This window comes from Lolium perenne, chromosome 2 (assembly GCF_019359855.2).
Source record: "Lolium perenne isolate Kyuss_39 chromosome 2, Kyuss_2.0, whole genome shotgun sequence".
Classification (NCBI taxonomy): Eukaryota; Viridiplantae; Streptophyta; class Magnoliopsida; order Poales; family Poaceae; genus Lolium; species Lolium perenne.
Window position 1 is genome coordinate 215,916,581 of NC_067245.2, and position 70,431 is coordinate 215,987,011.

The 70,431-nt window shown below is 45.7% G+C and overlaps 5 protein-coding genes and 1 long non-coding RNA gene across 7 annotated transcripts; 3 read left to right on the plus strand and 3 right to left on the minus strand.

Annotated features, from left to right (window-relative positions):
• The first annotated feature begins 23,921 nt into the window (after nt 1-23,921).
• Nucleotides 23,922-31,010, plus strand: LOC127334841 (histone-lysine N-methyltransferase ASHH1). Of its 2 annotated transcripts, none has more exons than XM_051361384.2 (11): nt 23,922-24,285; nt 26,637-26,712; nt 26,817-26,881; nt 26,998-27,154; nt 27,850-27,936; nt 28,022-28,106; nt 28,188-28,281; nt 28,411-28,609; nt 29,080-29,114; nt 29,948-30,509; nt 30,618-31,010. In XM_051361384.2, the coding sequence occupies exons 2-11, from the start codon at nt 26,710-26,712 to the stop codon at nt 30,885-30,887; spliced, it is 1,557 nt and encodes a 518-aa protein (XP_051217344.1). In that variant the 5' UTR covers nt 23,922-24,285; nt 26,637-26,709; the 3' UTR covers nt 30,888-31,010. The 2 variants fall into 2 exon arrangements, with proteins under 2 accessions (XP_051217344.1, XP_051217343.1); XM_051361383.2 differs by having other exon boundaries at nt 26,667-26,712.
• On the minus strand, nt 24,608-26,014 carry LOC127334842 (uncharacterized). Its single transcript, XM_051361385.2, has 2 exons — nt 25,524-26,014; nt 24,608-25,433 (listed from the first exon to the last, which is right to left on the minus strand). Exons 1-2 carry the CDS (start codon nt 25,992-25,994, stop codon nt 24,795-24,797), a joined length of 1,110 nt encoding a protein of 369 aa, XP_051217345.2. The 5' UTR covers nt 25,995-26,014; the 3' UTR covers nt 24,608-24,794.
• A 958-nt stretch (nt 31,011-31,968) lies between the features above and the next one.
• Nucleotides 31,969-36,541, plus strand: LOC127334843 (ubiquitin carboxyl-terminal hydrolase 27). The gene is made up of 11 exons (XM_051361386.2): nt 31,969-32,146; nt 32,527-32,887; nt 32,985-33,108; nt 33,710-33,810; nt 33,894-34,121; nt 34,969-35,037; nt 35,141-35,272; nt 35,361-35,495; nt 35,587-35,649; nt 35,732-35,971; nt 36,101-36,541. Exons 2-11 carry the CDS (start codon nt 32,645-32,647, stop codon nt 36,377-36,379), a joined length of 1,614 nt encoding a protein of 537 aa, XP_051217346.1. The 5' UTR covers nt 31,969-32,146; nt 32,527-32,644; the 3' UTR covers nt 36,380-36,541.
• A 1,406-nt stretch (nt 36,542-37,947) lies between these two features.
• LOC127334846 (uncharacterized) lies at nt 37,948-44,713 on the plus strand. Its single transcript, XR_007872491.2, has 4 exons — nt 37,948-38,518; nt 41,092-41,641; nt 44,334-44,497; nt 44,595-44,713. It is a non-coding gene; the product is annotated as an uncharacterized lncRNA (long non-coding RNA).
• Nucleotides 41,986-45,178, minus strand: LOC127334844 (cellulose synthase-like protein H1). The gene is made up of 8 exons (XM_051361388.2): nt 44,579-45,178; nt 44,320-44,439; nt 44,100-44,222; nt 43,771-43,983; nt 43,556-43,676; nt 43,248-43,426; nt 42,797-43,147; nt 41,986-42,591 (listed from the first exon to the last, which is right to left on the minus strand). Exons 1-8 carry the CDS (start codon nt 45,176-45,178, stop codon nt 42,034-42,036), a joined length of 2,265 nt encoding a protein of 754 aa, XP_051217348.1. The 3' UTR covers nt 41,986-42,033.
• A 15,817-nt stretch (nt 45,179-60,995) lies between these two features.
• Nucleotides 60,996-64,200, minus strand: LOC127334845 (cellulose synthase-like protein H1). The gene is made up of 8 exons (XM_051361389.1): nt 63,555-64,200; nt 63,308-63,427; nt 63,105-63,227; nt 62,787-62,999; nt 62,537-62,657; nt 62,244-62,428; nt 61,793-62,143; nt 60,996-61,581 (listed from the first exon to the last, which is right to left on the minus strand). The coding sequence occupies exons 1-8, from the start codon at nt 64,128-64,130 to the stop codon at nt 61,024-61,026; spliced, it is 2,247 nt and encodes a 748-aa protein (XP_051217349.1). The 5' UTR covers nt 64,131-64,200; the 3' UTR covers nt 60,996-61,023.
• Nucleotides 64,201-70,431: the final 6,231 nt, after the last annotated feature.

Here is a 70,431-nt window from a genome sequence, read left to right on the forward strand (position 1 = left end):
AAGATAATCGTCGTGCTATCGACGATGAAGAACGTTGTAGGGATAGTTTTCCTTCCTACGGTCAGCATCCACGTTCGTAACTCCTTGTGCCTCAGACGCTTGGCCGTTGAAATCGCTCAATGTCACGTTGGTCTTGATTAGATCCGAGCTAGAGCGTCCCAGCCGACGTAGCATAGAGTACGGCATGATGTTAACTGCCGCTCCGGTGTCCACCAGCATCTTGTTTACAGGCCTCCCATCGATATATCCTCGCAAATATAGGGCCTTCGTATGCCGTAGCTCTTATCTCGTGGCTTCTCAAAGATAACCGGCCGTGGGCCGCGATCAAGTTGTGCCACGGATGTCTCATCTAACCCTGGAGCACTAAACTCGAAGGAGGATGAACACCATGTTCGTGCCAGCCGATGTTTCATCATCGGCTCTCCTTTGCTTGGGGCGCCACTCCATTTTCCGTGGACGACCCTCCTCATCCAGGGCTCGCTGAATCTTTGCAGCCAGATCAGGCCGTGCCTTCCTTAGCGTATGCAGGTATAACCTTTCGGCTTCCTCCAGGCCGCGCAACCGCTGAACCTGCGTTTTGTGAACGGCTGAGTCCATCAGGGCACCACCTTGGACGGTGGTATTTATCTTCTTCTTCTTCTAGCCCCTCGTCTTCGGAATCCTCAAGATCTGCCCAACGAAGTGACTCAGCGCGTTTGCTTGGTGGTGGGAGAGGCCCTAAGCGCTCAAACACAGACACGTTGGCTGCCTCCTTCTTCTTCTTGTTGCATTCAGGCAATTGCCGATTGTGGGCAATCGGCTCATTCCTGAATCCCAGCGAGTTGTCTGAAGAAAGGGCAGTCCCAGTGTCTGGCGTTGTCATCTTGCTCCCTTGACTTGTCTGTGGCACGGCGCTCGTGCTCCTCCTCATCGCGATCCTGCCGACGATGTCTTCTGGCTTTTCTAGCCAGACGGTCTCCTTCATCATCATAGTTGGACCGTCGGCGTTGGTCATACTGACTCACATATTTGTTGAGGAGGTGATCAGAGAGAGGTCGTTGATATCTTATGTTCTTCACTTCTCCCTCTCGTGACGTAGCGCTTGCCATCATGATGGAGCCGATCGCGTGGAGCGGCCTCCTCGTGTCCTTGCTATGAGAGCAGCTGCCCTCATCTCCATCTTTGCCGAGTGGTTCCCAAGTCCTACCATGTTGATGCCGAACGTGGGACCTGGCTGGCAACCCTCGTGGTAGATGACTTCTACCATGTTAACGGCGGGGAAGGGCTGGGTGTCTACCTTCATGGCGTATCGGTTGAAAATTAAACGCCCCTTCTCTATCGCCGCTTGGATGTGCCGACGCCACACCTGCGGTCGTTGGTGGCATGGGAAAGCGAGTTGTGGAATTTGCGTACGGCTTTCCGTTTAGCTCTTGCGCCGTGGGGAACTTGAGACCTTCAGAATCGTCAACTGTTTCTCCTTGAGCAGGAGGTCGAAGATTTGTTCGATCTTGGTTACGTCAAAATCAAATCCCCGGGCGGCCCCGGTGGCTTTACCCATTTGCAGGACACGGGGTTCCTCCCCGAGTCCACTCAGCCACCGCTACTTCTTGGTCTCTCGCAGAACTTCACCTTCCTCTCGTATCGACCATGACTATCGCACGCTTGAACTTGTCTTGGTACAGTCCGTGGCGCTGTTCATATGCCGATAGTTTCTGAACCATGTGCGCCAAACAGGGATAATCTGCTTGGGAGGCCATGTCCTTGAGCTGTGTTGCAAGGCCAGCTACCGCCAACTCGATCGCTTCCTTTCAGCTTATACGAACCGAATAACATCGGTTCCTAAGATTCCTGAAGCGCCGGATGTACTCTGTCACCGTTTCTCCGCGCTTCGACGTAGTTGTGCTAGATCGGCAATGCTAGACTCGGAAGCTTCGAATGGTATTGCATATGGAACTGCTCTTCCAATTGCTTCCAAGACCGGATGGAGTTTGCTGGCAAAGAGGTATACCATCCAAAAGCCGATCCCGTGAGGGACTGTGAAAAGAGCCTCACGTGTAGCTGATCCGACACCGAAGCCGGTCCTAGTTGCGCCAAATATCGGCCGATGTGCTCGATGGAGCTGGAGCCATCCGATCCACCGAATTTGGAGAAGTCGTGAGCCGATATTTAGGTGGCAGCGGGATCATCTCGTACTCGTCGGGTACGGCTTGGAATAGCCGATTGCCCTTCTTTTCGGCACCATGCCGAACTGGTCTCTCAAGTATGGTACTGATCTGATCCGCTGTGCCGGCTGCAGGAGATGCACTCAAGATTCGCCGGGGTGGCGTACTTAGCCAGCCATGTTTGCTTTTCCAGCTCGAGCCAACCGCAGGAGCCGGCTCGGAGTTTCGTCGGGGTGGCGTACTTAGTTAGCCACGTCCGCATCTCAAGCTCGTTGCCGACGTTCCTCCCGTTTGCGCCGGAGTCCCCCGACGTTGTGGCCTGGTTTGAGAGTGGCCGGTTGCCACAACCGGCACGTACGTGCACGCGTATCCTTGAGGGATCTCCTTAGGCGCCTCGGCCAAGAACCGGTAGTCACTAGGGTCACCACCGATCTTGTAGACGACGAATGCCGGTGTAGCCGGCACTTCACTGCATCGCCAACGCATAAGACACCGCTGGACGGGACAGGAGTGGCAACTCTCCTAGATGCGTCCCGAGACCTGGTCCTGACGCCGAGAACAGGAGGCTCATGATCTCCTGGATCACCCGCAGAGCGAGACCCTCCAACACGTTGACCAAGTTTTCGTAGTGGCGGTGTAGCGAGTGAGCCACCAAGTAGTTGATCTCCGCCGTAGGCCCCCTGGTGCGTTCCTCCGACGGGGCAGAGAGATCTATCCCATCGAGTGCACCTTGTGGTGAGAATCCCTTCCATCCGATGCCATGGGTACGGGTTCTCCGAAAGAGCCGATGAGGTCGGCTTCGAGGGTGACCTTGATCTCGTCGTATTTCTTCTTGAGCTCGGCAGGTAACTCCTCGTAGGTGACTGGCGTGCCGTCCGCCGCTATCTCAGATGTAGATGGCGATGTGGTTGATGTAGACGATTGTCCCACCGGGCGTGCCAGAATGTGTTGATCGCCAAAACCCACCGGCGGGCAGCGGCCTGTCAACACAGGTAGAGCCGGGAAGAGCCTAGAGCTGCGGCTGGCTGAGACCCCTCCGAGCGACGGCCCGCAATGCTCTTCTCGGTCACACGCGGCGATGCGAAGTGCAAGGCGTGCCACCTGACCTATACCTGGTCAGGAAGGTGATGGGGATGCCTCGCTTAGTTCCTGCATGGCATACACGTAAACATTAAATAAGAGCCTCGATCGGCTCTCAGGTTATCCTGTGAATCGGCTCAAAGAGCCGATCCACCCATGATTCGTACGGGGTGCACGAATACTTGGTGATCCTGCTTGATCAAGATAAAGCTAATGAGATCTACGACGATTTAGGGTTTTCACCGCATAATCGGATCATCCTACTCCAGGTTGGGCCTCGCGGCCACGCACGGTGCTCGTAAGCCGATCCTAAACAAGGCCAAAAAACCAACATGGCGTTGATCCTCGGAACATCCTGTTTAGGACTTGCGAACGCCACCCTACGTGCCGCTGGATCCTCCCCCCCTTTGTAAGGCCTAACTATTGCAGATATTAAACTAATCCTTGCAGAGCAAGGAGCAATCGTAACGGACCAGATCTACTAAATAATGAACAAGCAGGGTGCCGCCCCCACACCTGAGATAGGTGTGAGGGCGGCTAGACATGCAAGGGTTGCACTACGTAAGCATGTTATACGGAGAACTATGCTAACCCTAACACATCTATGATAACTACGTTGCCCGCCATCAAAGACGCTTCAGTACGGGCAACGCATGAACAACGTGGAGCTTGTGCTGCCTAGATCGCAAGATGCGATCTAGGCAGCATGTCGCTTACCTGATTGAAACCCTCGAGACGAAGGAGTTGGCGATGCGCCGAGATTGGTTTGTTTTGGGGTGAACGTTGTGTTGTTGTTTATTCCATAAACCCTAGATACATATTTATAGTCCAGCGGACTTTCTAATTCGGACGTGCACCTAACCGTGCACGAGTAAATCTCTAATTTTTAATCTAAGATGCGATCTACTAAATTACAGATACATGGGCAATTCAGCCCAACTTTGTGTATAAGGCCAATTCTTGTTCTTCCTTTCATGTATATCTTCAAGTCTATCTCAATCGTGGCCCACCTCTGACTCGGTCAAATTCTGGTGATAACACTACTGCTATGGACCCATAGTCCAGGGGTAGACTACTCACACATCACACCGGAGGCGACCATGGCGGCGTAGAGTCCTCCGGGAGATGATTCCCCTCTCCGGCAGGGTGCCGGAGGCGATCTCCTGGATCCCCCGAGATGGGATCGGCGGCGGCGGCGTCTCTGGAAGGTTTTCCGTATCGTGGCTCTCGGTACTGGGGGTTTCGTCACGGAGGCTATTTGTAGGCGGAAGGGCAGGTCAAGAGGCGGCACGGGGGCCCCACACCACAGGCCGGCGCGGCCAAGGGGGGGGCCGCGCCGCCCTATAGTGTGGCCCCTCCGTGGCCCCTCTTCGTCTCTCCTTCGGACTTCTGGAAGCTTCGTGAGAAAATAGGCCCCTGGGCTTTGATTTCGTCCAATTCCGAGAATATTTCCTTACTAGGATTTCTGAAACCAAAATGCAGAAAACAAGAATCGGCACTTCGGCATCTTGTTAATAGGTTAGTTCCAGAAAATGCACGAATATGACATAAAGTGTGCATAAAACATGTAGATAACATCAATAATGTGGCATGGAACTGTTGACTGCCAAAACCCACCGGCGGGCAGCGGCCTGTCAACACAGGTAGAGCCGGGAAGAGCCTAGAGCTGCGGCTGGCTGAGACCCCTCCGAGCGACGGCCCGCAATGCTCTTCTGGTCACACGCGGCGATGCGAAGTGCAAGGGCGTGCCACCTGACCTATACCTGGTCTAGAAGGTGATGGGGATGCCTCGCTTAGTTCCTGCATGGCATACACATAAACATTAAATAAGAGCCTCGATCGGCTCTCAGGTTATCCTGTGAATCGGCTCAAAGAGCCGATCCACCCATGATTCGTACGGGGTGCACGAATACTTGGTGATCCTGCTTGATCAAGATAAAGCTAATGAGATCTACGACGATTTAGGGTTTTCACCGCATAATCGGATCATCCTACTCCAGGTTGGGCCTCGCGGCCACGCACGGTGCTCGTAAGCCGATCCTAAACAAGGCCAAAAAAACCAACATGGCGTTGATCCTCGGAACATCCTGTTTAGGACTTGCGAACGCCACCCTACGTGCCGCTGGATCCTCCCCTCCTTTGTAAGGCCTAACTATTGCAGATATTAAACTAATCCTTGCAGAGCAAGGAGCAATCGTAACGGATCAGATCTACTAAATAATGAACAAGCAGGGTGCCGCCCCCACACCTGAGATAGGTGTGAGGGCGGCTAGACATGCAAGGGTTGCACTACGTAAGCATGTTATACGGAGAACTATGCTAACCCTAACACATCTATGATAACTACGTTGCCCGCCATCAAAGACGCTTCAGTACGGGCAACGCATGAACAACGTGGAGCTTGTGCTGCCTAGATCGCATTGGTTTGTTTTGGGGTGAACGTTGTGTTGTTGTTTATTCCATAAACCCTAGATACATATTTATAGTCCAGGGGACTTTCTAATTCGGACGTGCACCTAACCGTGCACGAGTAAATCTCTAATTTTTAATATAAGATGCGATCTACTAAATTACAGATACATGGGCAATTCAGCCCAACTTCGTGTATAAGGCCAATTCTTGTTCTTCCTTTCATGTATATCTTCAAGTCTATCTCAATCGTGGCCCACCTCTGACTCGGTCAAATTCTGGTGATAACACATGCCCCCCTGGTTTTGGAATTGGTAATTCCAAAATCACTCTGTTTTCCTTCGTCGGGTCATGTCGTGGCAGAACCGTTGCAGTATCTTTCATCATGATGCCCTGCCTTCTCAACTTCTCCGCGTGATCTGGCAGTTTTTTTTTTTCTCTTTAGGCACCACTTCCTCGGAAACTGCTGTGGCATTGAATTTCCACTATATCCCCTTTATTTAACCGCCATGAACAGTTCTCCTCCACATCTCCTCCACATTAGCAATCCAAAAAGCCCTCCTGCCACCATGTCTTCTTCCTCCTCTACCCCATCGGATCCTTCCAGCCAGTCCTCCTCATCCCGTGAGCCGACGCCGGAGTACAACCCGGCAGAGGTCCACGCGGCGAACACCCGCCACGCCATTGCGGCCGGGGAGGAGTCAGACCACGACTTCTCCATCTGGTCCGAGGACGACCAGTCCTCGACGGACGGGGAGAACGACCTCCGCTTCCTCGCCGTTGGGGCAACGGAGGAGGAAAGCGACGACGACAGCTTCTCCTGCGACTCCACCTCTTCCGGGGAGGAGGAGGAGCAGGAAGAGGAGGAGGAGGACGACGACGAGAGCTCCTCCGACGAGCCGCCGGCCAAGCGGTTCTGCCCTTGGCCGGGCAATCTTAGCGACTTCGACAGCGACGAGGATGACGCTGACGAAGAAGATGAAGACAACGAGGGCCCGGTCGGCGGCCATTGGAGCGACGACGAGCCCGCCGGGAGCAGCGCCGACAGTGGCGACGACGGCGACGACGAGGGCAGTGATGGCCCGTAGATAGGACTTCTAGTATAGGGCCAATAGTAGTAGATGGGGCAATGTATCCCCTGGTGTTTCCTTTTGAGAGCAATCAGCTCTTCATGTAAGAAATCTTGCCTATCAATGAAGATCTCTTCCCCAATTTGATTTTGCCGATTTCTTCTTAGTTCAATTTAGCCGATTCGCCCCCTTTGCCAATGCGTAATAAGCCGATAACAACGCATCGGTCCTTCGAAATTCGTCCTTTCCTTCTTCAACTGATGATTTTTTCTAATCCATCTGTGAAGGAGGCTGCAATGAAAAATCAGCCGATGGCATCCCCATCGGCTCTTTAAACAGAGTATCCACTAGGCCTGCTGCCCCCCGAGTCTTGCTCGAGCCTGCTGCCCCCCGAGCCTTACTCGAGGCGAGAATGTCAGAGAGAATGCGCCACAGCCGATCCTCTTTCTTCCTCCGACGGCCGATAATCTTCCATTTCAGCTGAACTAGCCCCAAAAATTGGAAATCCTTGACAAAGAGGTTCAGGAACCCGGATCGGCTCGAAGCAGCTGAAGAAGTTTCCGTTGTTTTACTCACTCGAGGCAACAGAAGGCACCACCGTTGGCCTAGATCTGGTGGAGACTCGATAAACATCGCATAATTCCACTAAAGTCGATGGCTGCGCATCGGCTGTTTCTCAATTCTGAAGTCGATGCCCTTGCATCGGCTGTAAAATTTTTTTTTTTTTACTGGCCGATTTTCTCCTATCGGCCCCCAGTATTTCATTGCACACATGTACCCCTGCATCTGTTCCCATGTTTAGGTGCCCCCCGAGCCGAATCTGTTAAAGAATGGCAGATATCGGCTCTGTAGTTTGCACGTCGGCTCCTGATAGGGTCAAGGGCGAACACAAGCAGAACATGTGGTGAGGATAATTTTGGCCGATTGCTGAGATCGGCCTCCATAATGATTGGAGCGCTGACTGAAGGCTCAGAATATCCCTTCATTGATCTTTGGGGGCCGATCACAAGGATCAGCCTCGCCAAGTTGCACGTCGCTTCGCTTCAACTACATGGTCAGGCCAGTGGATAACACCAGCTTAACCCTTCCCTTTGTCACATCGATGCGTTCGCAGTCGTCTAAGTTGATGCCTGAGAGGGGTTCTTGGCCTGCTGCTTCCCATGCGTTCATGCCAGCCGTTGAAACTTCAGCTGAATCATCGGCCTGGACGACCTCTACCTCATCTCCATCCCACTGTATTATGCATTGGTGCATCGTGGAAGGAATACAGCAATTGGCGTGGATCCAATCTCTTCCCAAAGAAGACAAAGATAATCGCTCGTGCTATCGACGATGAAGAACGTTGTAGGGATAGTTTTCCTTCCTACGGTCGATCCATGTTCGTAACTCCTTGTGCCTCAGACGCTTGGCCGTTGAAATCGCTCAATGTCACGTTGGTCTTGATTAGATCCGAGCTAGAGCGTCCCAGCCGACGTAGCATAGAGTACGGCATGATGTTAACTGCCGCTCCGGTGTCCACCAGCATCTTGTTTACAGGCCTCCCATCGATATATCCTCGCAAATATAGGGCCTTCAGATGCCTGTAGCTCTTATCTCGTGGCTTCTCAAAGATAACCGGCCGTGGGCCGCAGTCAAGTTGTGCCACGGATGTCTCATCTAACCCTGGAGCACTAAACTCTGAAGGGAGGATGAACACCATGTTCGTGCCAGCCGATGTTTCATCATCGGCTCTCCTTTGCTTGGGGCGCCACTCCATTTTCCGTGGACGACCCTCCTCATCCAGGGCTCGCTGAATCTTTGCAGCCAGATCAGGCCGTGCCTTCCTTAGCGTATGCAGGTATAACCTTTCGGCTTCCTCCAGGCCGCGCAACCGCTGAACCTGCGTTTTTGTGAACGGCTGAGTCCGTCGGGGCACCACCTTGGACGGTGGTACTGTCTTCTTCTTCTTCTAGTCCCTCGTCTTCGGAATCCTCAAGATCTGCCCAACGAAGTGACTCAGCGCGTTTGCTTGGTGGTGGGAGAGGCCCTAAGCGCTCAAACACAGACACGTTGGCTGCCTCCTTCTTCTTCTTGTTGCATTCTGGGCAATTGCCGATTGTGGGCAATCGGCTCATTCCTGAATCCCAGCAGTGTCTGAAGAAAGGGCAGTCCCAAAGGTGTCCGGCGTTGTCATCTTGCTCCCTTGACTTGTGTCCGTGGCCCGGCGCGCGTGCCCCTCCTCAACGCGATCCTGCCGACGATGTCTTCTCGGCTTCTCTAGCCGGACGATCTCCTTCATCATCATAGTTGGACCGTCGGCGTTGGTCATACCTGACTCACATATTTGTTGAGGAGGTGATCAGAGAGAGGTTGTTGATATCTTATGTTCTTCACTTCTCCCTCTGTGACGTAGCGCTTGCCATCATGATGGAGCCGATCGCGTGGAGCGGCCTCCTCTGTGTCCTTGCTATGAGAGCAGCTGCCCTCATCTCCATCTTTGCCAGAGTGGTTCCCAAGTCCTACCATGTTGATGCTGAACGTGGGACCTGGCTGGCAACCCTCGTGGTAGATGACTTCTACCATGTTAACGGCGGGGAAGGGCTGGGTGTCTACCTTCATGGCGTGCTGGTTGAAAATTAAACGCCCCTTCTCTATCGCCGCTTGGATGTGCCGACGCCACACCCCGGTCGTTGGTGGCATGGGAAAGCGAGTTGTGGAATTTACAAGACGGCTTTCCGTTTAGCTCTTGCGCCGTGGGGAACTTGAGACCTTCAGAATCGTCAACCGTTTCTCCTTGAGCAGAGGTCGAAGATTTGTTCAGTCTTGGTCACGTCAAAATCAAATCCCCGGGCGGCCCCTGGTGGCTTTACCCATTTGCAGGACACGGAGGTTCCTCCCCGAGTCCACTCAGCCACCGCTACTTCTTGGTCTCCGCAGGCACTTCACCTTCCTCTCGTATCGACCATGACTATCGCACGCTTGAACTTGTCTTGGTACAGTCCTGGGTGGCGCTGTTCATATGCCGATAGTTTCTGAACCATGTGCGCCAACGAGGGATAATCTGCTTGGGAGGCCATGTCCTTGAGCTGTGTTGCAAGGCCAGCCTACGCCAACTCGATCGCTTCCTTTTCAGCTTATACGAACCGAATAACATCGGTTCCTAAGATTCTGAAGCGCTGGATGTACTCCGTCACCGTTTCTCCGCGCTTCGACGTAGTTGTGCTAGATCGGCAATGCTAGACTCGGAAGCTTCGAATGGTATTGCATATGGAACTGTTCTTCCAATTGCTTCCAAGATCGGATGGAGTTTGCCGGCAAAGAGGTATACCATCCAAAAGCCGATCCTGTGAGGGACTGTGAAAGAGCCTCACGCGTAGCTGATCCGACATCGAAGCCGGTCCTAGTTGCGCCAAATATCGGCCGATGTGCTCGATGGAGCTGGAGCCATCCGATCCACCGAATTTGGAGAAGTCGTGGAGCCGATATTTAGGTGGCAGCGGGATCATCTCGTACTCGTCGGGGTACGGCTTGGAATAGCCGATTGCCCTTCTTTTCGGCACCATGCCGAACTGGTCTCTCGCATGGTACTGATCTGATCCGTCATGCCGGGCTGCAGGAGATGCACTCGAAGATTCGCCGGGGTGGCGTACTTAGCCAGCCATGTTTGCTTTTCCAGCTCGAGCCAACTGCAGGAGCTGGGCTCGGGAGTTTCGTCGGGGTGGCGTACTTAGTTAGCCACGTCTCGCTTCTCAAGCTCGTTGCCGACGTTCCTCCCGTTTGCGCCGGAGTCCCCGACGTTGTGGCCTGGTTTGAAAGTGGCCGCTGTTGCCACAATCTGGCACATACGTGCACGCGTATCCTTGAGGGATCTCCTTAGGCGCCTCAGCCAAGAACCGGTAGTCACTAGGGTCACCACCGATCTTGTAGACGACGAATGCCGGTGTAGCCGGCACTTCACCGGTGCTGCCAACGCATATGGCAGCGGTGGACGGGACTGGAGTGGCAACTCTCCTTGATGCGTCCCGAGAGCTGGTCCCGACGGCGAGTACCGGTGGCTCATGATCTCCTGGATCACGCGCAGCGAGACGCTCCAACACGTTGACCAAGTTTTCGTAGTGGCGGTGTAGCGAGTGAGCCACCAAGTAGTTGATCTCCGCCGTAGGCCCTCGGTGCGTTCCTCCGACGGGGCAGAGATCTATCCCATCGAGTGCACCTTGTGGTGAGAATCCCTTCCATCCGATGCCATGGGTACGGGTTCTCCGAAAAGAGCCGATGAGGTCGGCTTCGAGGGTGGCCTTGATCTCGTCGTATTTCTTCTTGAGCTCGCGGGTAACTCCTCGTAGGTGACTCGGCGTAGCCGTCCGCCGCCATCTCGGATGTAGATGGCGATGTGGTTGATGTAGACGATTGTCCCACCGGCGTGCGTGCGAATGTGTTGATCGCAAAACCCACCGGCGGGCAGCGGCCTGTCAACACAGGTAGAGCCGGGAAGAGCCTAGAGCTGCGGCTGGCTGAGACCCCTCCGAGCGACGGCCCGCAATGCTCTTCTGGTCACACGCGGCGATGCGAAGTGCAAGGGCGTGCCACCTGACCTATACCTGGTCAGGAAGGTGATGGGGATGCCTCGCTTAGTTCCTGCATGGCATACACATAAACATTAAATAAGAGCCTCGATCGGCTCTCAGGTTATCTCGTGAATCGGCTCAAAGAGCCGATCCGCCCATGATTCGTACGGGGTGCACGAATACTTGGTGATCCTGCTTGATCAAGATAAAGCTAATGAGATCTACGACGATTTAGGGTTTTCACCGCATAATCGGATCATCCTACTCCAGGTTGGGCCTCGCGGCCACGCACGGTGCTCGTAAGCCGATCCTAAACAAGGCCAAAAAAACCAACATGGCGTTGATCCTCGGAACATCCTGTTTAGGACTTGCGAACGCCACCCTACGTGCCGCTGGATCCTCCCCCCCTTTGTAAGGCCTAACTATTGCAGATATTAAACTAATCCTTGCAGAGCAAGGAGCAATCGTAACGGATCAGATCTACTAAATAATGAACAAGCAGGGTGCCGCCCCCACACCTGAGATAGGTGTGAGGGCGGCTAGACATGCAAGGGTTGCACTACGTAAGCATGTTATACGGAGAACTATGCTAACCCTAACACATCTATGATAACTACGTTGCCCGCCATCAAAGACGCTTCAGTACGGGCAACGCATGAACAACGTGGAGCTTGTGCTGCCTAGATCGCAAGATGCGATCTAGGCAGCATGTCGCTTACCTGATTGAAACCCTCGAGACGAAGGAGTTGGCGATGCGCCGAGATTGGTTTGTTTTGGGGTGAACGTTGTGTTGTTGTTTATTCCATAAACCCTAGATACATATTTATAGTCCAGGGGACTTTCTAATTCGGACGTGCACCTAACCGTGCACGAGTAAATCTCTAATTTTTAATCTAAGATGCGATCTACTAAATTACAGATACATGGGCAATTCAGCCCAACTTCGTGTATAAGGCCAATTCTTGTTCTTCCTTTCATGTATATCTTCAAGTCTATCTCAATCGTGGCCCACCTCTGACTCGGTCAAATTCTGGTGATAACAGGAACATAAGAAATTATCGATACGTCGGAGACGTATCAGCAGCCGCCGTCCTCCGACGGCGCTGCGGCCATCCGGAGGAAACTGAGGCGGCCTCCACCCCGCCGTCCTCCGACGGCGCTGCGGCCATCCGGAGGAAACTGAGGCGGCCTCCTCATCGGAGAGGCCGCCCGAGGCGGCGCGGCATTGCCGCAACCGCCGCTGCTGCTCCTCGAGCCCAAGCCCGAGTCCTCGGAGGAGGACCCTGATGACCCACAAGTATAGGGGATCGCGACAGTCTTCGAGGGAAGTAAAACCCAATTTATTGATTCGACACAAGGGGAGACAAAGAACACTTGGAAGCCTTAACAGCGGAGTTGTCAATTCAGCTGCACCTGGAAACAGACTTGCTCGCAAGAGTTTATCAGTAGTAACAGTTTTATAGCAGTGGCAGTAGTGAAATAACAGCAGCAGAGTAACAAAGACAGCAGTAGTGATTTTAGTAAACAGCAGGATTAAAATACTGTAGGCACGGGGACGGATGACGGGCGTTGCATGGATGAGAGAAACTCATGTAACAATCATAGCAGGGCATTTGCAGATAATAATAAAACGGTGTCCAAGTACAAAGCAATCAATAGGCATGTGTTCCATATATAGTCGTGCGTGCTCGCAATGAGAAACTTGCACAACATCTTTTGTCCTACCAGCCGGTGGCAGCCGGGCCTCAAGGGAAACTACTGGATATTAAGGTACTCCTTTTAATAAAGTACCGGAGCAAAGCATTAACACTCCGTGAACACATGTGATCCTCACATCGCTACCATTCCCTCCGGTTGTCCCAATTCTTGTCACTTCGGGGCCATTGGTTCCGGACAGCGACATGTGTATACAACTTATAGGTAAGACCATAAACAATGAATATCTTGATGAAGCAATAACATGTTCAGATCTGAGATCATGGCACTCGGGCCCTAGTGACAAGCATTAAGCATAACAAGTTGCAACAATATCATCAAAGTACCAATTACGGACACTAGGCACTATGCCCTAACAATCTTATGCTATTACATGACCAATCTCATCCAATCCCTACCATCCCCTTCGGCCTACAGCGGGGGAATTACTCACACATGGATGGGGGAAACATGGCTGGTTGATGTAGAGGCGATGGCGGTGATGATGGCGATGATCTCCTCCAATTCCCCGTCCCGTGAGTGCCGTAACGGAGACTTCGGCTCCCGAGACGGAGTTTCGCGATGTGGCGGCGTTCGGAGGGTTTCCGGCGACTTCGACTTTTTCCGGTGTTTTTAGGTCGAGGCGAATAAGTAGTCCGAAGGAGGGCGTCGGAGGCCGGCCGAGGGGCCACACCACAGGGCCGCGCGGGCCCCCCCTGGGCCGCGCCGCCACATGGTGTGGGGCCCTCGGGCCTCCACTTCAATTGTCCTTCTGGCTCCGTTAGTTTCCTGGGAAAATAGGGCCTTCTGCATAAATTCCGAGGTTTTTCCCGAAAGTTGGATTTCTGCACAAAAACGAGACACTAGAGCAGTTCTGCTGAAAACAGCGTTAGTCCGTGTTAGTTGCATCCAAAATACACAAATTAGAGGCAAAACAATAGCAAAAGTGTTCGGGAAAGTAGATACGTTTTGGACGTATCAACTCCCCCCAAGCTTAGCTTATTGCTTGTCCTCAAGCAATTCAGTTAACAACTGAGCGATAAAAGAACTTTCACGAACACATTTGCTCATATGATGTCTATATTCTCATGCTATGGCTAATACTTAAACAGTTCATAATGAGATACATGCAAATAAGATCATCTAACAGCTATGTCAATCATGGAGAGGTACCAACAATTAATAATAAGCATCATGAATCATGTATATAAGCAGGATTGCAATGTTCATAAGAGAGTATGATAAAGTGGTATCTCGCTTGCCTGTATTTGATTGGCAAAACATAAATGCCCGGGCACCTCTGGAGTTCATAGAAAGACTAGAAGTAGTGATTGTCAAAAGATAAATGCATCAAAGTTATACCACAATCAATCATATTTTGGGACAAGCATATTATACTAAGAATGACAGTTGTGCTCTCAAGATAGTGCTCAAAGAAATAATGGAGACACAACATAAAAGTAAAAGATTGACCCTTCGCAGAGGGAAGCAGGGATTAACATGCGCTAGAGCTTTTTATTTTTATAAAGACAGGAGTAAAATTATTTTGAGAGGTGTTTGTTGTTGTCAACGAATGGTAATGGGTACACTAACTACCTTGCCAACCGGACTTTCAAGAGCGGCTCCCATGAATTATTGCATATTTATTTGGCACTCCTTCCAACCTTTCTTGCACAAACCATGGCTAACCGAATCCTCGGGTGCCTGCCAACAATCTCATACCATGAAGGAGTGCCTTTTTATTTTAGTTTTATTATGATGATGACACTCTCCCCAACCTTTGCTTACACAAGCCATGGCTAACCGAATCCTTCGGGTGCCGTCCAACAATCACAAACCATGGAGGAGTGTCTATTTAAGTTAATTAATTCGGGACTGGGAATCCCATTGCCAGCTCTTTTTGCAAAATTATTGGATAAGCGGATGTGCCGCTAGTCCATATGAGAGTCCGTCAAAAGTAAATGACAAGGTTGAAAGCTAAACACCACATACTTCCTCATGAGCTATGAAACATAAACACAAATTGAGAAGCATTTTGAAGGTTTTAAAGGTAGCGCATGAGAATTTACTTGGAATGGTTTGAAATGCCATGCATAGGTATTTATGGTGGACACTCTGGAATAACTTGGTTTTCATGTGTTTGGAAGCACGAGCAGCATTCCTGCTCAGTACAAGTGAAGGCTAGCAATAGACTAGGGAGCGACAAATCAAGAGAGCAGTAACTGTCATAATCATGCTTGCGGCAAAATATATTAACGGAGGCATAAAAGTGATACAAGAACTCTGAAGCAATATAAATCATCGAGGCTAATTTGACTTTTTGTTTAGTCATATGCATGCGTGAGCATGTGCCAAGTCGATATAAATGAATTATTCAGAGGAGGATACCACAATGCCATACTTACTTATGAATAAAACAATGCAAACAAACATACATGACATGCTACTCATATTAATAGATTGGAGCTAAACATGAGAGATCATAAACTACTAGACTTTCTCAAATAACATATACCTCACATGAACCAACTAAGCATGCTCACATGGATGAGTATATGTACAAAAATGAAAACAAATAAAGTTCATACCAGCCTCTCACCACAATCAGATTGTCGTAGATCGTCATTATTGCCTTTTCACTTGTGTAGCTTGGATAATATGAAATGAAAACCACGCTCCAGCCACCGAAGACCATTGAACTCATAAAGAACTTTACAAACCAGAGAAGAACAGCAAATGTTTTTGGTGTTTTCAAATTAGAAACAAGAACAAGAGGAAACAAACAAACAAAGCAAAATCTTTTTGGGTTTTCTTATAGCAAACTGGCAATAGCAAATAAAGTGAAACAAATGCAAGAAACCAAAGCAAACAAATGGTGAAGAGAAACAACAGAAATATTTTTGGTCTTTTTGTGTTTTGGGAAAGAAACAAAGCAAAAACAAGAAATAGCAAACTAAAAGAAACACAGAAAAGCGAGATGGCAGAAATCTGCCAAAACCTGACAGCAGTACAGAAATCGATTTTTACAAAAATCTTACGTTGCTCAGATCGAAAAGTGTTCAACTAATGAAAGTTAGATAATAATCTGGGGAACCTGCACAAAAATTTGCAGCTTAAAATGACGCTCTGGCTATTTTTAAGAATTTTTACGGTAACGTTCCAGAATCTGTTTTCAGGCAGCACTTCCCCAAATATCATCTTCCTCTCATTAGAAAACCACTCAAACGAACAAAACAAGTATGTGCAAGTATCCAGCAACCATAATATGCAAAGAATGAGTGGTGCCAGTATACCTCCCCCCAAGCTTAGGCTTTTGGCCTAAGTGGAGTTCAACCCCAACGAGGGTCGTTGTTCCTCGCCGGTGGGTAGTCCATGGAGTAGTCATAGTAAAGCTCCTGCGCAGAAGAAAAGCGTGGAGGCTCCGCATATCCACCATGTTGATGCGAGGAACTTGCTGCATCGGATGATGAGTCGAGGTGCTCCTCGACCTCTATGTCGTCTCTTGCATGATGGCCTCCTCTCTCTATGTGTGCATCCAGTGCACCTTCTGTGACCGACCAATCTCCCCTGGAATCAAGGTTAGACAGAACAGGCGCAGGCAATCTTACTAATTTCTCAGTTTTCTTAGTTATTCTCCAAACTTTCTTATAAAATATCATCTTATAATACAGGTTACCCAAGTTGGAGGAATCTGAAACAAATTCATGTTTAATCATAGAGGCTATGTCAAGTTTTTCTATGGGGAACGGAATATCAAAATGATGAGGTTCTACATTATGAAAAGCTAGTAAACGAGAGGCGATGAGACCTCCACAAATTCCACCTTTCTCACGGTTAGTAGCAAGTCTATAAGCTATTAATGCCCCCAAATTATAAGACCTACTATTTTGCAAAGGTCTGCAGCTAGAAAAGCCAAATCCGGGATAGAAAGTTTACCACCAATCCTTTTAGCGAGAACGCATTTGGTAATAAAATAGGCAAAGTAGCGGATAGCCGGGAGCTGAATACTAGTGATTTTACCACTTTCACCTGAGAAACTCCTTCCATCGCAAATCATCTTGTAAAGATCCGAGAGTTCTTGCGGCGATTCCCTTATCTTCTCGCACGACCCCCATTGCGGTATTCTAATTGCTGCACAAAAAGCACTAAATGGCAAGTTGACAGTTTTATTGTAAATTTTATACTGGACCGTGGGGTTAGATCGCGACCAATTGAACTTGAAGTCCTGCACAAAAGCCATAGTTAATTTTACATATTGTCTTGGCTCTCCTTCAACAAAGTCACTCAGCCCTGCACGAGAAATTAGAGTTTGAACATCTTCAAATATCCCCGCGCTTCTCATGAAATCCGCGCACGGGTAGTAAGAGGGGTTTACTCCCTCTTCACGATTGACTATCATAACTTGTTGGACTTCCAATTCTTGCTGGTTCAAGTGATATCTATTCCACTCCATTTTCTGAAATTTCAACAACCAATATAAAAATTTGATTTGGTGACATATAATTGAGGGAGACTACCATAGGAACTTGCTAGAGTACTAATCATGCATCAAAACTAGTTTCTACCACTTAGAACAAGCATGCAAGCTCACTAAACATGTTACCTACAGCAGCAAAATATTCAAGATATACTCAACCAAACGAAATTCTACTTGGATGGGTGGAGGAGTCACATACCAAAGAGCAAATGTGCCAAATTTCAGCAGGGAATCTGGGCTGAGCAAAGAGATCGAGAAATCTGGAGCTCTGGAGCAAAAACGCGAGAGAGATGAACTTGGTACGAGTTTTTTCGGGAGAGAGAAGAGTCTGGGAGGAAGAGATGGCAAAGTGGGGCAGAGGGGAGCCCACACCACATGGTGGCGCGGCCACCTCCTTGGCCGCGCCGGCCTGTGGTCTGGCGCCCTCTGGTGCCCCACAGGTCATCCTCTGGTGCTCCCAGGTGCCTCGTCGAAAAATAGGACCAACGGTATAATTTTTGTGAATTTTTGAAAACTTTGAAAAACGCACATTTCTGGGTATTTAGTTTATTATTGCTGGCCAGGAAAAATTTCGAAATCTTCAAATAACTAAAGAAACTTTGCAAATTAAAAGTGCTACAGCAACTAGAGCAAGTGGAGGAAGAAAGATATGTTGTTTACCTCCTCTATGCATATAAAAAGTATCCGTTAACAAGGTTGATCAAGTCTTGTCACCAAATAACTTTTTCATAGCATAAGAAGAAATAAACCTCAAATTAATCATGTTACCTTGAATTGTATTGATATGGATCCAATCACGAGAGTTTGATATTCTTCCTTAGGCTCATATATAGGACAATCAATAGTTCCCACTTTGATAGTTCTCACATTAGAAATAGTATTAACTCCACACGCTTTCTCAATCCTCTTGGGAAAATAAACGGTATGCTCCCTATCATCAACATTAAAAGTAACCTTTCCTTTATTGCAATCAATAACAGCCCCTGCGGTGTTAAGAAAAGGTCTCCCAAGAATAATAGACATATTATCATCTTCAGGCATTTCCAACACAACAAAATCGGTTAATATCAAGCGATTAGTAGTAACTTGAACAGAACATTCTCACATATACCAACAGAATAGCAGTAGATTTATCAGCCATTTGCAAAGATATATCAGTAGGTATCAACTTATCTAAGTAAAGTCTCTTGTAAAGAGAAAAAGGCATAACACTAACACCGGCTCCCAAGTCACATAGAGCAGTTTTAACATAATTATTCTTGATAGAACAAGGAATAGTAGGTATACCTGGATCGCCCAACTTCTTTGGAATTTTGCCATTGAAAGAGTAATTAGCAAGCATAGTGGAAATTTCCTCATTGGGGATTTTCCTTTTGTTAGTAACAATATCTTTCATATACTTTGAATAAGGAGGCAATTTAATAGCATCACCAAAGGGATTTGCAAGAATAAAGGTTTCATCCAATCGCAAAATTTATTATAGTGTTCTTCTTCCTTTGATTTTAGTTTCTTAGCAGGAAAAGGCATTTGCTTTTGCACCCAAGGTTCTCTTTCATTACCATGTTTCTCAGCAATAAAGTCTTCTTTAGTATACTTTTTATTTTTAGCATGCTTTTCAGGTTCTTCTTCAACCTCTTCTTTATCAGGAGTATCATTCTTATCATTATCTTTATCATTATCATGTTCATTACCACTTTCAGTTTCAGCATCAGAAATAGAAATACTATTAGGATCATTAACAGGTTCAGAGGATTCTACAACATTTTTATGTTTCTTCTTCTTTTTCTTCTTAGAAGGAGCACTAGGTTCAATGCGTTGAGAATCTTGTTCAATTCTTTTGGGATGCCCTTCAGGATATAGAGGATCCTGGGTAGAGACACCACCTCTAGTTGTTACTTCATAAGCATGTTTCTCTTTAGAATTATTCCCTAACAAGTCATTTTGCACTTTAGTGAGTTGATCAATTTGAGTTTGAATCATTTGAAAATGTTTAACAAGCATCTTAACATCATTGGAGGTTCTCTCCACAATATCATGCAATTCACTAATAGCTCGAGAATTTTCCATTAAATGATTCTCTACTCTCATATTAAAATTTTCTTGCTTAACAATATAATTATCAAACTCATCTAAGCATTGTGCAGGAGGTTTCGAATACGGAATATCTTCCCTAGTAAAGCGTTGAAGGGAGTTTACCTCAATCATGGATGAAGGGGGAATTATCTCACATATATCTTCAATAGGAGGTAGATTCTTCACATCTTCAGATTTAATACCTTTCTCCTTGAGAGACTTCTTGGCTTCCCTCATATCTTCATCATTCAATTTAATTAAACCCCGCTTCTTCAATATTGGAGTTGGAGTCGGTTCAGGCGTAGTCCAATCATCATGATTCCGGCTTATTTTAGCCAATAATTCTTCAAATCGTGCCCTGGAGTTCTTTTCTGAAAACACAACCAGCACAACTATCCAGGTATGCCCTAGACTCAATGGTTAGTCCACTATAAAATATATCAAGTAAATCATGCTTTTCCAGATCATGCTCAGGTCGAGCTCTAATAAGAGAGCAGAATCTCGACCAAGCCTCAGGCAATTTCTCTTCATCTTCCTGATTAAAGTTATAAATTCTCTGCAAAGCAATATGTTGAGCACTAGCAGGAAAGTATTTGCGGAAGAAAACATCAAGCAATTCTTTTGGACTTCTAATAGAATTTGGTGGCAAATTATTATACCAAGTTTTAGCGTCATCCTTCAATGAGAATGGAAAGATTTTAGCAACAAAGTAAGTACGCATCTTGACATCATCAGAAAACAAGCTACTTAGAGTAGATAACTCAGTCATGTGTTCAACAGCACTTTCTTTTTCAGTACCACAAAAAGGTGTTTTCTCAACAATAGCTATATGAGATAGATCAAGAGAAAAATCATAATCTTTATCCTTAATGTTTATGGGAGATGTGGCAAACTTAGGATCAGGAGACAGTTTATATCTAATAAAGATGTTCGCAAGCAACTTTTTAATTTTTCTTGCATCAGTAGTAGCATTGCATTTTTCAATAAAATCATCATTAAGCTCCACATAATCTTCATCAGGATCATCACTAAAATAATCAAGTTCAGGTGAATTAACAGGTGTAGTAGCATTAGGAGTTTCAGTATTTTCAATTTATCTAGACCTAGCAATTGTAGCATCTAGAAAGGATCCCAATGAACCACTATCATCAAGCACAGCAGAAACATTATCAATATTATGAGAGTGTTCAGATTCAGCAGATGTACCCACATGCGAAGCATGTGGCGGTGAAACAAGTTTATCAATCACAGATGGTGAATCAAGAGCAGCAGATGTATTCAGAATTGTACCTTTTCTTGTAGTGGATGGTAATATGGCGATCTTAGTATCGCGAGGTTTACCCATGATGGAGAATTTGCAGCGAACAATATTAATCCAAGTGAACTTCCAAATAAAGCTATGCTCCCCGACAACGGCGCCAGAAAATAGTCTTGATGACCCACAAGTATAGGGGATCGCGACAGTCTTCGAGGGAAGTAAAACCCAATTTATTGATTCGACAGAAGGGGAGACAAAGAACACTTGGAAGCCTTAACAGCGGAGTTGTCAATTCAGCTGCACCTGGAAACAGACTTGCTCGCAAGAGTTTATCGAGGTAACAGCTTTATAGCAAGGCAGTAGTGAAATAAAAGCAGAGTAACAAAGACAGCAGTAGTGATTTTAGTAAACAGCAGGATTAAAATACTGTAGGCACGGGGACGGATGACGGGCGTTGCATGGATGAGAGAAACTCATGTAACAATCATAGCAGGGCATTTGCAGATAATAATAAAACGGTGTCCAAGTACAAAGCAATCAATAGGCATGTGTTCCATATATAGTCGTGCGTGCTCGCAATGAGAAACTTGCACAACATCTTTTGTCCTACCAGCCGGTGGCAGCCGGGCCTCAAGGGAAACTACTGGATATTAAGGTACTCCTTTTAATAAAGTACCGGAGCAAAGCATTAACACTCCGTGAACACATGTGATCCTCACATCGCTACCATTCCCTCCGGTTGTCCCAATTCTTGTCACTTCGGGGCCATTGGTTCCGGACGAACATGTGTATACAACTTATAGGTAAGACCATAAACAATGAATATCTTGATGAAGCAATAACATGTTCAGATCTGAGATCATGGCACTCGGGCCCTAGTGACAAGCATTAAGCATAACAAGTTGCAACAATATCATCAAAGTACCAATTACGGACACTAGGCACTATGCCCTAACAATCTTATGCTATTACATGACCAATCTCATCCAATCCCTACCATCCCCTTCGGCCTACAGCGGGGGAATTACTCACACATGGATGGGGGAAACATGGCTGGTTGATGTAGAGGCGATGGCGGTGATGATGGCGATGATCTCCTCCAATTCCCCGTCCCGGCGGAGTGCCAGAACGGAGACTTCTGGCTCCCGAGACGGAGTTTCGCGATGTGGCGGCGTTCTGGAGGGTTTCTGGCGACTTCGACTTTTTTCCTGGTGTTTTTAGGTCGAGGCGAATAAGTAGTCCGAAGGAGGGCGTCGGAGGCCGGCCGAGGGGGCCACACCACAGGGCCGCGCGGGCCCCCCCTGGGCCGCGCCGCCACATGGTGTGGGGCCCTCGGGCCTCCACTTCAATTGTCCTTCTGGCTCCGTTAGTTTCCTGGGAAAATAGGGCCTTCTGCATAAATTCCGAGGTTTTTCCCGAAAGTTGGATTTCTGCACAAAAACGAGACACCAGAGCAGTTCTGCTGAAAACAGCGTTAGTCCGTGTTAGTTGCATCCAAAATACACAAATTAGAGGCAAAACAATAGCAAAAGTGTTCGAGAAAGTAGATACGTTTTGGACGTATCAGACCCCGACCTCCACGCCGCGCTGCTCATCTCGGTGGCGGAGGAGGACGTGAAATGGCCGCACCTCCATGCGGCCATTCGAACCTCCGAGATGGAGGAAGCGGCCCGGCAGGCGGTGGAGGAAGCCGAGGCCTGGGAGCTGTACGCCCAGGCCCGCCAAGCGCGAAGGGAGGAGGAGGAAGCGGCGCGGCGGGACTCCGTGCGCCGCCGCTACCTCGGGTGGCTCCGGACCCCCACTCGGCCTGGGAGGAGGCCCTGTGGTCTCCGTGGTCGGAGTCCCCGGCGCGCTCGAGCCACAACAGTGACTCGCTGCCCGGGGACGTCGTCCACGACGACGACGACGCCGACGACGCCCACAGGGGCTAGGCGGCGCACCGGCGGCCACCGCGCCGCCGACCAAACCCTAATAGAGGGTTTTAGTTTAAATTTTAAAGCCCATATAGAGGACTTCTTTTGTTAGTTATTTGCCCAAAATAGGGCTATGTACAAATTTGCCCAAAATAGGGCATATGTTTAATCAAATTTCGTTTAAATTTGCATTTTTTACTTTTATTTTTCCATTTCTTCGATTATGCGCTGCGTCCGTGCGTTGGGCGCAGCGTGCGACCCAAACGGACACGCGGACGCGGGCCGCTGTTCGGATGTCCGCTCGGCCACCCAAATGACCTAAAACGAACGGCCCAGCGCGTCCGTTTGGATCGGCCGGTTGGAGATGCCCTAACAGGATGGACCAGCAGACCAAGTTGTCGGGTCGGACAGCTGCGCAGTGATGTGGACAGTCATGTAACGAGGAATCTACTTGAGTCCAAGGTGGCTACCTGGGACGATGACCGGATCTAATTCACGGGCAAGTACGATCAGGTCTTTCCCTATGTAGTATTAGAATTGTTATTGTACGCTGCAAATCTTTCTGTTAGCTTTGCTTGCTTTCTCTATGTTTTTGCTACATGAATTTAGATATAAGCGCGAAGATTGTTAAATGAATTATGATAGAATTGTGAGAAGGTGAAGATACATGCCACGAGAAACATGAGAAGGGAACAGGCAAGATAACGATTAATAAAAACAGAGTATGGCGTTTGAAGTTTCAATTGTGCCACGCCAATTTTCTGAACTCCCGATTTCTTCCTGTATTTATTAGTCACCTGTCTTGCAACACAACGGCTGCTGTGCAAATATCAGCATTTTTTTTCTTTCCCCGTCTTCAAATACTTGTTATAGAGTTAATGAATCTAGACAAAATTTGGTATATATTTGACTAATTAATGCCATGTGGCAATTATTTAGAGACGGAGGGAGTAGACTTTTTTTATTAATTTTGTGCATAATTAATTTGATAGGTGGGTTGTGCTTGTAATCTTCTTTGTATAAATAGAATGTTTTGTTTGTTCTGTCAAAAAAGAATGTTTCATTTATTATCTTTGTAAATCTTATTTGTGACTCGTTTCTAAACAATTTGTACCTTGTAAATCAAAGTCTTTTTTCCGTTGCAACGCACGGACATTTTTCCTAGTAAGTAGTAGAGATACAATCTAGATTAGAATTCGTGAAAAAAAAACCGAGTATCCCATAAAAAAAATCCTAATTAGCCCAAGTGTACCGAGACGAGCGATTCCAGGCTCGGAGGCTCTTCCCCCTTCTCCCAGTCCCAGCCTCCCAGGTCGCGATTCCCTGCCCCCGAGCGGCCGAGCGCCCGCCGCCGCCCCGAGCCCCCGAACGACCGCCGCCGCCGCCGCAGGCCCGCCCTCGACCTCGACTCGACTGCCTGTCCCGTCCGGCTGGCGCTCTCTTCCCTCACCCAGTCTCGGTGGTGGGTGGAGCAAGCCTCCCACGTCGGGCCTTGTACTCGGCGGTGTTGGAAGAAGGCGGCGGCCGGAGCTCGGACGCGGTGTTTGTACGGGACTGGAAGAAGCCTAGGCGCTGCTCCAACGCCCCCCACGACCTCCTCCCCCTCTTCTGATCCAGACGTCCTGGTACGCCCTAGTCCCGCCGCTTCCCAATTCCAGCCCACATTGTCTTACGGGCCGCGATTACACTACTCGCCACTCGCTCGCACATCTCTTACACTACTCAAGTCGTCCCACCATTGTAAGAGCATGTCTAGTAGAACCCTTAAAACTGTAAAAGTTTTCTAGGATTTACAGGCCGAGATTTGCAAGTTTTGGACACATTTACAGGTTGAAAAACAGGGGCAAAGAATAGAACCCCTAAACCCAACCCGTGTAACAGAATATTCCGTTTTAGGGGTTTGAGGGTTTAGGGGTTCTATTCTTTGCCTCAACCCCAACCTCTAAACCTGTCACATATTCATCACAATATGACACAAAAACACAATGAATCATCAAACATACTACAAAAGTAATAATCATGGATGCATGGTTTAGTAGTTTTTACATCACATAATCATCATCTTGCCCATCTCATTGGCACCATCACCAAAAAATTACACGTCGGTGCCATATGCTAGGCCACTCCACCACCATCAAACCCCACCATCATGCGAGTTGTCGACACCGCCATCGCTCATGGTAGTGTCAACTACAAAGGTAGAGGAGGACCCTCGGAACATCCTCTTCCTCTCGGCGATGTCCTCCTTGTACTCCTTCCACCATTGCAATTGCTCTTCATCCATGTCTTTCTTGCACATCATCATGTGCTCCTTCTCTTCCACCATGAGTTCTTTCCATACCTTTGCTTCTTTCACCTTGAGCATCCTCTCCTCCAAGTCGGCCTTGCGGGCTGCCTCCTCACGCTTTGCTTCAATGTGTGCAAGCTTGACCACCTTCTTTTGCTCGGTGATGAGAAGCTTTGTCTCCAACGTCTTGGTTGCCAAAGCCTCTCTTGCCTTCATCATATGATCCATCTTCTCCCTTAGGCTAGCCGCCTCTCCTTCCATCTTCACCCTAAGCTTGGCCTTCTTGGTTCCCTCGGGCTTGTTCAAGTTCCTCTCCTCAACTTCCGGATCATCCATGTCAAGCATTGCGGACTTCTTCGGTGCGGTTTCATCATCTCTCAACTTCCACTTGTCATATGTTTGAAGAATTGACCAAACATGCTTGAATGGGAATTCTTTGCCCTTGGAGCCGGCCATCTCCTTGTACCTCAAGCCGGCAATCTTCTCCTACAAACCAAGCAACACACACAACACACATGAGAGAAACCATACAACACACATGAGAGAAACCATACGATGTGAGGTTTGCAAACTTACATAGTCACTCTCCACGGTGCCACTCGGCGGCGCATCCATCACTTGGTCCATGGCGGCACTCCAACGCGCACATGCCGGCTTCATCAAGTCCCACCGGCCTTGAAGCGACCGGAATGAGCGAGAGGCGAACCCACTCCTCTTCGGCTTCATCTTAAGGTAGGCGTCCTCGATGCGCTGCCAATACCGTTTACCGGTTTGGTCGGTACCGGTGCCCGCATCCAACCCCACCGACGCCCAAGCTCGAACCAAGAGTATATCTTCCGCGTCGGTGTAGTTCGACGAGCGGACGGGGGGGGGGCGAGCAACGGCGGTGAACGCCTCCTCTTGTATCTCTGTGATGTCTTCATCATCATCATCCTCCTCCTCCTCATCTCCTCCCTCCGCATCCTCTCCTCCCTCCAAATCATCATCCCTATAGGGATCAAGCGGTGGAGCGTTGATGTCCACCTCCACCTCATTGAGCATGTCCATGAAGGACACGGCGGCCGGGGCGGGCGGCACCTCCGGGGCGGCCGGGGCGGGCGGCACGGCGGCGGCCATCGGCGGCCGCCGGGGCCCTCCTCTTGGCCACGGCCTTCCTCGGCGCCGGGAGGAGGCCGCCTTGGCCTTGGCGGCACGAGGCCGGGCGGGAGGAGGCCGGGGCGGGAGGAGGGCGGGGCGGAGGCGGGCCGCGGCGGAGGCGGGGCGGAGGCGGGGCGGAGGAGGCGGGGCGCGGCGGAGGCGGGCGCGCGGCAGGCGGGGCGGAGGCGGGACGCGGCGGAGGCGGGCGGAGGAGGCCGGGCGCGGCGGAGGCGGGCCGCGGCGGGGCTGGAGGGCGGCGGCGGCGGCGGGATCGGGGGAGGGAGGAAGAGGGAGGAAGAGGGAGCTGAAAGTTCCCTCCCGCGCGTGTCCCAGACGTTTACAGGTCGGGGACGGGTTGGATTGCCCAACCCTCGTTTCTACAGGCCAAGAAGGGATTCCCAGGTCCGACCTGGGAATTTTTTTACAGTTTTACAGTTTTAGGGGCTCTAGTCTTTGCGATTTTTTCGTCAAAAACTGTAAAAAAGCGGTTATTTTTACAGATTTAGGGGTTTAGGGGCTCTACTAGACATGCTCTAACATGTTAATTTGCAGCCTCAGTTGATCAGTTCCCCTACTTTCCAGGTTGCCGTCTTCTTATTCCACCGGGCAAGAACTGACACCGCAAATGGTATTCCTGCTACTACTTAGAAACGCTTTTGTTGACACCTTCATGGACGCGCTAGTACAAATTATGTTATCTTTTTTACTCAACTCGTTGAGTTTCACTTGCAGGAGGAAGAGCACATCGAGCCACCGCCTTACATCTACATCGAGACTAATGATTTCTCGTACAGAAGGTTGCTGGTTTTGTTCTCTATACTTTATTTTTTTTCCTATCGACCCACTGATTCCGGAAGCATCGGGTCTCAAGCTTTAGATTGTAATGCGAATCTCATTTTTTTACTGCTGGAAGGCACAAGCGGCAGAAGGAGGAGGACATAGCTGTATGCGAGTGCCAGTACAATCTCATGGATCCAGACAGCGCCTGTGGGGAGAGGTGCTGGAATGTCTCCACTAACACTGAGTGCACTCCTGGCTATTGTCCCTGTGGTGTATATTGTAAGAACCAGGTTAGTTTTTTTTTTTTTTTTTAATTATTTTTTTAGGTGTTGCCGTATTGGTGTCATCATTGTTTTTTTGTTTGGTTAATTTCTTTAACCCTGATTCTTGATTATTTGCATGGAGCTGCCAGCAAGAAGGAAAACAGTGTATGCACATATTTTTAGTTTACTTGAATTCTTACTTAGTTCTCTAAGGGTTCATCCTAATTTTAGTCAGACTTCATGCTAATTTTAGTCAGACCTCATGTGATCTGGTTATTAGTCTTATAGAATGATGAGATTGAAATTTGCACTACTTGTTTATTTGGTTTTTGCAATATGAACTACACACTGTGCCTTCCAACGGGCATATTATGATTATTTGATTGACAACTTTCAAGTGTCTATTAAATCTGTTGAGATTTATGTGGCATTCGTATACCTATCAACAGTTTCTGTTATCCAATTATAATCCCCAACACTCCACACGTTTTTGTTGGTGCTCAAAATTTTGAGGGAGTTCTAAGGGGAAGGTTTTTATACGATGAATCCTTTATGTGCTGCATTATTCCTACTGATGCACAGTTTGGCAATGCTGTATATGAATTGATGTCAAATTGTACTAGAAGGAATTTAATTCTAGGATGTGGTTTATGTACCAGACTCCTCATTTTCCAGTTTACTTATAATATCTTTTGTCATTTGATCAACTTTCATGTTAGCAGCGGTTTCAAAAATGTCAATACGCTAGGACAAGGTTGGTAAAAACTGAAGGGCGTGGATGGGGTCTTTTGGCTGATGAGAATATTATGGTGACTGCATTTATCTTGGTGTTTATTCTGCCTACTCAAGTAAATAGGCTTCAGTAGCTAATTGTTGCCTTAATGGTATTTGTAGTCTGGACAATTTGTTATTGAATACTGTGGAGAAGTAATATCATCAAAGGTAGCCAAGCGGAGATCTCAAACATATGAAGACCAGGGTATGCAGATACTAGACCTCTTCCCATATTAGAAGCCTTTTGCTTGCAACTATAACATTTTTTTGTGATGTTACCCATTAGGTTTAACGGAGGCTTATATTATTTACCTCAACGCTGATGAGTCTATTGATGCAACAAAGAAAGGGAGTCTAGCCAGATTTATCAACCATTCGTGGTATGCTTGTAGCAAACACAAGTCCTTGCATAAATTTTATTTTTATTTATTTAATTTACTTGTTCATCGGATTTTCTCTTCTTTTGCATTTTAAGTATCTAATCTAACAGCTTGTTATGAACCATGCAGCCAACCAAACTGCGAGACAAGGAAATGGAATGTCCTCGGGGAAGTAAGAGTCGGCATATTTGCAAGACAAGACATTCCTATCGGAACGGAATTGTCCTATGACTATAACTTTGAGTGGTTTGGTGGAGCGATGGTCCGGTGCCTCTGTGGAGCTTCCAGCTGTTCAGGGTTTCTTGGTGCCAAATCACGTGGTTTCCAGGTCGGTGGAACAATTATGCTGTTATATATTTTATTAAAGTAAGATAAGATATGATCCTGTTTCATGTTTGACCTTTACAATAAGGTTTGACAGAAGAAACCACTGGTATCTTTCTGACCTTCCAATTAAAGTTGCAGGGATTTACTGTAGAGTGTGTCCCTTGTCACCATTAGACTGATTATGTTGCAGAATAAAAATACTGATAGCTTTTTGGTTTGCTGCTTTTGCATGTGTGCTGGCACAACTTTTTCGTGTTGCTTTATCTATTTTTTTGTGTTGTCCTCTTACTTATTGGAAGATTGTGTAGTAATTAGGAGCACTATGTGCAGTAGTCATTTCATTGTGGTTAATTTAATATAATGAACCAGTTTTGTTTTGATTATCAGGTTCTCTTTATTTAGGGTCATTGATGCAACCACTTCTAAAGCTAATGTATGAGTGCCTAACACTTGCATAATACCATGTTTCAGGAGGCCACATATCTGTGGGAAGATGACGATGACAGGTACACGTGTGCTTTCGTCTTGTATGTTAGTCTGCCACACAGAATAAAAGTTGACATACCATTGGTATTTTTAAAATTTGACTGACATATCCTTGATGGGAAGCTTGTAATTTTACTTAGCCGACATTTTGCTAACTAAAATCTGGTTTGCTCAAATGATCCGAGTATCTGAGAAAGAGGTTATATCTGATTAATGTTGCTACTTGCAGGATTCTGTGTAACAATAACCTGTTTCCACGAATTAAGATAAACCTGGCAAGTAAATATTTATTGCTTGAAGTGCTAAAATATTTTTGCTTGTTCGAAAACAGTAGTGAAGACCCCTCCTGAGCCTTTTTAGTTTTTATAAACGAGTGAAGAATGTACATGATGGGATTGCAGTGGATATTATATGATAATGGGAAACTGTTTCTGTTAAGCATCAAGACAAGATTTGCATGCCTTCCTTGACGCTAGGCCTAGTGCAAAAGAAATTTTTAACATTCCTTTGCAACTAATAATTAAGGTGGGATGATTGCTGAATATCCATTTCTTTGATTCAAAATGATCCAGCATCGTATGATCAAAATCTCCATGAAGTGGTCATGATTATATCTGTGTTTAGTATCTTGGATCATGTCATGAATTGCCAGATCAGTGTTCCATTCCAACCCAATTGCTCCCAGAAACTCTGACTGAAACTGCATTCAAAAAGTAAGTGTAGGAGGGTCTCTTCAGGGCAGTATTCACATAGAACACTATGCGAGAATTCCACATAGAAGTGCTAAATATTGACGAATATAACAATTCTGGGCACCAGTTAAGCAGCAAATACTTCACATCTTAATCTGCAGGTTTTCTGTTGAGAATATCCCTCTTTATGACTCTGCTGATGACGAACCTACAAGCATTCCAAGGGACATCCTTTTAACAGAAGAAGATAAGCCAAATACCCAAGAAAGCAGCAGTAGCACAATCCAGAGCACTGTGAATCCTGAGATTGCAAGCTCAAATGAATTCACGCCAATGATTGTTGAACCATTGGCGGCAAGCTTAGGTGAACTCACAGCAATGACTGTCGAACCATTGGCGGCAAGCTCGGATGAACCCACGCCAATGATTGTTGAAGCATTGAGAGCTATTCCAGTGGGTGACTTCAGTGAGAATGGATCAACTGAATATGTTGCACAATATGGTGACGACAATATGCAAAATTCGATGCACAAAATTGCAAAGCTCGGGAACCAAAGTTCTCCCCAGAACAGCAACCATCATACTGAACTGGTCCCGGTGAGACCCTTACCGAAATTTCGTGGTGGCAAAACTAAACGTGGTCTGCGCAAGCAACTGAATGTTGCAGATATCTGTGACCGATTAGCCTCTGCCGAGGCTCGCGAGGAGATATTATACTGCGAGGTAAAAGCAAACTGTAACCCCCTTCTCGTGAAAACTATGGCGGGAATCCCTAAATTTTACATGAGGGTCATGTTGTTTTATCTTTTTTCCTGATTTGAAATATTTCAGGAAGTGAAGAAGCAGGCAGCTGCTGAAATCGATGCCCTGTACGACGAGATAAGGCCAGCGATCGAAGAACATGAGAGGGACAGCCAAGACAATGTATCAACAAACCTTGCCGAGCAGTGGATCGAGGCCAGCTGCTCCAAGTACAAAGCTGAGTTTGATCTATCTGCTGCGATTATCAAGAACATGGCCTCCACGCCTCTGAGGGCAAAAGAAGACGTGATCCCTAGAGAACAAAATGGATTGTTGTACCTGCAAAACGGTTCAAGCTAAATAGCCGCTGAGCTGGCAAGCAATTTTCGCAATTCTTAGTTCATTTTAGATTTGAAGTGTTGTAAGGTGATATTATTCTCAACATTTATGCCATAACAATAATCTGATTAATTGATTTGGAAAGACATGGCCAATTTCTGTCACATCATACTTAAGAGTTTGACTTGCTTCAGAAATATTTGTTCACCGACCTTTAGGGGTGGGCGTTCGGTCATGGCCGAAAATTCGATCTTTGTATTTTTGTCTATCTTGAATTCGGTCCTCTAGAAATGAAGACCGTTATCTGTCAATTTTACTACCCGGTAAATTTGGGTTCGGCTTCGGTCATGACCGAACTCTATGATAGTTGTTGTAAACACAAAACTTAGAGAGAATTGGATAAAAAATTTAGCAACATTTTAGTAGTGGCATGAATATTTTTTCAATGCATGCATTCGTATCAATTTGTAAGAACACATATTAACACTGGAACACATCATAGTATCAATTTGCAAGAACAAATATTAACACTGGAACACATCATACTGTTCATACTTCATAGGTCACATATTTACGAAATTCCAGCCAAGAACAAAAGAAAACAATCATGCACGTCAATAGTCACGTACAAAAGAAAACAATCATAGCCACAACAAACAAACCGCAACATAAACTATATTTTTTCAATAACAAAAGGTTAAGACCGAACCTGTCCAGCTAAGAATTGAGCCTCTCTAACATTAAATTTGGTCAGCTCGGGCTATTCGGTTACCGCGAACAAGTAACTGAATTGACTGAACTAAATTCGGTCTAAAAATTTGCTACCCATTCTTCTGATTGGTCTTTTCGAGTTCGGTCTCGTCCTTTTCAGGTTTGGTTTTCGGTCATCGGTTTTTATGCCCACCCCTACCTACCTTGCAATTATATAAGTTCAATCAAAATAGTACTCTATGACAGTTGTTTAGGCTAGATCAAATCCGGATAGTATAAGGAAAAATCTGGTCCGTGCAATCGCGATCGGGCGGACGAGATAGACACTGTTCAGATCTTGAGCACCTACCAATACGAATACCCTGTCTGTCCCCTGCCTGCGTTCTTCCTCCTCCTTCGCCTTCGATTCCTCCCCTTCCTCCCGATTTGCTCCGCATCCTCGTCGGCGGCCTCAGCGAAGGCGAACGGGACGCCTATTTGCTTCGCCTCCTCGCCGGCGGCGGCCCCGGCGGCGGCGAACGGGGCGCAACCAGGGACACCTACTGGTGCCGTACTGCCGTGTTTTGTTGGTAAGTAACCCTAGCTTGGTTGCAGGAGTCCGCCGCTCGTTCTCGGGGGGCTTCCTCTCTGCTGTGGCTGCGAGCAGTCAAATCCAAATCATTCTGCCTATCCGTTCTGTTGGTAGCCGATTTGTTTGCTGCATGGTGTTGGCACCCTACAAATCTAGTTCATCCATTGATTTAGGGTTCCATTAGTTCCCTCGATATCATTTTCCCGGTAGCCCATATATACTTTTATAAGTCTGTGCCTGTCTTTTATCCTGTTAGATAGATTCCTTTGACGCGAAATTTACCGCTGGCAAAATAGCTGCCTATGGCATGAGCCTGTTATTTATTTCTGGTCGCCATTCTGAAACCAAATGTGATGCAAAATATTTCTACTGATTCAGGTACAGTAAAATCAGTTACTCCATGTAAAACAAAAAGCCTTGGACTGAAAGCAAATTCAGGCTTCGGAGTACTGGTTTTGTTTCAAGCTAAGGATAGTGGGGCAGGGCAAGTAGAGTCATGGGTAAGATTGAGCACGGCAATCTGCTGGTATCGCTTGACGAAGGACACAGGCATGGTTATAGTCTTACGGCTGTTGCTGTTGGACTTGGGATAGGAATTGCTGGGCTGTGCAAAGCGCTGCATAGCAGCTTGGTCATACCGTGGATTCTTCGGAAGCTCTTTTCGGAATCAGAGAGAGTATACTACACTGCAGGCCTAAGAAATCTTGGCAATAACTGCTTTCTGAATGTTATCCTGCAGGTATCTCCTACTTCATGTAATCTGGTGTGCTTCATGTGTGAGTACCACCATCATCATGTTTGAGTTCATACTAAATGAAAGAATGTTTCCTTGACAGGCACTTGCCAGTTGCGACCATTTTGTGTCCTCTCTAGATGATTTGCTTGGAAGCGATGATGTGCTACCTGAGGACCAGTCTGAAAGAATGCCTCTTATCTTTGCTTTAAGTTCCCTTTTAGAAGGTAAAGTTGTTAATATGGACGGGCATCTGTGTAGTTTTTTGGACCTGAATGTAAGTATACAAAATTGTATAGAACTCGGATGCAATAATAAACTGGGGTCCTTGATATTTATGGATCTGTCTGACTATGTGCTCAACTCCCATACCATTGAATTGTATTGCTTGGTAGAGTTGAATGATCAACTGCTTACTGCTCAGATTGTAGTAGTTGAACCTATATTCCTCAGAATGTGTTCCCCGATGGTAGAATCGATACAGATTGTATTTTGTAAACACAGTTTCTCCCTAACCTATTCTTCTTGGTTTTTATGGACCTGTTTGACTAAGTGCTGAACTCCAGTATCATTGAATTGTATTGCCTGGTACAATCGCACGATCAATTGCTTGCTGCTCTTGTAGTTGTTCTTGGTCATGCACTTGGTCCATTTCGTATGCTATATTTGTAAAGAACTTGTCCTTTTGTTTATTTTAAAATCAAATGTTGTAATGCTTGAGCTCACAGTTTTGTTGTTCTTCATAAATCAGTATTTTCGGTGTAAAGATCTTTCAGTTGGTTCCTTATTTTTTTTAATTGCGTAATGAATTTGCGTATATGTGTGCAGACTTGAGCACAGTTCGGGATGAAAGAATTGTATTGAATCCCCAGAGTGTGATGCATGCTTTGAGATTCTATGTTAGTCACTTCAATTTGACAAGACAGCAGGCAAGATGCTTTCTTCCGTATATTCTTCTCGAAATTTACCGTATAATATACTGGATTTGACAAGAAATGTTTTACCCTCATAGGATGCTTCAGAAGCTTTTGGTCATCTTTTGACATCAGTGAGGGATGAATTTTCCCACTGCTATGTACCATATAAGAGCTCTCTTGCAGACATTACCATGTTTCACTCCAAAGTGTACAAGCAAAGGGAAGGTAACCAATCCGAATGCGAGCGCTGGAAACAAAACATATTTGGTCCATTTGATGGGACTATTGGCAGCACATTATCTTGCAGAAATTGTTCATCTGTGGTAGATATCTACACCTCTTTCTTTTTTAACTATTACTCCGTAACACGTAATTTGTGAACTATTTAGCTACTGTCATTTCTACAGCTAGATGCACTTTTTTGTTTGTTTCTGTAGCTAGATGCATTTTATTACCCAAACCCCCTCTTACTACCAATACATCTCGTCTTTCAGCAACCCGAATGCACACCTTGGGCCATTACTTTTTATAGCTGCGCATTATTATATTTGTGAAATATGTTAGTATGCAATCTACTAATGATAAATAGCTCACACAGGAGAACTACCAAAAATTTCTAGACATAATAGCTTGAAGGAGATTATTGTATCTAGAGGAGAGAGGAATAAAAATAGGTTAAGGTGAGAGAGATTTCTACAGTAGAGACTTATTTCTTGCTTGTTTGTAACCACATTGCCACGTACATGGCTTATTATAAGGACTACTGAAACTCCTGTGTTGAACCAATCTCCTAGATTTACATGGACTCAGCTAAAGAATCATCCTGGACAAGGGTGCCTAATAGGCTATAAGCCTATAACTTATACATATTCTACTTCCTTAATTCTCGTTATGGCTGCGCTGTGTGTTCGCCTTGGCTCCAGCCGCGGAACTGCCCTTTTCCGGATTGCTCATCTGGCCCTTGTTTCCTGCTATGTCTTGTAGTTTTTATATGCTAATAATACTGCTGACTTAACAGTATTAGAGTTCGAAATTAAGACGTCTGTCTTAGCTGTCTACGATAGTATATATCTTGGAGTAGTTCGTTTCTGTAGTTTCTTGGAAAGCATGGATAGTTCGTTTGGTCAGAATTGATGAGTTTCTGCCCTCATTGTTGTTAATCTCTCGCAGCTGTCCTTGGACTTCGAGAATTTTCATTGCTTGCCTCTCTCACCTGTACCTGACATAAATGGAGATATTGTATGTCCAAGTGAGCCTTACTAAGCTTTGTTAATTCAGGATACATCAATTAATACTCCCATTCATCCATCATTCATAATGCTTTGTCCCATTGTTAATTCAGATCAGTGGTTGTAGTTTGGTTGATTGCCTGAAGCACTTCACTGTGTTGGAGCAACTTGACCATTACCGCTGTGACCATTGTTGGCATAATGCTGCTGCCAAATATTTCTCTCTTAAATCAGAAGTCGACGAGGTGATTTTTACACGCATATTTTGTTATGAAATTGCACTTGTTTCACAGTTGAGTTTGATATGGTACCTCGTATTGATATCTGTACCAGGAAAAGGTTAACAAACTGCGCACCTGTGTTGATTATGACAGTTGCGACTGCAAGCAGTTATTTGGTCCAGATAAATCAACATGGTCAGTATCTTCGAAAGCAACAAAGCAGTTGGCTATCACTCGCTGTCCGAAGGTATCAACGATTGAAATACACCTTTTGAAAACTTTCATGGAATAATGTCTAAAGATGACATGACACCTGGTGTATTAATGTCTTCTTCCAGATCCTGTGTATTCATTTGCTACGTGCTTCAGTTAGTCTATCTGGTGAACTTGTAAAGCGTCAGGTAAACACAAAAATACATTTGAAAGTTGAAACGTTGTATCTTTCTATGAATTGGGGCTGAATCATCTGTATTTGGATTGCAGGGACACATTTCGTTTCCCTTACTTCTGGATCTAAGTCCATTTGCAGGAGGAACATTCAGCACAGGACAGGGACCTGGACCTTCAGCTATGAACAAGCAAATATATGACCTGCCGTCTCTGCATCTCTATCAGCAACTAAATGCGCAGATGCCTATTAATACGTTTCCTACCGGTGGGAACTCATCGAGTCAGCCGCGTAAGGATGAAGTGTCAAATGGCGGTGGCTGCTCACTTTACAAGGCATGTTGTTTGCATTCTAACAATTTTTATTTGATTTCTCTTTATGGATAACGATGATAATTGCATTCGTCACTAGCACTTAAAATTTTGCTTATCTGATCAATCCATTTACCCTCTTGATCATTTCAGGGAAATGCTGGTGTGGCTACGAGTACTTCGTCATCGTGGTCAACATCATTCTCCACAAAGGAGTTATACACACTCTCAGCTGTGGTTGAGCACTACGGTATATGCGGAGGTGGGCATTATGCAGCATACAGGAGAGTAGCATCAAATCCTGATGCCAATGATCCAGTGCGACCTCGTGGCAAGCACTGGGTTTACATCTCAGACGATCACGTATCACAAGTGTCAGAGGTCGATGTTTTGGCTGCGGAAGCCACCCTCCTTTTCTACGAAAGACTGTAGCAGCAGCCTGTTGAGTAGGATTCAGATAAGTTGTACGTTTTTTTTTGGAGAAACTTTGTGCAGTAGCTTTCAAGATTCAGGATTTCTATTTTAGAAAAATAATCTACGATCATCTGGGTCTTGTTTTTGGATCTTACAAGCGGAAGTTTTGTTGGTGATGAAGCACGAGAATGAACTGAGGTTGCAAATCTGGCTTCTGAATAATGTGAGTATTATTCCACTCCGAACTCCAGCTCCTTATGGAGTTATATAGTCACCTTCTTTAACAAAGGGACAGGCCGTCAAAACCGACACCTGGCTAAGCCAACTGGCAATTGAGTTGTGTTTTTGCCTTGCCCATTCCTCTATTATCTTCTTTTCAAGCTTCTAATTTTTTTGAAAAACTATTGCACTTGTAACCAAAGCTTAAAAATACAGTTGGCGGATAGTAGAGAAGTCAGTATTATGTGGCTATTTTACCGAGAAACGTAGCTTCCATTCGATGCCCTCAGCATATGCATGAATTCCTGATACAGCTCTACCAATGTGGCATCTGCGAGTAATTCCTTCCATCATATAAGAGCATCTCTAACGCTTGTAAAAATGCAAACCGAAAAAGTTGAGTTCAGTCTTCCGAAAACGTATGTACACCGCTACCTGTAGAATAGACCCTGTAAACTAAAATTGAAAAACGGATTATTTGAAAAGTCGTCTTCCTTGCAATATAAGAAAAACTGAAAAAGTCGAGTTCAGTCTTCCGAAAACGTACCTGTAGAATAGACCTTGTAAACTAAAACTGAAAAACGGATTATTTGGAAAGTCATCGTCTTCCTCACAAGAACTGTCTGCGCTGCTGCCTAGGTCTCCCAAGCGACCGCCGCCCGCGCCCCTAGCTGGGCCTTCCCGCGCCCATCTAGCTAGTAAGCTTAATCGGAATAGTAGCACCACCCAGCTAGCTAGCCAACTATGGAATCGATTAGATATTTGTGAATCACTCGGGAGATGATTAGCACCAAATAGTTAGAACTAGCTAGCTCCCATGTAAGACTAGCTCGCCCCGTGCGTCGCTCGCTAGAATCTGCACGTGTACACATTCCCTGTGCTACTTGCGTGCACCACGTCGGGATTCGCCAGGGATTGACATAGGCATGGTTGAAATTTGAGCAGGCTGACAGAATATTTGACCGACGGTGCATAATTTTAGCGAAGCAGCTAGAAATCAACGGCTGAAGGCAGTTGTACGGATGACAACGTTGGAGGAGTGGTGCTGCGTCCATAAATGAAGTCGCAAGTTCGTCTAACTTTAGATGTATGTAGATACTCTTTAATGTACATATGCATTCGAATTTAGACAAATGTTCAACATCATTTTATAAAAGTGGGGAAGTAGAATCATGCATGCGATGTAGGTCGATCTATCAACTGGATTTAAATACTGTTTCATGAAGATGGTATGGGGAAACAACCTAAAAGTAGCAAAGCCCTGTGGACAAGGTTTCATTAACTAAGTTTAGACAAGCTACGGAGTAGATGGCTAGCTGGGCGTTCCACCGTTCGTTGGTGACTCCGGGGCACGGCTGGCCGGTCCTTGCGGCATGCCGATCTAGTAGCTTGGTCTCTCACCGGACACTGGTGCGGGTTTTGCCCGGACTTTTATACCGATGGAACCACTGGCTAGCTTCAAGAAGCAAATATATCTTGCAATCGCTCTCCCCCACCATTCCATTCCTCGTCTCCTGCCTCTCGGTGTCGTCTTTCTTGCTGCCCGCGACAAGAAGAATCGCGTGGGGTGGAACTTGAGAGGTGTCACAGCGGGGGTTCCACAAAGAAAGTCCATGCCATCTCCAAAGGCCACAACCTAAAGATGATCATGGATGATGGCAATTGATCGAGCGGCTGACGAGCGCTGACAAGATAACCATGATTTTCTTGAGATTGTTGCCTTTGGAGATCTCGTCGACTTTCTTCTTGGACTCTCCTTTGTGACACCTCTCACAGTTCCATTCCATGTGCTTCTTCTTGACCGCGATGAGGATCGAAACTGCATGTTGTGTTTTTCATGTTTTTCAGGTCCAACCTGATGCATCATTAGGCTCGGCCCTGAAAACGGTGCGCACAACATACAGTCATACACACGTCCCTCCCTCGCCTCTCTGAAAGGTTAGTACTCCGTATAATAATCCTGTGAGCAAGCTATGTGTCTTGTAGAAAAAATTATTATGACTTAGCTCATTTTTCTGTTTCCATGGTATCTTATGAGTTCGTTCTGGTCAAATCATAGTAATTCTCTTTTCACATATAAATGGGAATATCTCCTCGATTACGCTAATGAAACCACACATGCATGACAACTGTTCGAAAAAAACAGAAAAAAGAAGCGACATCTTACCATTCAACATGGGTCTTGTTTGGCATCACACCATGAAAACAAAGCCTAACAAGGCGCGCAATAATGCTGGTCACATCACAAAACGAAATGAAGAGCAAATAGAAAACCACATCCATAGTCTTTAAGAGGACCACAACAGTCAACAGATATGAGATCTGGAACATGTTCAAATTTGTTCTACGGAGTATTTTGTTAATTGTCTGTAGAGATTTGAGTGTTAATACTACTCCCTCCTACTAGATTTAGGTGTCGGACACATAGTTGAACCGTTTTTTACATTTTGGTCCTCCCGTTTTCAAAGTCGAAACGATCGACTCCCGATCAATCGATTTGATCGTCCCGATCGAGCGCTTGCGCCGGCGGGCCGCCCGCCGGCCTCCCGCGATTCGCCGGCCTCCGTCGAGCTCGCCTAGCGCCGCCGGCCTCCATCGAACTTGACTGTCGCCGTCGGCCTCTGTAGAGCTCGCGCTGCCGTCAGCCTCCCTGGAGATCGCCTCTCGCCATGGTTCCGCCGGAGATCACGCCGCCAGCCTCCCTGGAGAACGCGCCGCGCATGGTTCCGCCGGAGATCGCGCCGCCGGAGTTCGCGTCGCGCATGGTTCCGCCTCAAGGAGGGCGGGGCCGCTGGGCCAGTATCTCATCCCTCCTTGACGGCCACGCCTGCAGCCTTCTCCCGCAGGCCACTCCACCAAGCTCGCCTCTCGCCGGCGGTCGCTGCTCGCCTCCTGCGTCCATGGGTCCGCCTCGAGGAGAGCGGCGCCGCCGGGCTAGTATCTCATCCCTCCCTGGCGGCCGCGCCTGCAGCCTTCTCCCGCAGGCCACTCCGCCGAGCTCGCTTCTTGCCGCCGGTCGCCGCTCACCTCCTGCGCCCATGCGTCCGCCTCGAGGAGGCCGGCACCGCCGGGCAAGCTTCTCCTCCCACCCTGTAGCCGTCCCTCCGGCCTGCACCCTGCAACCTTCTCCCGCCGTCTTTCTTCTCGACGAGAAGGCATGGACGCAAGGTCGATCGCTGTCGCCTCACCTGTCGGAGCCGTCCCTCGCCATTGTCCGTGTTGATGAAGCAGAGTAGGATGAAGCAGAGCAGCAGCTGGAGCATCCTGGATTCTGTAACACATTGCAATGTTTCCATTTGGTAGGTCCTCCAATCTGCATCACATGTTGATTTGGAGAGTACATGAGTATAATGTAAACAGGAATAGCATTTTGTTCTTTGAATCTACAAACTAGTTCAGTGAGTATAATGTAAACAGGAGTAGTTGTGCAGATCCTGTAGACTGAATATGAATCACTAGTTCAGTGAATGAATCAGAACTGTGAATCTCCATAAGCAAACGAAATTTCAATGTCTTCCATTCTGTATAAGCAAATGACATTCTTTCATTTTGAGCAGGCTCCTTAAGTAATCATATATACTTCAGGGATCAGTAGAAGAGGCAAAAGAGATTTCTGAAACCTTGACTGTTTGATGTTTATTTAGAGGATTAGATGCTGATTGTTTGAAACTGAAACATGGTGGCGCTGGTTTATTGCTTCTGAAGTGCTGAAGGGTATTGTCTGAAGTAGGATTTCATGTTACCTTGTCTGGTTGTAGTTTGCAACCTTATGGAAGTAAATAACTGCAAAGGAAAATTAAAGTTTGCACTGCATATAAATTCAGACAGTGTTAACTGTCACTTGCATATAAATTCAAGTTTCAGAACTTTGAATGATTTGGAGTACTGCAATGGAGTACTGCTTGAAAGCACATTTTCTCATTCATATTATCACAACAATATGCAGTAAGGACAAGGTTTGAGTACCTTTTCACAAAAAAATCATGATCATTCCAGTTTTAGAAATACTCCAGTAAGAAAACTGTAAAGTAGGTTGCTCCAGTAAACTGTATAGCTCAGCTTTTTCAAATATTCATCACAGTATTCATCCAATTACACCCAACATCTGCAATATAGCTCTTCTAGCCTTTGTATTGTCAAGATAACTTAAGTTTTTTTGATAAAGGGAATATATTAATATCAATAAGATACCAATTACACCCAACATCTGCAACAACGCACCACCCTAATGGCACTACGGATGCACACTGCCAAAAAAAAAGAAAAGAAAACTAAGAAACAAAAGTCCCGCTACAGTATCTCGGGCCTGACAACAAAATAACTTAAGTAGTTGAGCTTTACTGCTATTGTAATAAAATGCTTACATATCGTGGCTATTGCATATGCACCATTAGTGGCTTACTTTGATATATAAGTGATTCTTCGATTTTGATGTTCATCCTGTCGTGGTAAACTTAATTTCTGTCTATTTCAAGAGGTGCCTGTACTGAACAATTAATTTGTCCAACCAGACATGGTTTCCAGGCAGTGGCGGAGACAGAGCATTTGAAACCTGGGTGCATAGGGGGTGCCTCAGCACATAAAAAATAAATTTAGGGGGTGCATTAGTGGTGAAAAAATGCTGTTTAACAAAGGATTTTGTTTTCTACCGAAGTCCTGTGCACCCTGCTACGCTGCTACCTAAAGGTAGACCCGCCGCTGCTTCTGAGAAATTGCACGACTCTGAATATGTGTAATTGACCATGGACTTGATTTCTAATTATTTTTTGTGATGCTTGATCAGTAGATCACTTGTGCGCTATGTAAATATGTATGTGTAGTATTGTTGTTCTTGTGGTCACTATATGTGCTATGCATAGTGATCATGGCACATTCCATTTATCTAGTTTATGTTTTGTGCATAGTAGCTTAATTATCCTACTTCTATTTTCTAATATGTGGACTTCTTATATGTGAGGTGCATAAGTGTGTGCGGTGCACATGTTGCTGGGCTGGCTGTGTGACGGGATCACCGTGGTCGCGGTGATGATGCTATGTCGGCTTTGTCTACAATTCTCTCAGGTGATTTCTTGGGTCCACCTTCAATGTTGTTTCAGTCATCGAGTAGATGGCTTGTGTTCGGGCATCAAGCCGTTGAACTTTTAGGATTTTTTTGGGTGCTTTTATGGTACTGGAATATGCTGTTGCAGATGTAGCTTATCTTCTCAACACTTAATATACTAGTTGACTTGGATTGTATCTTGACATGTGTGTTGTACCAGGATCGTAGTTTTGCCGTCTTTCAAAGATCGAACCGGTGTTAGAGGGATCATAGTCTTGCGGTATTTCAAAGATCGAACCGGTATATTCTTCCAATTTGATCATTGAACTGAATTCGTTCAAACTTCCAATAGTTATTCTAAGCAGAACCAAGATCAAGCTTCTAATATTTCGATGCCCCACAGGCCCACATGTTATTTCCTTGTGCAGAAGTGTACAAACACAGACACAATCAAACTAGCCTTCACCTTGACACTCCACGGGATTCCGTACCTTCCACTCCTCACAAGCCCTCTCACGAATGGCCAGAAGCACAACACCATCCAGACACAACACGCGAACTCCCCAATTCCTGGACCACTGGGAGCTCCCCTCGCTGTCCCGACCACCACACGCCATGCCCCAACAGCTATTGCAACAATGTTCAAGATTGAGAGTGTGGTCACTGGGACGAAGACGGGCGACGAGTCGAAGGTGAAAAGCCCCTGATCAGTGTCGTCGGGGCTCGCGCCGCCATCGGATGTGCTGCTTTCCTTGCGCGTGACCTCGAACACGGTCTCAGAGAGTCCCATAGTCTTGAGGAGCACAGTGAGGAACGCTAGGATCCATGCAGAGGCCGAGGTGATGCGTTGCATCCTGTGGTTGTTCCACCAGGTACGAGCTGAGAGCCCGCATTCCTTGTACTCCATCAAGTTGTAGATGTTGTAGGTCAAGAACAGAGCAAGTGGGATGCGGAAACCTTCATCGGATGCCTGTAAAAATTCAGAAGAACTATACATCAAAGTAGGAATGAAACGAGAATATAGGATGCCTTTTCTTTTGCACATTAGCCAATTGATCATTGTCTAACACTTTACCATTCTTTCGGTTAGTTACGGAAGAAACTAATCATATTGGACAAGAGTTATGTATTCGTTATGAACAATGAGGAGGATAGGTCATGGCAAGTGTAAGTACCTTAGGCAAGAAAGACTGGTTTGTAAGGAGGCAGAATGGTCCCATTAGCGCGTAGCACAGCTCGAAAGGCGCCCTCACGGGCCACACATATATGAACATGTAGGCAAGGCATTGCCGGAGCTGGAGGCGCCCGAAGATGGAGCGGAGGATTGGGCTGTTCCAGCTGATGAGTATCTCGAGAAGCCCTGTTGCCCATCTCTTGTACTGGGTCAGGCTTGCTGGTCCGCCGGTCGGAGCACATCCCATGAATGCAGGTGGGTTGGTGTCCATCAACGCGGATCTCCATCCTGTGGCATGGATCCGCTGCCCAGTCAGTATGTCTTCTGTCATTGATCCGTAAACCCAGCCAATCTGCAGAAATACGTCCAACGAAATGCAATTAGAGAGACTGCAAGAAATGAGTGGTTGTACTGTAGTAAAACCTGCAAAATTCCGGCAATGGCAAGTATACCTCCTTGCCCCAACATGTGCCAGCCTCATAGTTGCAGGCGCCCACTTGTTTTGCCACTTGGACGCGGCTCGATATATCTAGCGATAGCACGTCTCCTTGTGAGATGAGGTTCCTAGATGATTCTATCAGTTCCTTTGAGCTCCCAAACTTGATTTGCAGCTCCTTGTAAGAAGGTGAACCTGGGAAGATGATTAAGAACAGGCATTTGATGCATGTGACTTGTGAGGACCCGAGTTGACCTGAAATGTGGTGATCAAATGATAGAATTTAGTACCGATGAATACGTCTTTTGTGTGCCCAATTTTTACCTGTTCTCTCGTGTTTGACGGTATCTGGTGGCGGCACGCCGTAAACGACTTTCCTGCGGTGAAAACAGCCCGTCCCAGCGTAGAAAAATCCTTGGATCCCAGCGACTCCGTATCCAAGTTTCTGGAACATGCCACAAAAACCAGTAGAGTTGCAACACTAGTAATGCACAACAAACCGGCCATCACCACCACTAAAAAGACGGAGAAGTCCATACCTTGAATGCAACCTCTAACTGGTTGCCGAAGGGATCATCCTTGAGGGCGCCGTAGAACTTCTGCGGCGCCTGGACGAACCCGCTCTCGGTCTCGTCGTCGAACCCTAGCAGGAGGCACATGGCGTGCAGGGCGACCTGCGGGTTATTGGCGAACATGTCGCAGTCCACGTTCAGCATGATGGGCGCGTTGGTCATCACACCTGACACCCTTGTCTGCGCCAAGAAATGGTCAGCTTAATTATCAACACTACTCCTCTGAACTTCTCTCTGTGTTGTTTGTGTGACACACCAATGGTGGCACTGTGTATTGAGTAGAGGAGAGTGCTTACAAGAACATTCATGGCGCCTGCCTTGAAGTTGTGGTGATGTTTGGGGCTCTTCTCTCTTGAGACGTACACCAGATGTGGGAATCCTTGTCCTGTTCTTCTGCTCTTGGTGTTATCCCACAGAACCTGAACCCAGACATATCAATGGCAACAATATTAGCACAAGATATGTCTGCTACTAATACTATGCGTGATGCACACAGCTCATGGGCAATGTGCTAACCTTAATGATTGTAGGATGGTTCCTGCGCTCGGCGTCAATGAAGTCGGCGAACTCGGCGTCCCGCAGAATGGATCCCTCGTCGGCGTTTTCGATTCGGGTGACCAGCTTCTCGTACTCGCTCTGAAATCGCACACCAGGAAAAGATGCATGCATGTTAATGGCGATAATGGATGTAAGAGTAAGGCCAAACTAAGCACCATTAATTATTTTGTACTGACATGATCATGTCAGCTAAGCACCATTAATTATTTTGTCTAACCTTCATGAATGCCCAGCTTTCCAAGAACTCGCGGCCGGCCGTGCCTGCGCCCGTGCCAGCCTCCGGCGGCGCTGAAGAGAAGTACATGAAAGGTGCCCTCACCCCGACGCCGTGCCTCTTGCAGAAGGGCACCCAGAGGGCGGCGAACTCCGCGGCCTGGCGCAGGGCGTAGCAGGTGACGGGCGAGCAGCCGTCGTCGGAGATATAGCACGCCAGCTTGCCGACGTCCGGGTAGTCGAGGGCAAGCAGCGAGAGCACGGTGTTGACGGTGATCACCGGCGGCTCCAGCGCCGGGTCGGCCGTGGTGACGAACATGTCCAGCGCCGGGAGCTCCCCGGGGAGGAGGTTGTCCGGGCGCGTGTCGAACCGGACGGGGCTCCACTTGCAGTTCATGCCGAGCGCCCAGACGAACGCGAACCACTCCTCGCAGACCAGCGCGAGCGCGGCCAGCCACGTCGGAGCCGCGCCGCGGTCCTCCCCGAGCGACGCGGCGCGGCGGGCGAGGAGGGCGAGGAGGAGGAAGAGGATGACGAACTCGGCGAGTATCCAGGCAGTCCTCGGCAGGAGCACCCTCTCCTGCAGCCTCTTGGTGCTCGCCATGGCCCTGTCCTAGAGGTCACAGCTAGCACACGACTCCGCAAGGCAAGCAACAAGCCCTAGCTGTGGATTAGGTTGTATAGTAGTATCATGTATATGATATTTCATATGATACTATATTTATAATGTATAGTATTATAGACTAGTATTATAGTTTTGCTATATTTATTGATTTGTAGAATCTCAATACAAATTTGTGTACAAGATTTTATTTGACACTAACTTTTCTCGTGATATGCGCTAAGATACGGTATCTACCTATGATACTCTAATATTCTCTCTCCTCTATAATTACCTGCCACATCAGTATTTTTGGTGGGGCTAAGATACATAATACTACTAGCTAAAATAAGCTAGCCTATAACGATTATTAATTAGCAATTCATGGTGCACTTCGTATGGGAACAAAAAGGCCATGATTTGTTCATGTTAGCATGCGCAAGGGCGAGTCACGTGAAAAGAGAAACTTATATGTTTTGTTGGTCCCATCCATCCGCCGTGCGCTACTATGCTGGCGTGTTTTTCTTGTCTCTTTGCTCCGCACAGATGTGGTTGGCTGGTTGCTCAATCGGACCGGCTCTGCGTACCACCCAATTGGTTCCATGCAAATTAAACCGTTGCACGTGCACTACTTCTAGAAGTCCGGTTTTGGATCAATACAGGCAGCTAGCCTACGTGTTGAAAGATAATTTGCGAAGATTGAGGGTCAACACAACATGATATCCAAGGAATGAAAGATGAAGAAATGCGAGTCTTCGCAAAAACGAGTAAACAACTGAAATCAAACTTTTGGATAACATACTTCTTCTCTACAATAAGCCTATGCAACATTTCGAAGAAATACTTAGATGAATGAAGAGTGAAGCACGACTTGTCAATTCCAGGCAACTTTGCCCGTTTATTCTGGGAAAATGATTGAAGAAGTAAACAAAGCATAAGTTGTAAATCCACTAGTGGAAAATAGGGCTTCCGTGGGAGCCATTTGTCGCGGGCGCGCCTGCACCCGCGACAAATAGGGTGGCCACGTCGCTCCAAATACGGCAGAGGCTTTTGTCGCGGCCTTTTGTCGCGGGCCGTATTACGACCCGCGACAAAAGAGGTAGGAGCGACGTGGCCACCCCTTTTGTCGCGGGTCGTAATACGGCCCGCGACAAAATGTCCATGCCTATATATATAGAAGCAGCCAGCCGCCAGCCACCCCCATCTCATTTTTTCCTTGGTGGTGAAGGTGGAGGTGTATGCTAGCTCATTTTTTCTACATGTGCACAAGAGGTGTTTGATGGAATGCTTGTGAGAGGGATGCCACTTGGTTTTATTTGATAAGATTTCTCCTCTTTTTGATCCTAAAAGGTTAGCAACTATTTTCTCGACTATATATATATGCATAGTCCGTACAATACTAATTTTAGCAAGGTGATTGCATCTGATACATATATAATTGTACTTATGATGCAGATGAGTCATCCATGGATGTACGGTAACCGATGTGCTCCCGCTTTCAGAGAGGGCGTGAATTCTTTCCTGCTTGTGGCCGAGGCCAACAAGTCGAAGCAAGGTTTTATGTGCTGTCCATGTCTAAAATGTAAGAACGAGAAGGATTACTCTTGCTCAAGAGACATTAAGAGCCACCTGCTTCGGTTTGGATTCATGTCCAGCTATAATGTTTGGACCAAGCACGGAGAAGAAGGGGTTATGATGGAAGACGGCGATGAGGAAGAAGATAATGATGACCAGTACCGATCTATGTTCTCTGAATGCTTTGATACCGCAATGGACGACAATGAAGAAGAAGGAGGTGAAGAACAGGCATCAGATGATCCTGTTGATGATGATCTTCGTCGGGCCATTTCTGATGCAAGAACAGTTATTCAATCTAGATGTCCTCGACAAATCTCTCATGAGTTGCTATTACTTGTAAGTTGTTAACTACATATAAGTTCATTTTCATTCAGTTCATGTTCGTTTTCATTGCATATATATACTCATTATATCTTATGTGTTCTCTTATGCAGAGTGAAGATCAGTGAATGCAAAAGTAATAATATTATCAATGTTGGGTTTATTGACCCAGATAAAATACATGTTAAAACGGTGAAGCATAAACGCGAAGAAACGGGGGGAAACCTACTAAGGTTTTTGGGGGAGCAATATTTCTGTGATTCAATATTGTTTCCTTACAACTACGAGTGAGAGTCTTAATGATCTTTTATGCACATTCAATTTTTCTTACTCGATGTTAAGTGTAATTCCTGACGTATATGCATAACATGTGCAGCTTCCACTGGATTCTACTAGACATTCAACCTGATAAGGGAATAGTTGAAGTAAGAGACCCACTGAGTAGAGTCGTGGACGGGTTCCAGGACTTGCAGAAGTTGCTCCAAGTGTAATTTCCTTCATCGCCGCGCTTTATCTTTCGTGAGATATCAATTAATTATCCACTCATTCAATCATTCTTTTGCCTGGCAGGGCTTGGCAAGCTTTGAAGAATCATCATAAGGAGATTACCTTTGCAAAGAAGTTAACATTTACTCCTGTACCGTGCCCCCAGCAGCCACAAGGGACGAATCTATGTGGATACTACGTTTGCGAGTCCATTCGCATGTTAACCACTGAGAAGCAGAACAAAAATAAATTCGACGTAAGCAATAACATTCACAACTTTATTTATTATCATCAATATTTCGTTATCAAGACTGATATAGTCATACTCATCTCATTTTCGTATATAGGTCGACTTCATGCGGGACAGACTCCAACCAAAGGAACACGCACTAGGAATCGCGGAGGAACTGGCGGGACTTTTGGTTAGAGAAGTAATAAACAACAAAGGCTTGTTTAGTCCAAATAGATGCTCTACCTCCAAATAGACGGTCGTTAGTACCGCTTGTCGATCGTGAGCTCCATGTATATATGTAGGGAATCTACGAATATGTGTAAGGGGAATCGACTTTTGCTTCCAATATTTGTTTAATCGATCTATATATATATAATGAATGAACGTGTACAACTTCTAGTAGCGTACAAATATATGCAACTTTTATTTTCGAACGAAAAAATGAAATAACAGGCGGTCGGTGGCGGGGGGGGGGGGGGGTGCTGCACCCCTCAAACCCTAAAGCAGCCGCGTTGTGCGCGCGCCCCGTAGCGGGCCTTTTGGCGCGGGCGGTAATACCGCCCGCGACAAAAGGGCCTGTGCCCTGCGCGCCCCGCGGCTGCCACGTGGTGGACCTTATGTCGCGGGTCGTAAGCGACCCGCGACAAAAGGCCTACCTTTTATCGCGCCTTGCTTGTCGCGGATGGCCGCCCGCGACAAAAGGCCCTTACCACCCGCCACAAAAGGCATGTTTTCCACTAGTGAGAAAAAAAGCAAAAACAATTGAGAAGAGGATCATATAACCAAACAGATCACACATCTTTCCATACATCGGAACTGTAGGATTCGTAGCATAGAAAACAAAAAAACTCCTATCGCAAAAACGAATAACAAGCCAAGATCTAATCTAGTAGATGGTAGCAACGAGGTGAAGATCAACATACCCTCAAAGATCGCTAAGCGTTAGCGAGATAAATCTCGTGGTGGATGTAGTCGATCACTTGCCACTATTCAAAAGCGCGTAGAAGATCTTGACGGTGCTACAATCGGCAGTACCTCCGCACTCGGTCACACGTACGGTGTTGATGTCGACGTCCTTCTCCCCGTTCCAGCGGACAGCGGATGTAGTAGATCCTCCTCGTAATCCCGCCAGCACGACGGCGTGATGACGGTGGTGGTGGAGATCTCCAGCAGCGCTTCGCCGTAAGCACCGCAGGAGCAATAGGAGGAAGGAGTAGCAAGGGTTTGGGAGAGGGGGGGGGGGGGGCACCAGCCTGGGAGCCCCTTGGTGGTGCGGCTGGATTGGTGTTATCAACCCTCTCCCTCTCCTCCTCTATATATAGGGTGAAAACCTAGGGTTCCCCAAAAAACCACTTTGGAGTCCAACTCCCAAACTTACCAAAATTGGAAACCTAGATGGCCCTTTCCTTCTTATATGGCCGGCCAACAAGGTGGAGTCCACCATGGATTCTACATTCCCACTTGGTGGGTTGGCTAGGGCTGGTGGAGTCCCGGAGGGACTCTACCTGCCATAGTGATTTATTCCGGACGATTCTAGAATCTTCTACAACCTTCCATAAATGCACCGGCCCATTTTCAAACTTGGATTGTGAGTTCCTACATATGAATCTTATTCTCCGGACCATTCCAGAACTCCTCGTGATGTTCTGGATCCCATATGAGAGCCGAATAATATTCGAACTCTATTCCATATTTCATATATACTTAAAATGATATCGAACCTTAAGTGTGTCACCCTACGGTTCGTGAACTATGCAGATATGGTCGAGACTCTTCTCCGAGCAATAACTAATAGCAGGACCTGGAGATCCATAATAGCTCCCACATATTCAACGATGACTTCGTGATCGAAAGAACCATTTACATACGATACCGATTCTCTTTGTCTCGCGATATTTTACTTATCCGAAGTTTGATCATCGGTATCTCCATACCTAGTTCAACTTCGTTATCGATAAGTAATCTTTACTCGTACCGTGATATGACATCCCTTGTGAGCTAGTCATTTGCTTGCAAGCTAGTTGGATGACATTCCACCGGGAGGGTCCAGAGTATATCTATCCATCATTTGGAAGGACAAATCCCACTATTGATTCACGTGCTTCAACCTATACTTTCCGTACACTTAATGTCATATTTATAACTACTCATTTACGAACTAGTGTTTGATGTCATCAAAACATCCATCCGGTGTAGGTGATTAACATAATCTCATGGTCGAAGGATTATGCTACTATGTATCTTAAAGCTTGAAGCACAATAAACTTAATGACTTAATCATATGCTATTACTACGGGTGTATGTCCGTCACATCATTCACCTAATGATATGATCTTGTTATTAATAAAATCTAATGTTCATGATCAGGAAATCATGATCATATATTAATCAACAAGCTAGTTTAACAAGAGGCTTACTAGGGACTCTTTTATGTTTACAAAACATACAAGTATTAATGTTTCCGGTGAATACAATTATAGTATGTGATGTAAAAAAATTATCACGAACACTAAGATATAACAATAAACTCTTTTATTATTGCCTCTTGGGCATATATCCAACACCTGCAGAAATTTCAGAAATCTCTCCTTAATATTCAGAGAACAATAAAAGCAACAAAAGTCGTGCTATTAGACACAAAAAAGCCCGTTGACAATATAAAAGTAGAAGAAAAGAATATCCAGAGAACAATAAAAGCAACAAACATTCATTAGACACAAAAAAGCATATTATTAGAATTTAAAAAAAACATGGAAAATGAAGGGTAATACCTCGCTAAAAAACCCAAACAATGCATCATCTAAAATTATCTTCCTCCTTGAATTGGCAATAACCTATGTAATTAAGTAACTTCAATGAAAACGGAAAAGAGAAAAGAGAAACAAACAAAATATCAGAAGAAATGCAAAAAATCAAAGTAATAACTGCAAAGTCACCGCTGGACGAGCTGATTTCATCATCGCTATCATCGTTTGATGAAGCATAATCAAGCACGTCACCCGAATGAACATAACCACCATGCCCCTTCGCACGAAACATGCACCGGTGGTCGAGGATACGATACCTGCATGTGAAACATGAGGACCATCAACACTTCAACTTCAAGATCTATTAAGTAATACAACAACCTGATACACCGTGACCATATTAACATATAACATGCTATATCAAAAAATAAAAATGACCTGAATCTGTGTAGAATATTCACCTGACACTACACATATATTTAGTGAAACAAAATGAAACTCCGAAACCATAACAGCTAGCACACTTTAAAAAATGAACAACTAGTTTTAGTACCATGCGTAGAGGCATGTGAGCTCTACACTATTCCAGGGAGTTTCATGATGATCACAAACTTTAGTGATAGAATGAAAAGATGGGTATAATTAACACCCTTGGAAGAAAAACTAAACACACTAATAAAATGCCAATCTAAGAATTATAAGAAATCAATGAAATGCATTGCCAAAGCCTTGCAGATGGTGTAATGGTACAAGGATTAAAACCTTCCCCACAAGTGTGTATAAAAATGAAGTACAATGCTGAAATACGAGGCTTAGGCTTGTAATACTAAAGCTAAATGCTAACCAATCTTTTGTGGGAGAGCTACAAAAAGAGGCTCCAGCAGACAAGCATCAGCATAATTCAAAACGTAACGTCTACATGCTAAAAAGGTGTTGACTCATTGTAATGGTAATGCAAGCATAACATCTACACAAAAAGGCCAGATACATCACCAAAATTTATGTGGTTTTTATCCTAAATTAGGAGGAAGCAATCAAAACTGTCATACCTCCTCCAACGACCTATTCAGAGATGGATCTAGGACACGCAGACAAGAATCGCCTCAAATCAACTAAGAACAACTAAAATACAAACATATCCATGCACAGAATCATACACGTTGTGAGAAACAGAATTTAACTTTCCGACCCTCCTATGTTACTCATCAATCCCAAGATCAATGTTGACGACACGGTGAAATGTATATCATTACAGACGTACAAAAAATTAATTATTACAAAGTTTGAATAGCCACATAGTGTGACATTCATTACAATCAGAAAGCACAACGGATAAATAAAACGCGAAGTGACTCGATCTTAGCCACAAAAAGTAGATGTAGTCCACGAGGCCTCACTCTTCAATGTCGTTGCAGTTTTCCTAGCCTTCATTCTCTTCGTAGTAGTACTGTGAATATCAACAAAAGTATTGCCATGAGTACATAGAGTACTCAACACATCCCCTCGATGCAAGACCTAATATATCTACATGAGCCTTCAAAGGAAGGTTGTAGGTTCTTTTGCATAAAAGCCAATTTTATTTGCAATATATTTGATAAAAACAGTTCTAGAAAAAAACATGTTTTATAATGAGTGTAATATTTCTCATCAATGCGGTTGTCCTCGACAACTCAAGTATTCCATAGGATTCAGATTCCAGGGGAAAGTGGGAAAGGAGAGAGAGGCATAGAGGGAAATAGCAAGACAGGTTCCTGTATGTCAAGAAGGATTCATGTGTCGTACATCACCGTGGACATGGCTACTCGAATAGTTTTAACTCTGCAGAGGTTGTACACTTTGCCCACACGACACAACCCCGTCTTGTTGCCCACCAGCCGTCGCTGATTTAATACACACCAATTGGTGTACCAGCAGAGGGATCGTGACAAGGTCTTTTAGTTAGATCCCCCAAAGATGTGACATGCACACCGGCGCACGTTACTGAGAGTACGTCCTCAAACCGGCCCCCCATATGTGCCGAAGGTTCTCTCGTAGGCAGCCACCTCATCTGCGGTACGGCGACATCAACACCTAAGGCTGACTAACTTACTTAACCAGGCTAATGCCCATATAGCATGTGGTTATACAGTTGTCACAATCTTCAAATCCAAGACTTATTAGGACCCTTAAGCGGCACGAACAACGGATTTCCCCCCTCCAGCTTGTGAAGGACAGCCAATCGCTCCTTCAACATTTGATTCAGCTGTCGCCTGCGCCATGTTTAGATGGTAAGTAGAGGAAGCAACGACGGCTAAGCAGCCTAGCTCAACGAGCTCAACAACTTTCAAAAGGGTATGTTTGACCCGAAGATCGATCAATTCCTCCAACGAGGCAATAGGAAGTATCCTATTGATTATATAACATGCTAAGCATCTCTACTCTATCAGGATTATTATATAATCTCTACTCAGGGTATCAAGTAAAAGGAGACATCGAATCAGGGTTGGTGTGTCAATCGACACGCTAGCTACTGGAATAAAATAGCATATATATTTGTAAAACATAAAATAGCATGCAATTTGTAAAACTGGGATAAAATATGATGAGAGGGCATGCCTTCGTTGATGAATCCTTCGTCTTTCTCAATAACCTGGTTATGTCCACGTCCAACCTCACCACTCACTACTCGTCATAACGATAGTAAATAGCAACAAAATAAATACCAAAATAATAATCACCAAAAGAGAATAAAATACAAATAAGAGCGAAAGGGTGGGTAGGTGTAGGATCAGATGGGATAACTTGGATGGAATTGAGAAAGTGAGTTGTTGTAACTCGAATAAGAATCAACTCACATGTGTATGATGTTAGGATTGGTTATCGGGATAAATACCTATGATAAGATATCAGCGGATGGCTCGTTATGACTAGCTAACCACGTACACATGATCTAAGGGTCATGGTAAAGTTGGCCGCAACCGTGTTAAATAGTAACCCGTACGCCATAATATAGCATAACTAGACAACTAGCAAACTTGTAAATAAGTCATACAAATAAACCATACCATACGAGTTTGCTATAATCAAAGAATACCTATCATATTAATAATATAAAGAGTAGCAAATATTATCTAACATACTATCACAAACATATAAGCAAAACCAAGGCTCAGATAAACATACATCATAAAACAACATGATATGCAAGCTAATGCTAATACTATGAATTGTATCAAGTTAGTGATCCATATATGTTCACCACAATACAAAGGGGTAACGCAAATAATAAAAGACTACTACCATGACACACAAACTAACTAGAGCATTATATGGTCTACCACTAAATCTAACAAACATCTCACAAGCTAACAGACATGTACGAGACAACAAATATATCTATTTATAATTAAACAAGAGCAAGACATGTTATTATATATTTGATAAGTAAATGTATGCTAGCATACATGAAGGAACCTCAATATATAGTATGCAATACTTACAGGAAAATAATCTACCATCTATGTATGTACACACATGATTAACCAATGGAGTATCACATGGACAACATATATAACTATAATATAGATCAAGCATAAACATGCACACTACTACAACATTAAGCTACCAAAATAAATAGAATCAAGCATATTATTTGATAGATGGTACACAAGATACCTTGGTAGCTAAACATAAAGGATAAGACTAGATAAACAACACACATTTCCTATCACCACCTAGCTACTTATAGCATGAATACAATAGATAGATGTATGCATGAGATACTAATCAAACAAGAACAATCAAACAATAGCATCGTTGTATATGCAAATCTAGGCTACTAAACAAGTAATTAAATAGTATATGCTCACGTAATATAAAAAACTAACAAAAACAATTCATGTCACAAATATAATAGTACCAACTTCTATAAGAAAGTAACGTTCTTGTACTTAAAAAGACTCTCCCCCGCTTGCTGCTAGCCTCAGCCAGACGTGGATTATGTAGTGGTCGGCATTCCTACGTGCTCCGTCTGATCCCCACTGGAGATTATATGAGGGGTCTTGGAAACTGCCGTGCAAGACATGCATATACGAGGGAGGTCGATCATGCATGACTAGTGAGTATAACTTGCTAGAAATAAAATATGGATGGAACTAAAGTATGGCAAGCAATTGTATAAAGATATGAACAAAGGCAACCCAACAGCCAAACGGCCTAACATGCTATTGGATCACATAAGTCAAAATAAAGAATAACCTTCTAAGAAAATAATCAATAGCTAATATAAATAAAATAGAATTCTAACAACACCAGATCAAATGCTATTTAGATATAACCCAACGGTCTGAGATAATTCTATAATATACTAAACAGTACTAGCTAATTAGCACTGGAAAAGATGCACGATAAACCAATAATTAAATCTAGCAAATTATACCTATAACTAAGCATGTGTACTTAGATGAAAATCTAGGATAAACCAATCGGCAATAATACACAATGAACTAGCGTTAGTACACCAAGCATAAGCAATTACATAGACATATAGACATGAAACAAACTAGACAACATGAATACGTAAATGAAACAGCAAAGCATTTGACAAAACAGGATTACACGTATACCTATAGTCAACATGTGAAATTCTTTGTAACTACTATGATCAACAAGACATCCATAAGCAAGTAAATAATGACATGTATCAAATACACAAGCGCTGTAAATTCTACCAAGAATCTAGCAAGTTGCAGACCACCATCTAAACAACGAAAAACATATGAACAGTTCACACATACATGCATGCATTCCTATAATTCAAAAGCCACCCATCAACTACGAAAACTAATACCACTACTGGGTTTCTAAGAGCATTTGACACGCTTTCTATGTTGGGCTTGTGTAGATTCGAGTTGTGCAAGGTGCTAGAGCGCTGATGCCATCGGATGGCATTCGGTTCACCGGCGACTCGACAAACTGTAAAACTACGGCTGGAAAGCATGTCTAGGAGGTAGGCATAACTATCCCCACTGTGTGTGTGCGAGGGTTTCTGCTGGTGCTCACCGAGCGCGACGCAGTTCGTGGTTAAAGTCGGTGGCCGGAGTCGAGGGTGTTGTCGTGGGTGTCGTCGGTGGTCAGCAGCTCGGCCTTCTGGTTCCTTGAATCAGCTTCCCTTCCCTTCGTGATCCTCCTGGCGCAGCAGCTCCGCTCCTGGTAGCCGGTATCGTCGGGAATGCGAACGGCGTTCGACGGCGCTCTCAAAGGATTGGCTCGTTGTGTGTTCCTATGGCTCAAGTAGTGGCGTGAGATGAAAGAGGAGGGCGTGAGTGTCGATCTGAGGCTGTATATAAGGGGAAGGTGTGCTCTAATTGACATGTTTAAAGACAGGTTTATGGCGAGGTAATGGCAGCAGTTTTTTGTAGCGTTTATGCCCGGCGTTTCACGAGCTGTGCCGATTCTGGTGCCCACGCTCGTGCTTGCGGGAGATGAAGGAAAAGCGGGGCATTTCGCTAGGCAGGGCCTGGGCGTTCTAGAATACGATGATGCAGCTCGTCGATTGGATTAGCAGCGTACTATGCTGAGATGGGATTATATCTCGTGCGTGCGAGTCTAGCATCCGGTGCTTGCACTGCAGGTCTTCGGGGCTCGCTTCGTTGCGCTTCGTGGCCTGGGTCTAAGTTGTTGGTTCAGCTGGACATATCGTGGGCTGGTGCGCGGCATGTTCTCAAATGAAAAGAAACTAGCAGGGTGACCCGCGCATCATGATTTTTTAGTATGTATATGTTTATATAGCTTTTTTTGGATGTCGTTGTGCTATTACATGGAAAAACTATAAAAGAAACCTTGTAACATAATATCTCTATGAAACATAATTTGGTAATGCTTTCTCTCCGAACTACTTTTCCTATGATATCTACTATCAATATTGTTCACTTATTAAAATTTAAGTTTTAGTGTGCTACCATGTGATAATGTTATTTGTAAGGACTTTTATGTGACCAAGTTTGAAGCATGTGGCTCGCCATTCAAAATCTTAGGCATTTGGATAAAACTTACCTTAGGGTCTACCTTATTATGAGATAATTTTTAGGAACTTTGATTCACAATTTAAATATAAATAGTTGTAGATTGTACTCACACCTTGTGTTTTATTCTGCATCATCCAACATAATGCAGTTGAATTTTGTGCAATTTCATGCCTTCTACATGGTTGCACGCATACTTTTATTTTCTATATTTCGACCCATCAGAAACAATGTAAACGTCTATATATTCACCAAAGTAATATCCAAAGCATCTTTCTCCATCTCTCCTTCGTGAATTCTTTTTTCCTACTGTCTCTACATTGTTTTGTACCTGCATCTTTTCACAATCCCTTAAATGAATTTTTCCTTGAACCTTTCTAGTTTGAGAGACAAAATTTATTTGATCAAATTCATAAATGTTGGGATGGACTCACTGATTCTTCTTACGCGCGATATGTCTTGTATGTCAAGTTTTTGAATTTGCACATGGAAATACTACTTATTTTCTCTAGCATATATATCACTTCTCTGCCCCTTTGATTGGCCTGAACTGCATGAATACGGCCAGCTCGTACAAACTGTTACATATGTACTTGGATTGGAGTAGTTTTTGCTTTCTATTCTCTATTATTGTAGATGCTTATTCTGCTATATATTTGTTTAGAAACTGATTATTAATACAAACTTTATAACTATAACATATTTTTTTGGTAAATCCTCTATTTATCATTCTGAATTGTGTATATGGAACATATGCATTTCTTAAATCAGAGGTCAAATTTTCATGTAAATCGTATTTAATTATCTTTTCACGCACTTAATATGAAGTAGGCAGATGATTAATCTTATTTTCTCTATAGATTTTTATTAGTTGTATAAATACGGCCTTTTATTTTTAAGAATTTTCTTAATTTTATACAAAGGTAATTAAAAATCATGCTTCCATTGACTTGATACAGGGTTTATATGAAAACAAATCCCAAAATTCGATCGTACGACAATTGCGTGAATCTATTTAGCTCCGATCAACCATGCTGCATGTGTATTTGTTCAACACAACGGGCGAGCGTGGGTGCTTGTATCATCCTTATTGGAAATCAATTACTCTCTTTTACATTAGACGCATCAACAACCGCTTACATATACTTCTTTTATACCTTCGTCAAATATTCTGGATGCACGATGCATACCACATCTTCTTACATATCAAATCTTTTGGATGCACAATGCAGACATGTTGATTAGGAAGAGGACAATGCCTAATATTCTCCTCAAGCTATAAGTAACAGAAAGCAGGACAGGTGTAGCAACCGACTTAGCAAACAGACACCATTGAGTGATCGAAGATGCAGGGGAAGAGGTACTACTGCACGCATCGGCGGTGATTAGTGCAGGTGAAGATATATCTACAGCAGAGAATTTAAGGGTGCACAGATTATTGCTTGGTTGTTGGATGCAGGAAGTTGGCTTGGACATCGTCGAGGCACTGAATAGCTGCATCGCCAGTCCGCTAGAGTTCTCCTCCCAATTTGGCCATTATTAGTGGATAAAATGATTTCTTTTACTTCAGGGAAGCCGTCGGCCACCAAATATGCTAAAAGCACCGGTACACCTATTCCTGTTCCAAATCAACAATTTTGTGATAAATCTGTACTGGAATATACGCGTTGGATTGCAATATGGCTACAACTTGGAAATAAGATTCAGTGGTAGATGGATCATACCTTGGACCAGGACGGATGGAAATACTCCTGATGGGTGCTGTTACTCGTGATCGAATAAACCTTCAATCGTTGCTCTTGACTACCCGGTGTAATAGTTGTTTCTTATAATCTTCTTAATTACCTCAAACTGGTAGATCTAGTGGCGTGTCTTTCAAACGTGCTTCTCCTATGGTTGGGAACCAACAGCAACATCAAGCGTCGAGATCTACCACTCGTTGGTCAATTTGTAAACATAACACGGTTTGATGGATCATATCCACTGTTGTGATATCGTTGATTCGTCGCAGACAATCGGTTGTATGTACGTCGGCCGGCCCTCCGGCAGCTAATCGTCATCGCCGTTGATTCGCTGGAAATCCTTGGTTGCATGTGTACGTTCGCCGGCACACACACAATAGATCTTTTCCGTAAAGTTGATAGATGAATCACAATTACCTGAGCGCTTATGCTTGTGCGTCGAGATCTACCACTCCTTGGTCAATTTGCAAATAGAACACGGTTTGATGGATCATATCTACTGTTGTGATATTGTTGATTGGTCGGAGACAATCGGTTGCATGTACCTCGGCCGGCCCTCCGGCAGCTGATCGTCATCGTCGTTGAATCGTCGGTTGCATGTGTACGTTCGCCGGCACACAATAGATCTCGGTTTTTGTGGGGAAAGTGCGCAAATTCTGTAGAGTTAAATCTATTCGAATAGCCGCGTTTGCGGTCATGGACGAGTTGAAATGGCCATACTTAACCGGGGCTAGTTTTGTTTAAGAAATGTTTTACAAAGGAAAAAAGAGAAACTTGTTTTCGGAGTACCGGAAATGTACTTGAAAGTTTTGATGACCATGTGAAGATGGTCGGAAAGGAAATAAAAAGGGTTACTCCCATCCTAGTGTTTTATGTCATAGGATATCTTTTGAAGTATCTTCGTCAACAAAGATATAGAAATGTCATCGGATATCTTTTGAAATATCTTCTTCAACAAAGATATAGAGATGTCATGAACCCTCTTAGTGTCCCCTTCAACTGCGAAGTTGGGATGCTATATCCACAAGAGAAACTACTTCTCTTCCTCATGCTATATCCACAAGAGAAACTTCTTCTCTTCTACATGCTATTTTCACAAGAGAAATTAGCTCTTCCCTCTCATCATCTTAGTTAGTACTTGTTCTCTTGCACTCTTGCAAAGTACCTTCTTGATGGTTTGCGAGTACAATTCCAATGTACTCACGGCTTTATCCCTGGCTATTTACTTGGCCAGACTTGAAGGAGTTCGACATATGAAGACGGATTGGACGACGTCTATGCGAGCTAGGAACGTCTTCCCAGTCAGTTGCCTGTAGGGTTAAGGCAGATGACTTGGGCTCTACGCTGTTGAAGTGATTCCGCTACTCTGGTGATTAGATTAGGCCCTTCGAGGCTATTATGTAAAGAATGGTCATGTGACCTTATTGTAATTTCTTATTCCGAGTTGTAAAGGATGATGTAATTCTGATATCAGTTCGGTTATGTATTCACGACGCACTGATCATGGGATCGTGAACTGTATACATAACGGGAATTTCGGACAGCTAGTCTGGGGTCCCCACAGCGCGGCTGCCGGTGAAAACCGTGCTCCAACCTCGGTTGGCGGATGATGGCGACGTGTCGTGCCGCTACCTTCTTGAAGGAATCGTCGTCGCAGTCTGCGGTCTCTCACTCGTGCTGCTCCGGGGGAAACCCTAGGTCCGGGTCTCCCGGATCGGACGATGGTGGCGTGCCCTGCGTCGTTCTACCTCTTGGGGCATCGTTTTTGGAGCAGTTGTTGGATGTTGGCGGATATTGGTGGAGTGGTATTCATCTACCACATTGTTGGCGTTGAGTCTCGGTGGCATGGTGCTGCAGGGCATCGACGACGGATGTGGGATGATGTATGCGTGCAGGATGGTGCAACCGTCTGGCGTCATGGTGGCATCGATGGCAGGTCTTGAAAGGTTAATGCGATGATCTCTCTTGAAGATGAAGTCGAGGAAGACGGCGGTAGCTACTTCTGTGGCGTGTGCGTTGGCGTGCGTAGAGAGTCTGCTTGACTGGATATGCTTCTCACCTGCTATTGGGCGGTTTAGGAAGGCATTTGGTTTTTGGATGATATGAGTTGGTGTATTGTCACCCCCTTCATCCCACTGTAGGTTTAGCGAGGTGGCTTCAAGGTTGATCTTTTGTATTGTTTTTGTAAGGTTTTGTGAATAATCTAATAAAAAAAGCCGTGTGCATCCTTTGGATGCAGAAGCTGGGGCGATATTTCCCCCATTTCGAAAAAAAGAGACGATCTCTTAGCTAAGAGAAGGCAAAGTCTTTTTTTCATCTTTCTTTTTCCTCCACCTCAGCGTTTATCCTACGTGACACTGCTAAGATATCACCATTATACATGCCCGGGTCACACGTGAGATATGGGATAAGATGTTTCCAACATGGGCCCATAGTCCGAGCCCTTTTTTTTCAAGGATCCTAGTTTCGCGGTTCTTTTTTGCAATTATTTCTCTAAAAACTGCATTGATGTTGTCTCGTGGTCTTTCAAAGATCGAACCAGTGTTAGAGGGATCATAGTCTTGCGGTCTTTCAAAGATCGAACCAGTGTATTCTTCCCATTTTATCGTTGAACAGAATTCCTTTAAACTTCTAGTCTAGTAATAATAATATTCTTATGTCTCTTTTATTTTCCCATGGTAGTAGTTATTCTAAGCAGAACCAGGATCAATCTGCTTCCAATATTTCGATGGCCCACATGTTAGTTCCTTGTGCAGAAGTGTACAAACACAGACACAATCAAACTAGCCTTTATCTTGACACTCCACGGGATTCCGTACCTTCCACTGCTGACAAGCCCTCTCACGAATGGCCAGAAGCACAACATCATCCAGACACAACACACGAACTCTCCAATTCCTGGGTCACTGTGAGCTCCCCTCGCCGTCCCGACAACGACACGGCATGCCCCAACAACTATTGCAACAATGTTCAAGATTGAGAGTGTGGTCACTGGGATGAAGATGGGCGACGAGTCGAAGGTGAAAAGCCCCTTATCAACGTCGTTAGGGCTGGCGCCACCATCGGACATGCTGCTTTCCTTGCGCGTGACCTCGAACACGGTCTCGGAGAGTCCCATGGTCTTGAGGAGCACGGTGAGGAAAGCGAGGAGCCAGGCACAGGCCGAGGTGATGCGTTGCATCCTGTGGTTGTTCCACCAGGCACGGGCTGAGAGCCCGCATTCCTTATACTCCATCAAGTTGTAGATGTTGTAGGTCAAGAACAGAGCAAGTGGGATGCGGAAACCTTCATCTGTTGCCTGCAAAAGTAGTATCGGAAGAACTACACATCAGTCAACTAGCATTTTTGAGCAATTCTCAGCCAGCCAACTAGTCTACCAGAGTATGTAACAAATTAAGAAATTTTCTAGAGTAGTTGCATAAGAATCTGGAGCTGGTTAAATATCTCCCGCATACTGACATTTCAGCTGTGAGCAATGTACTGGTGGCTGATGAGAAAATTATATGTACCTTGGGCAAGAAAGACTGGTTTGTGAGTAGGCAGAAAGGTCCCAGTAGAGCGTAGCACAGCTCGAAAAGCGCCCTAATGGGCCACACATATAAGAACATGTAGGCAAGGCATTGCCGAAGCTGGAGGCGCCTGAAGACGGTGCCAAGGATTGGGCTGTTCCGGCCGATGAGTATCTCCAGAAGCCCTGTCGCCCATCTCTTGTACTGGGTCAGGCTTGCTAGTCCGCCAGTGGGAGCACATCCCAAGAATGACGGTGGGTTGGTGTCCATCAACGCCGATTTCCAACCCATCGCATGGATTCGCTGCCCGGTCAGCATGTCTTCTGTCATCGATCCATAGACCCAGCCAATCTACAAAAGTACATCGAACGAACTCGAATTAGAGAATTTTCAAGAGATGAGTGATGGTACTGTAGCAAAACCTACAAAAATACGGCAATGGCAACTATACCTCCTGACCCCAACATGTGCCTCCCTCATAGCTGGAAGCGCCTACTTGTTTTGCCACTTCAACGCGACTCGATATGGATTCTGTTGGTCTAGCGAGCACGTCTCCTGAGATGATGTTCCTAGATGATTCTATGAGTTCCTTTGAGCCCCCAAACTTGATTTGGAGCTGCTTGTAAGATGGTGACACTGGCAAATTAAGAAGAGGCATTTGATATGACTTGAGGAACCGAAATGCACTGACCAAATACTTCACTTTACTTCCAATGATTACATGTTTTGCATGCCCAATTTTAGCTGGTCTCCCGTGTTTGATTTTATCTGGTGGCGGCATCCCGTAAATGACTTTCCTGCGGTGAAAACAGCCAGTCCCACCGTAGAAAATTCCTTGGATCCCAGCGACTCCACCTCCAAGTTTCTGGAACATGCCACAAAAACCAGTAGAGTTGTAACACTACTAGTGATGCATAACAAACCGGCCTTCACCACCACAAGAAAACAGAGAAGCAGTAGCTGCACACAACAATCGTGCACATCCAATGCATACCTTGAATCCAACCTCCAACTGGTTTCCGAAGGGATCATCCTTGAGGGCACCGTAGAACTTCTGCGGCGTCTGGACGAACCCGCTCTCGATCTCGTCGTCGAACCCCAAGAGTAGGCACATAGCGTGCAGGGCGACCTGCGGGTTATTGGCGAACATGTCGCAGTCCACGTTGAGCATGATGGGCGCGTTGGTCATCACAGCTGACACCCTTGTCTGCACCAAGAGATGCTCAGCTTAATTATCAACACTCCTATGAACTTCTCTTTATGTTGTTTGTATGACACACTAATGATGTATTTAGTAGAAGAGAGCGCTTACCAGAACATTCATGGCGCCGGCCTTGAAGTTGTGGTAATGTTTGAGGCTCTTCTCTCTCGAGACGTACACCAGATTTGGGAATCCTTGCCCTGTTCTTCTGCTCTTGGTGTTATCCCAGAGAACCTGAACCCAGACATATCAACAGTAACAGTTTGTCACAATGATGCACACAGTGACACAGCACATGGGGGCAATGGGCTAACCTTGACGATTGTAGGATGGTTCCTGCGCTCGGTGTCGATGAAGTCAGCGAACTCAGCGTCCCGCAGAATGAATCCCTCGTCGGCGTTCTCGATTCGGGTGACCAGCTTCTCATACTCGCTCTAAGAGCACACACACCAGGAGAAGACTCATGCATGGCCATGACTCATGGGTGATAATGTACGTAACAATATTTGTATTGACATGATCATGGGAGCTAGCTAAGCGCCATTAATTATTGTGTCTAACCTTCATGAATGCCCAGCTCTCCATGAACTCGTCGCCCGTGCCAATCTCCAGCGGTGCCGAAGCGAAGTACATGAACGGGGCCCTGACCCCGACGCCGTGCCTCTTGCAGAAGGGCACCCAGAGGGCGGCGAAGTCCGCAGCCTCGCGCAGCGCGTAACAGGTGACGGGCGAGCAGCCGTCGTCGGAGACGTAGCACGCCAGCTTGCCGACGTCTGGGTAGTCGAGGGCGAGTAGCGATAGCACGGTGTTGACGGTGATCAGCGGCGGTTCCAGCAGCGGGTCGGCCGTGGTGACGAACATGTCCATCGCCGGGAGCTCCTCCGGGAGGAGGTTGTCCGGGTACGTGTCGAACCGGACGGGACTCCACTTGCAGTTCATGTTGAGCGCCCACACGAACGCGAACCACGCCTCGCAGACCAGCGCGAGCGTGCCGAGCCACGGCGACGTCGCGCCTTGAGGCGACGCGGCGCGGCGGGCGATGAGGGCGAGGAGGAGGAAGAGGATGGCGAACTCGGCGAGTAACCATGCCGTTCTTCCGAGGACCACCCTCTCCTGCAGCTTCTTGGTGCTCGCCATGGCCCTCTCGTAACAGCTAGCACACGACTCGGCAAAGCAAGCAACAAGCGCTAGCTGAGGATTATGTAGAGTCACACTGGTGGAAAAAAGGGCTTTGGTCGCGGTTGGCAACTGCCATTAGTCGCGGTGGCCCAACCGCGACCAAAGCAGCGCGACTAAAGGCCCCCCCTTTAGTCGCGGTTCCTTACGAACCGCGACTAAAGGCCCGTCCACGTGGGCCGCAGGCGAGCGCCAGGGCGGAGGACCTTTAGTCGCGGTTCTTCTGGCCAACCGCGACTAAAGGCCTCCGCAGGGTTTAGGGTTTTAGCCCCCCTCCCCCTAAATCTGGTTTCTTTTTAATTTGTATTGTTTTATTTCTTTTGGGTTTTAATTTTGAAGGAGTTTCACATATTCTACGGTACTGTATACATACATGCATATGAATGTACAATTTCAAACAAATTTGAAATTAGAACCAAAAAGAATTCAAGAGGAATATACAATATATATTCAATATCGGATCACCATATACAATATATATTCAATATCGGATGACCATATACAATTTTGAACAAGTTAGTTACAAATTCTGGTGCATATAAAGTTCTACGTCATCGTAATAGTGTTCTCCTCTAGGATCGATGACTTCCCTCGCCAACCATCCAGCTAGTTCCTCTTGAAGTGGTCGGAAGCGAGCTTCTGGACTAAGCGTCTTCCGGAGGTTATTCCTCAGGATGTTGTTCTCACACGTCTGGTCCCGCTCATTGCAGTATCTCCGGATCCTCTCACAAACATAGTATCCACATAGATTGGTCCCCGGTGGCTGAGTATCCCCAGTCGTCCGCACTGCCATTTTAAAAGATAGCTCTTTTTTGAATTCACCGACCTTGGTATCTACGAACCGTCTCCAAACCCTACGAGGCAAAGAAAATTAAATAAGCAAGAGAGTTATTAATTAGTTACTTGATATTAGGAAATGATGAACGAAATAGGCCGATCGATATAGAGCGCAAATGAATGAAAATAATTACTTTTGCAACATTTTTCTCATGTCGCCCCAAAGCGCCGGATCCATATTCAGAGAGTCGTGGACGAGAACTGAGGAGGTCTGAACTTTAATTACCATAAGAATCCAGTGGAACCTGCGGACACGATACATGCACAATCATGCATAACTCATCGATTAGCCACATACCATGCATGGAGTAAACAAAAGAGAATGTGCTCAAGACAGAAACACTCACCCAAAATGGTAAGGAAATAGAATATCACTTTTCTCGTTGCTGTTTTCTAATAAACCGCCACAGGTCATCCTCCACGTCGGCGGGGTGGTGTTCTAACACATGTGAATTAACGATGTGTGGGTCAATGAACCCAACATCATGGATGTTCCTTATTCGCATTTCCCGCTTCTTCATTCTGCATAATAGCGTACACAACAAGATAGTTAGGACGGTGCGGGCAATGAACGAGATGGGGTAGAAATTAATAAATCACTTACGAACGTAGCAACTGATGATAGATTTGTCGAGGTCGCGCAGATTGAACAGCTGGAACAATTCACTCAGAGGAATTTGTACCCAGTAATGTTTGAAGTGATGCTCATATCTAACTTCCGCATAGATATAGTCTTTGGCGTTTTTATGTTTTATGTAACCCTTGTACCAATTTAGCAGACCTAGCATTTGTCGAGGTAGATCCCCTTCTCGCGCAGGCTCGGCGAGAGGGCCATTCTTCACATATGTAAATACTACGTCCTTCATTGGCGCCTCATCAAGGCCTAGCAAAGGCACGAAGAGTGATACCTAACTCGGCCGCTTGTTCTCTCGGCACTCGTTACGGTCAATCCATGTCTTTGCCGCAGCTGCTATGATATCGGGGCATCCGGATCGGCGGCTTGCACTATGAGCGGGGCGATCGATTGTTTACTTTGTTCCCGAGCTGGGCAACTTCTTTCCCCCTTTCTAATTTTGACTCGGCCTCGTCCTTCACGGCTTTCTTCTCCGCCAACTCTTTCCTGTTCTTGAACGCGAGTGCTTGCCTACGAAGTTCACGTAAATAGTCGTCGTGCAGATTCTTCGCGGCTTGGGACGGTGTGTTCAAAAATGACTTAGCCCACTGCTTTTCCTTGTCAGAATATACTGGCTTGGGCTCGCCCTCTATTTTCCTCTTGACGCTCGCCTTCCATTTCTCTAAATCAGCAGCCGCGCCCGCCTCGACTTCCTCGGCACTACTTTCCCAAGGCCTCGTGGGGAGAGGCTTGATGATACCTCCGGTACCTTTGTTTTCTTAGGTACGTAAGGGTCCGGGTTAATAACCCAGGACTGCTTCGCTTCTTCGCCGGAGGTGGATTGGGGCGGTACCGGTGTCGATCACCCGCCGGACGAGGACCGGGGGCGGCGGCGTGGGCTGACGTGAATGAGGTGTATTAGGTGAAGCACCACCGCCACCGTCACCGCCACCGCCACCGTCACCGCCACCGCCACCGCCACCGTCACCGCCACCGCCACCACCACCACCGTACGGGGTGGACTTGTTGGCGCCTCGCACAGAAACTTGATAAATTTCTTACTGCCATAGAATGAACTCGCGCTTGACATCTCCAAGTCTTTTCACCCCTTCAGGTGTAGCAATGTCAATGTCCAGGTTCTCAAACCCTTGGACTATCTCCTCCACCGTCACACGAGCATAGCCATCTTGAATGGGGTTGTTGTGGTGGAGTGCTCCAGGTGGTAAAGCACTGCCGATGGCTACCTTCATGGACATGTTCCCGATAGGATAATACAGATGACATGCTTTCATCTCCTTTATATCGTCCACGGGGTAGCGAGGAGGCTCCGGTGCAGTAATTTCGACCACCGCAGGCTCCGGTGCAGTAATTTCTATCGTCGGTGCACCAGCCGGTGAGGCCTCTCCGTGGAAGCCACGCTGCTTCTTCTCTGCTGGCTTCCGAGATCCATTGGATGATCTTCAAAGCATGTCGCGCCCGAGCTGCATCTCTTTCGGCGACTAGTACACTCACGGTTTTCTTCATCACATCCATTTCAGTTACCAACTTCGCCACAACATCTGCATCCCGATCCATCTTTCTCTTACGGCTTCGTAACCGTACGGGTCATCGTTCGGGGAACCCTATTTTCCACGGAATGGGCCCCATGCCTCGTATACGTCCTCCGTGTTCAGGATTCCCGAGGGCTTTTGTCAGGGCGTCGTTCTCTCTGTTGAACCTGATCCTCCCCTCTTGAGCCTCCCTCATTGCCTCAATAAGCTTTTGGGTGGGTGTAATTATTTTGCCCTGATAAACACACTCCCCTGTCTCCGGGTTCACCGATCCCCCATCCCCGTACCACCCGCTTTTGGCCCTTGGGTCCCATCCCTCCGTACCTGGACGGATTCCTCGCGCCCTCAGCTCGTTCTCCATCTTCTCCCACTTAGGCTGCCAGCGATACCCTCCTGGCCCCATTTTATGATTGTACTCCTTCTTGGCCGCATTTTCCTTATTTTTTCTCGATAGTTCAAGGAACTGCTCCGATTTCTTTTGCTTCACAAATTCTGGCCAATCATGTTGCAGTTTCTCATATTGTCCTATGAAATCCGGAGTCTTGCCCTGGTTGACAAAGTCATGGGCTAGATTTTGCTTGTATTTCCGGAATGCGTTGGCCATCCTAGAAAGAGCGAACTGTTTGACTAGCTTGCGCCTCTCCTTGTTTTCCGCAATCTTGTTACCCTCCTCATCGTATTTGCGGTATTCCGGAGGTAGAACGAAATGTTCCATAAGCTTGTTGAAGCAATCTTTTTTCTCTCTTATCGACAAAAGTGAAACCAACACGTGCCTTCTTTGGCTCATTCCACTCTGGCGGGTGATCGAGACGTTGTCTCTAACAACGGCTCCGCATTGGCCGACAAACTTGGAGGCGTTCTTGCTGGGCTCAATCGGCCTGCCGGTTGCTTCATCGACAACATCGATGGTGCATGTTTCTCCTGCTTTCATCGTCTTGGTTGCGCCACGCTTTGACGACGTACTCGATTTTTTCGACGATCCGGCCGAGGGCTAAAATAAGAAAGAGAGTCGCGCGCGTTAGTACACACATTTATTCAAATCGGACGCTCAATATGTACATATATATATATACCTCGGCGCGGAGGTGGTTGCTACTTCCAATCGAAGATCGTCGTTTATCGACGTTTCTTCGGCACCATCTTGCTGACCATGCCCTTCATCTTCACCCTCAAGGTTCAGATAAGAAGAGATATCATCTTCTTCTTCTCCGGTCGGCACATATGGAATATCGCCTTTTATGATGCCGAACATATGGTCTTCAGCGTCCGGATCATAGTTGTCCAGAATCGGGTCAGCTCTATCGTCCGCCATATGTCAGTCCTGAAAACATGTAGTCAAAACAAATTAATTAAGTGCAGAAGGGGGGCGGTGGCGGTGGCGAAAGGGCGGTGCCAAAAGGAGGGGGCCGGCGAGCTGGAAGGGGTGGGAGAGGGTGTCGCGGAAGAGCGCGTGTGTGCGTCGGGAGAGATTGGAGGGGCCGGGGCGCCGGCGGGCGCCGCCCTAGCTATTGCATGTGTGCGTGTGTGGCGCGCGCCCGCCCCTAGCTATTTTAAGTCTCAAATTTTAAGTCTGAAATTTATAAGTCTGAAATTTTAAGTCTTCTTTTAGTTTTTTAAGGCTCAAACTTTTAAGTCTCAATTATTTAGTTAATTTTAAGTCTTAAATTTTAACTCTAAAATTTTAAGTCTGAAATTTTTAAGTCTCAAATTTTAAGTCTTCTTTTAAGTCTCAAAATTTTAAGTCATATTAAGTCAAAATTTTAAGTCATATTAAGTCAAAATTTTAGTTAAGTCATAATATGTTAAGTTTTAATTTTATTAAGTCAAAATTTTAGTTAAGTTAATTTTTTGTTAAGTAAAAAAAGAGAGAGATTTTTTATTAAGTCAATTTTTCAGTTAACATTCCAAAGTATTATATTTTTATTTTTACTTAATAACATTCCAAAGTTTTGGTTAATTAATTAAGTAGTTAAAATTAAAAAGACAAAAAACTCAAAAAAAAAACTGGCGGCGTCCTTTTTCCTTCTCTCTCCCTCTCTCTGTGCGCTCGATCCCGTGTACTGTGTGCGCCCGCGCGTCGGCGAAAGGTGTGCGCGGCCGGCGGCGGCGCGTGTGGTGTGCGCGCCTCGGCGGCCGCCGCCGCGCGCGGCGTTGTGGAGTGTAGCGGCGCGCGAAGAGAGGAGAGGCGGCGCGCGGCGTGGAGACGACGTGTACGTACGCGGGCCGGGGCTGGCGGTTGACGTACACGGAGGAGGGGCCGACGCGCGCAGAGCGCAGCGACGAGAGGAGCGGCGGCGGTAGGAGGGCGCGAACGTTCGGCGGCGCGTGGAGTCGGCAGCGCGGCGGCAGCAGCGGAGGAGTCGATCGGCGCGACTGTCGGCGTTCGAGAGGAAGAAGATGAAGTGAACCGCGCGCGGCGCGCTCGTTTTATAGGCATTGAGCTTTAGTCGCGGTTGGGGTCACCAACCGCGACTAAAGGGTAGCCTTTAGTCGCGGTTGGTGAGCCCAACCGCGAGTAAAGCTCATTTTTCGGCGGTTTCGAGATTTCCCGCGGAAATACCCTTTAGTCGCGGTTGGCGAGGCCAACCGCGACTAAAGGTCTTTTTCATAATACTTATCATTTTCAAAATTCTTAAAAATACAAAAAATATATCAAAAAATTCAGGAAAATAAAACTAATTTATTCCAAAATATTAATAATACAAATAATATATCAAAAAATTCAGAAAAATAAAACTAATTTATTTCTAAATGTTAAAAATACAAATAATATATCAAAAAATTCAGAAAAATAGAACTAATTCAATTCAAAATGTTGAAAATACAAATAATATACCAAAAAAATCAGAAAAATAAAACTAATTCAATTCAAAATGTTAATAATACAAATAATATATCAAAAAATTCAGAAAAATAAAACTAATTCATTTCAAAATGTTAAAAATACATATAATATATCAAAAAATCAGAAAAATAAAACTAATTCAATTCAAAATTTTAAAAATACAAATAATATATCAAAAAAATCGAAAAAAAAACTAATGCAATTCAAAATCTTAAAAATACAAATAATATATCAAAAAATTCAGAAAAATAAAACTAATTCAATTCAAAAATCTTAAAAATACAAATTATCAAAAATTCAAAAAAATAAAACTAATTCAATTCAAAAGTTCGTTGGCCCCCTCTTCCCGCCTCTTTCCGCTCGACCCCCTCTTCCCTCCTCGTCTTCCCGCCATTTCTTCCCTGTCTTCCCGCCTCT

Coding starts and splice junctions, on each gene's coding strand:
- LOC127334841 (XM_051361384.2), top strand. Junction 26,882..26,997: donor AATGATTTCTCGTACAGAAG/GTTGCTGGTTTT, acceptor TACTGCTGGAAG/GCACAAGCGGCAGAAGGAGG. Junction 27,937..28,021: donor TGGCTGATGAGAATATTATG/GTGACTGCATTT, acceptor TGGTATTTGTAG/TCTGGACAATTTGTTATTGA.
- LOC127334845 (XM_051361389.1), bottom strand. CDS start 64,130: ATGGCGAGCACCAAGAAGCTGCAGGAGAGGGTGGTCCTCGGAAGAACG. Junction 62,429..62,536: donor AATCAAACACGGGAGACCAG/CTAAAATTGGGC, acceptor TTAATTTGCCAG/TGTCACCATCTTACAAGCAG. Junction 62,144..62,243: donor GCACATGTTGGGGTCAGGAG/GTATAGTTGCCA, acceptor GTACTTTTGTAG/ATTGGCTGGGTCTATGGATC.
- LOC127334844 (XM_051361388.2), bottom strand. CDS start 45,178: ATGGCGAGCACCAAGAGGCTGCAGGAGAGGGTGCTCCTGCCGAGGACT. Junction 43,984..44,099: donor CAGGCGCCATGAATGTTCTT/GTAAGCACTCTC, acceptor TTCTTGGCGCAG/ACAAGGGTGTCAGGTGTGAT. Junction 43,148..43,247: donor GCACATGTTGGGGCAAGGAG/GTATACTTGCCA, acceptor GTATTTCTGCAG/ATTGGCTGGGTTTACGGATC.
- LOC127334842 (XM_051361385.2), bottom strand. CDS start 25,994: ATGGACATGCTCAATGAGGTGGAGGTGGACATCAACGCTCCACCGCTT. Junction 25,434..25,523: donor GCACCGTGGAGAGTGACTAT/GTAAGTTTGCAA, acceptor CTTGGTTTGTAG/GAGAAGATTGCCGGCTTGAG.
- LOC127334843 (XM_051361386.2), top strand. CDS start 32,645: ATGGGTAAGATTGAGCACGGCAATCTGCTGGTATCGCTTGACGAAGGA. Junction 32,888..32,984: donor TTCTGAATGTTATCCTGCAG/GTATCTCCTACT, acceptor TTTCCTTGACAG/GCACTTGCCAGTTGCGACCA. Junction 35,972..36,100: donor GTGGCTGCTCACTTTACAAG/GCATGTTGTTTG, acceptor TGATCATTTCAG/GGAAATGCTGGTGTGGCTAC.